This window comes from Gouania willdenowi, chromosome 19 (genome assembly GCF_900634775.1).
Source record: "Gouania willdenowi chromosome 19, fGouWil2.1, whole genome shotgun sequence".
Lineage (NCBI taxonomy): Eukaryota > Metazoa > Chordata > Actinopteri > Blenniiformes > Gobiesocidae > Gouania > Gouania willdenowi.
In genome coordinates this window covers 10717976-10775525 of record NC_041062.1, presented here as the reverse complement: position 1 = coordinate 10775525, position 57550 = coordinate 10717976, and the positions used below count along the sequence as shown (strand labels likewise).

The window sequence follows — 57550 nt, the reverse complement described above, 5'->3', positions numbered from 1 at the left end:
AGTACACATGGGTTTTAGGCGGAAAAGTAGTACGTGGAGTAAACCTACACATGAATGGAGAACATGCAATCTCCTAACATACAGACTGGGCCCAGCTCTGTGTTCTACGGCAGTCTCAAACGTGGAGCAATAATTCTATGATATAAAGTAGAACCTCTCCTTTTGGTTTCAACAAACCGTGTAAACATCTGAATGATAAACGTCATGTGTTACGCTCTTCATGTGTTGTTTGTCTTTGGAAAAAACCTCGTGGAGCTGCTCTTAAAATTGACAAGCTGGCATATCTGTCATTAGGTGTGGACATCACAGGCTGGAGACGTGACAGAAAGTGGGATTGTTGAGGCCTCGCAGAATCCAGAAGAACCGGAAGATCCGGCCCGGAGAGGGCGACTTACAACAAGCTGACATAGATATCTGACAAGACATGAAAGGCTTTCATTAAGGATGAGAATATAAAAGTTAATGCTGCTTTGAACTTTAGGATATCATGTATGCGATCATTTACACATACTTTAAATTGTGTTGTTCATAATCCCAGTAGATAGCCAAGAATTCAGAATGTCTCTCTCTGCCAATGAATGGAGAGAGTAGTTAAGGAGTCAGTTGTAACCAGAGGACTGGCATTCTGAAGTAGAACACAGCTCTAACGTTGTTATTATAAGGTTATTATGGAATAATTGTGGCTCTTTTATAATGGCAACTTGTAGACATCATGCAGGTCCCACCCTGCCACAAGTGAATTGTTTTGTAATTTGAACTGTACATTTAAAAAAGTGCACATTGAATAATAGCTATTACTACTAATATCAGGAGAGATAATTTAAAAAAAAAAAAGTAGGTCTTGAGGTACATTCACATTTTGTTTTGTTTTTTCTTCTAATTTTGTCTGTATTAAGGATGTTTCAAAATAAAACAAAAAAATCTCCCTGCGGCAATCAAATAAATTAAATAAAAATGAAGAAGGGGCTAGCATTGATTATAATGTGCAAAAAATGCATTAATAGGCATTCATAAATTACTCAAGTCAAACAATACTTTTCTTTCATATTGTGCCGAAAGATGCAACTCTTCAACCTGTGTCGTTTCATTTCAAATCAGATTTTGTCATCATGCTGATACAATACATATATTCACAGGATTGATACAATGCAATATTTTGCTAAGGAAAAAAAGGATTTATTAATTATCCTTATTAGATGTATTAAGTTAAAATATTTTGACTTTGAACACTGTTTGAGATCAAGTTTCAAACTGAAAATAAATAAAATAAATAAAAAAGTGCCACTGCCAGATTGATAACTTATGCCAGTCTGAAACCAAAACCACACATAACTACATCATTATCATGACATCCTTTTCAATAAATTCCACACAGTCTCAACACCAGCGATAGGCAACTTTTATCACAGTGGGGGCCACAAAAAGGTGATTGTATGATCTGGGTGCTGCAATATCAGAATATCATGTCTGAAGATTAATACAGGGAACAATAAAGGGTTTATTTTGTTTCTGTTGTGCTTTTTCTGTGTTTTTTTAGTCATTATGTGCAGTTTTTGGGTCATTTTGTATATTTTTGATTAATAGTGTGTATTATTGTTGTCATTTTGGGTATTTTCGTTGTCATTTTCTTTACTTTTCTGAGTAACTTTGTGATTTTTTTGTGGTCCTTTTGTGTTATTTTTGTAATTTTGTATGTTTCTTTTATTAATTCCGACTCTCGTGACCCCCTGTCCTTCCATGAGTCCGTAATGAGGTCAGTGGAGTGAAAGGAAGAAGATTAAGACCCTGTAATCGTTAATGACGCAGATGTGCCGAGTTAGCCTGGATAAAATGGTCAAAAAACAAAACAAAAAAAAAACAATAAAATAATTTATCTTTAATGATTAATGAATTGGTTATGTGTGTTAAGGGTTAGGCAAACTGTTGCTAGTTTGTTTAATAGTAAGTACAACTCATTGTCTGAACTAAATAAACTGAAACATCTTTATTGTGATTGTGGCTATATGTGTCATCAGAGGTATGATGTCACTTTCTCAGCAAAAAAAAACCAATGTGTTAAAACTGAATCAGATGAACATATCGCTCTACTGGCACATTGCTCTGTTGTTTTTGTGTGGAGCACTCAACCACAAAGAAGCAAACCTCTGAGTCACAACCACAAATACGGTGTCTTTTCATCAAAGCCTATTTTTGCCTTTGATCTTATAATCTTCAAATCCAATCATTTTTCTCTTATTTTGTGTGTTTTTGTTGTTATTTTTGTGTGTTGTTGGCATCATTTGAATCATTCCCTCTCAGTTTGTGTGTTTTTGGTTGTTTCTTGTGTTGTTTTGTATGTTTGCGTATTTTGCAGTGATTTTTCTCACATTTGATGTGTCTTTGTTGTCGGTTTGTGTGTTGCTGGTAATTAGTAAGTATATTTTTCTCTTTAGTGTGTGCAGTGTTTGTAGGCATCATTTGGTGCATTTTGTTGTTGTTTGTCTGTTCTTTTTATTATTCGGTATATTTTTGCTCTTATTTTCTGTGTTTTTGTTGCCGTGTTGTGAGTTGCCGATAATATTTAGTTTGATTTTCATTTTGAACGAAAAATAAACATATCAAACCCCATATTTTTAATGCTATCATTTCTTAATTTGCCACTTTTTCTTTCCCTCTCATGTACCCCCCTGTAGTGCCATCGCGTACCCCTAGATTTGAGTAACAATGGCGTAGATGATACAGATTTTTTGTTTTTGTGTGATTTTTTTTTTTGGTGCTACGGTTAACCATGAGGGGAATAATAGAATGGGTAACTTATTATTCGCCTCCTGGTGTAAAGACATTCCCACTGAACTCTTCTGACACACTTTACTGTTCCATAACTGTTCCCATAATGAAGTGTGTACTGTGCAACCTTTGCTGTTACAGAGAAACTCCCACCGTTGGCACGTCCTGTGACTCAGTAATGAATACCAACAACACACATTTACACTTTTTTGTCAGGAAGAAAAACATTTCATTATATCTATTGTTGCTACAGATTGTTTTCAGAAGCACCGAAACCTTTATAAGTACAAGCTTGTAAGTAATGCAATTGATAATTATTGGAGGGAGCTAGTGAAGCAAAAAGTAGTATACTTGAAGTTCATTTTGTTAAACATGTTTGAATATAAGTACACCAAGTATACTATGGACCATGTACTTGTAGCGTACTAGAAAGTATACTAATTAAATACTTCTTTGGACTACATTGGAACATTTTAAGTTTATAAAAAGTATACTTTAAGTATACTTTATAACAGGGATGGGCAACATAGACACAGCGGGGGCTGCAAAAATGTGATTGTATCTGTTCCAAGGGCCACATTATTAACATTAATGTCATTTGTCACTGTCATTTTGTGTGTTTTTGGAGTTATTATGTGTGTTTTTGTTGTAATTGTGTGTATTATTTTGTCATTTTCTGCATTTCTATTGTCGATATATGTGTTTTTGGGGTCACATTTTGTATTTTTGTTGTTTTCTGTATTTTGCTGTCATTTCATTGACAGATTGTGTCTTTGGAGCGATTCTGTAATGTGTTGTTTTTTTGTAGTCATTTTGTGTATTTTTGGAATTGTGTGTTTTGTGCATTTTGCTGTCGATTTGTGTGTTTTGGGAGTTATTTTGTGTATTATGTTGGGCTTTATATTCCTTCCAACTTCTTGAAATGCAATTTTTGGAGATTTGCTTTGTGGGCCGCACAAAATTAGACCGAGGGCCATATGTAGCCCCCGGGCCACCAGTTGCCCTGGTCTGCTTTATAAGGTCATTTCAAGTTTACAAAAGTACACTTTCAAGTATACAAGTATACTCATCTACTGTATACTTCTAGTCCACATTTTAGTTTATTAAAGTATACTTTTATGAACAAAGAATAAGAATAAGGTTCAGTATTAAAGTATTAGTGTAAGTCTAAGTATTACTGAAGACTATTCTTTATACTTTACTGTATAATCTAAGTATACTCATGTATATTGCCTCAGTTTTAGTATAAATTAAGTATACTTGTAGTACAAGTATGAGCTTTATTACTAAAGTACAAGTGTAAGTCTAAGTATTAATGTACTTTCTCTCAGACTATTCTTTATACTGTACTTTTCAGTATAAGCTAAGTTTATAAATAACATATAGAATATACAGTAAAAAGTACACTTCATGTATACTACCTCAGTTTTAGTACAACATAAGTATACTTGTAGTGCACTTGAATAAACTACTTTTTGCTAATGGGTGTTATATTCTCTCTTTAGTGACCTCATAAGGAAATAGGTAACTTAAAATAAAACATGCTTCCTTTATGGGTTAGTGTTCATTGAAAATTAATCCTCTGATTTGGAATAATGCCAATAAAACAAAAAACAACCCGTTTGACATGTGCTAAAGTCACATACGCATGTCGGCAAAACAAGGAACTAAAAAGGAAAAGCTGATATTAAATATAATAATGCATTTACACAATACATTTGTAGTCTTACAAGCAGTTTTACAGTTTTCAAACTTAATTTTAACCAAAGGTGAAGGTAAGCTACATCTGTAACCTCAGCAGTTCTGTGGCAGCCAGGTGAAGAATGGTGGCCAGTTTGCCCTCATAGTACTGGAGGAGTTATATATATATATATATATATATATACAGTATATATATATATATATATATATATATTTAGCTGTCAGCAGGAAGAGAAAAGCCTCTGGTTTATGATGTTACGAGATCACACACTTAAAGTTTGATAAGTGACATTTGATTGACATTTTGGCATGAAGAGCTACAACATGATTTATCTAAAGAATGGATAAGAAAGAATATCAATCCTAAGAGATTTAGTCATTCATTGCGCAGATGTGTAATGAACCCCGACTGTGAAACATTTCATTAAACAACGCTGACGTGTTTAACAAAAGGAAATAAAGAGTACTTACAAGAATAAAGAGCTGAGCACACAATGAATCATTGTAATAATAATAATAATAACAATAATAATTATTATTATTATTACTATTATTATTATTTTACACTATTCATCATTCATTATGAATTTCACATCAGTTTTTTGTGATATTTTTTGTGATAAAATGAATGCAATTTGTGAAGTTTGATTAAGAGCAGGTTGGGGTCAATTACATTTTTCAGTGACAATCACATTTTCAATTATGATTACAGTGACAAACATTAGCATCTTTAATGATAACAGGTGCTAAATCAGCTGTAAAAAACAATAAAAACATATAATTTAATTTCATTCCTATCTATTGGTGACTTTGTTAGGCTTCCTAATCAATGAAAACATAAGTTTTAATATTTATGGTGTGGGCGTTTGAGCCTTATTTGTGCCACTATACCCCCTAGATTTATAATTTTTTTAAATGGTAAAATGTGGGAAAGCTTGATATGAAACATATTTTAATTGTGTGTAGAACTGTACATAGAACTGTAACATGGTTCCCCAGTTTTGCGTTAAATTACAATTGACAATTTTTATATAATGTTCATGGCAATTACAATTACAAAGTCAATTATCAAAACTCAATTACAATTTAATTATGATTACAAAAGCAACAAAATTTTAAAATGACAATCACAATTACACCATAATTGGAATTCATTCATTATCAATTACGCAATTACAATTATAATTGCCCCCAACCCTGATTAAGAGTGATTATGAGCTGAAGTTATTTGACATCATGGACACTAAATACGTCTGGAGGCTAAAATGATAAGCATTCTAGCTGAAGAACATTGTCTACTGTCAAGCATGGTGGTGGTAACATAATTTAATCGGGATGCTTCTGCGCCAGTGGAAAAGGGAATCTCGTCAAGGTTGGAAGAAGAAAATCCTCAATGAAAACTAATAAAACACAATGATGTCAATGTCCCAGACGACCTAAAGACAAACCTGATCTGGAACTAATTTTGGCAAGACTTGTATTTTTTAGATATGGTTGTGTTTTTTTTTTTTTTTTTTTAATTTTATTTTTACTTTTCAAATAAAATATACCTACCCTTGAACTGTGTAATGTTGCTATTCTACGTCAGTTGTGTAAAATCTAACTTAACAAAGAAAAATCACGAAAAACATTCAAAGGTGTGATCATCTACAGCTCTACAGGATAATGCTGTTTCCGTTTTACTTTTGTAATATTTCAGGCAAGTCACCTGCTTTTGTTTACATGAGCATGTGCTGCCCCCTGCTGGTGATTCCATGAAAATTACATTATCAACACCCACAGTGTCAGTGACCAACATAGATGCAGTGGCTCTAGGACCCAGCATATCACCCTGTATAATAAACTAACAGTGAAAAGAAAATCAACAATATTTGAAAATGTCCAAACTTAAGATAATGACAAGAAGGGTTCAGTGTATATTATCATTTCTTAGGCTTTTTTTTGTTTTTAACAAAAAGTACCTATAATAAATGTTTTTCTTTTTTTTTTTTTTAATTAATTTGTTTGTTTCGAGCAGGGACAAAAAAGAAAAACATGAAAATATGAAAAGTTAAGATTTAAAACAAGCTGAAATGTCTATGCGGCTGTGATGCTAGTGAAGGAAATATCTCACTATAAAACCACATAAATAAAGTAAAGAAAAGTCCAAACCAAGATGTTTCTTTAGTTTTGACCCTTACTATTTCAGCCTTTTCAAATGAATCTAACATAGCAGGGCTTAAAAAAAAAAAAAAAAAAAAACTTTAATCGTAATGTTCACACTAACTTTTTTGTGATTATTGCATTGGTTGGCTTATCTTGAACTAAAAAAAAGGCTACACTGTAAATCTGAATAAGTTACCAGAACTTAAAAAATTGACGCAATCGATTGCCTCAAAGTTGATTAACTTAAAAGTCACATTTTTCCAGAACTTAAAGGTTGAATCAATGACTAATGTACTTTTTACAGTTAACATGATTTAGTGATTTTTTTTTTTTTTTTAGTAATCCCCATTTGAACAACAGGACTCGATCATTCTTAGCATGTACTGTAATTATGTTATTTCATTAAGTTGTACTTAAGTTGTTTTTTTAATTTATGCTTCATTCTAAACAAATATAGTTCTATTTACTCAACATTTTTTAAAGTTACTCAAAAAAAAAAAAAAAAAAAGGAAGAACATATTACACCATAATTAAGTTAGTAGAAATTTTTCTATAACTTTGAGTATCAACCACTTAATCTGTTTAATTATTTTGAATGTCCAGGTTTACAGTGATTTTCGCTCACAACAGTGAAGCAGCAAATATTTTTAAATTGTGTAGTTTTTGTTCATGCCAGGTACAGAAGGTAAACACTAATGCATGAAAACAATAAGAGACCCAGCAAAAATAATATGCACATAAGCAGTTGTATTGAGATAACCAGGAAGCACCATGTCCCTTTACAGGTATAGAGTTCAGCAGACACGATCTGCAGATACACAGTATCATTCCGTCTTTATCATTATGTGTTAATTGTGTGGATCGGCTCAGTAAACAGTCCAAAACAGGCTCCACCTAAAAATAAAAGTTAATTATTGACATTGAATTGCATCATAGTTTCCACTTACCTAAGGTATACCTACAGTATGAAATCATTAAATACTTTTGATGTGAGCCGTTGAAATATAAGCGTTGCTTAAAGAAAAAAAATAAAACAAAAGGATTAACAGTGACCTCTCCTTATATTGTTTTAAAAAAAAACCTGTAGGATTGATTTGTTTTTTGTTTTTTATTTAAGAAATTGACTTAGCCAGTTTAACTTAAAATGAACAGAGATTTAAAGAAAATAATAATTATATACGAAAGATTTCCAAAATCAAAGTTTAAATTTAAACAAACAATTAAATCCAGTACGTTAATGAGATATGATGAATTACATCATAATGTGTCGACTGATATGTATTCAAATGTTTTTTTTTATTGTTTCTTATTTTATTGTTATTATTTTCTATGTTGTGTTCTTTGTTAATTGATTTCATGGTGTAAAGGTGAATACGATTATTGATTCTTCTGCTCCTTTCCTTTCAAGACTTGCTGGGAACATTTCTATATATCTATATATTTATTTATTCTTTTATTTTTTTTATTTTATTTTTTTTAATTTATTTATTTATTTTTTTTAATTATGAAAATCAAAGTTTTTTTTTCTTTTGCTTTACACCACTTTTTTCCTTTTTATTTTTGTGTCCAACGAATACAGCCACAGCTTTTTAGTTAAAGAGACCAACAAACATTTCATTTATGTTAAGAATGTGTCATTATTATTATTATTATTATTGATTAACGCTTATTATTGATGACACTGGTACAATAGTAACTGTAATCTGACTCTATGTGGATGTAGGCTGCTCAGTGGTACTCCATAGCACCTAAGTCATGGAAACTATACCATTACCAACACTATATATTATGTTTGCACTATTCCATAGGTTACAAGCTCTTCCTGAATAACATTATAGCAACCAAACATCATTAATCAATCTAAAACACTGAAAGACTATCAAATAATAATAATAAAAAAAGCAGGGTCAATTATTTCAGTGTTTAAGTTGGTAAAGGGGGTAAATTTGTGTGTGTCTGTGTTATTGCCGCTATTTTTTTTTTTTTTTTTTTACTTTTTAAGTCAATAAGTTTCACAGAAAAACAACAACGGAATGCTGATGGTAGTTATTAGCCTTTTTATGCTTCACAGTGTCATTTTAAACATTATTTATGTGCATCGCTTTTATTGTAAGTCAACGCGTTTCTCCAACGTCTCTGATAAGTATAGTATAGTATAGTATAGTAAGTAATAATAATATCTTGGACTGATATTCTGCTATGTGCTTTTTTTTCTTCTTTTTTTTTGTTTGCTTTTAAAACTGTCAAAAGAATGACATCATTTCTGACAGTAAAATAATAAAACATAAGAATGCCAAGGAAACACCTTAGTTCACTGTGCCACCTTAGAAGGAGGAGCTACTGATAAAAACTAAGCCCCTGAATTACCTCTCACAGGTTGCTCAATTTTTTCCCTCCTGATAGGAATTTCTTGTTTTTAAAACTAAACTAAAATGGCTTAGAAATGTACACTCCTGGTTGTTTGGATGGTTTTATCAGAGGTGGGAGTAAGTCACTAAATGCAAGTCTCAAGTCAAGTCCAAGTCTTAACGTTAGAAGTCAAGTCATTCCATTGTAAGGGTCAAGCCATGCCAAACTTGTTTTTACAAATTTTAACTGTGGGACTTTTATTACTTATTTAAATACAAAATTGTAGAGCACAAAACTTATGGGTTTCAAAAGTAAATAACTCAAGACTAAATGTAATGAAAATGAATTAAATGGACAAAACTTTGCATTAGCAATATACTGTACACTGTCCATATGGTGTTTAATTAATTAAAAATGAGGTCATTTAGAGGGTATGTTACAAAGCGAGATTACCTCTTATCGCGTTCATTTCCAAGATTTAATCAGTGTGTGCTGGACTACGAAGCTGGCTAACGTCTTACGGAGCTAAATCACCATGGAAACTTAGGCTGAACGGCTGGCCTGCTCGCGAGTAGGCTCGCTGTCATTTACATGCCAGGCTTCAAACTCACAACAATAAATACAGATGACGGATGTAGTCAGCGTCTTAATAGATTAAGTTTTATTTTAAGATTAACCATCATTAAATGTTTATTTTCACTTAAACATGTTAAAGACTGTGCAGATTTGGTGTTTAGATTTTGATGGTTTTAATTTATTTATTTATTTTTTTTAATGAAATGTTACATAACAGATTTAGAATAACTTTATTCATCCTAGGGGTAAATTACCTATGTCACAGAAGCTCAAGAAATATTACAAATGAAAAGAATAAACACTAAGCAAAGAAATACAAAATTAAACATAATTAAATAAAATACTGTTAATTAAATAAAGATTAAATACAAGTGCACACATTACAGTAGAAAAATAAGATAAACATAAAAATAATAATAATACAAATATAATACAGATACTGTATATACAAGTAGAAACATGTTTCCATTAGTTAAAAGTATAGTGGCTAGTAAAATAGGAACATGACAATTTATGATGAAATGTTTCAGAAGTGGTCATTTGAAAATTTAACAATTGCATAAATGAAGATGAATAAAGTGTTGCATGTTAAAACTTTGTATTTCCTACTTTTTTTTTAAGTTAAAGCTAGTCATGTTTCATTATCTTTCCCTCTGATTAAAGTAAAAACCATCAAATCTGAGTACACAGTGTATATCAAACTGGTAGCCCTTCAGATTAATCAGTAACTCTGAAGTAGTTCATGGTTTCAGAAAGGTTTGTGATCCCTGTTCTATACCATCATATACAAGTCAAGTGTCCAAGTTTCCTTCTCCTATTGATTGGCTTGCTTTAATGGATGTCCTTATATTTCCATAAGGCCTTCAAAGACTGGCTCAAAAAAGGCAAACCATTCAGGGACTGGGAACCATTCTCCTGCTAAGGGTCCATTGGTAAATGGAACCAATGGCCTGTTAAACAACAGTAATGTGCCAGATAAGGGCAAGGCACCTTTCAAAGACATTGGGGTAATCAGAATACCTCGTGCCACAACTGACAGCAGCTGGGACAACAGAACCAACCCGAGGATGACCCCAAGCAACAGTCGGCAAAACCTTGTCCCATTAGGGAAGAACTTAGATAATAGAACATTGATGAAAGCAGAAGGGCCTTGATCAGTCGAACGACCTTATTTCATGAATTCAGCTTAGGGCAAAGATACATGCCAGATATTGTGATGATAGCAGTCAAACATGAAAAAAGCTGTAATGTCACAATAGCTGTAAACAATCATCACTTATTGTTCCAGTTTAAAATTTGTGCTAGCATGGTGGTGCAAAGCAGGTACATGACATCTGGGATGGGTTTTAGGGCATTTTTTGTGGAGTTTGCGTTTTCTCTTTGCCTTTTCCAAATACGGTATGATAGTAAATGTAATCTATATGTGGATGTAGGCTACTCAGTGGTACTCAATGGCACCTGAGCCTAGGAAACTAGTACCTATCATTGCCAACATAGCATTCTGTCCAGGGTGTAGCTGTATTTTTATATTGTGTTTGCACTATTCCACAGGCTACAAGCACTTTCTGATCATTGCATAAAGAACCAGTCTAAGTCATTAAATGTAATTGTCTATTTTTGTCGTGATAGTGTTGCGTTATCTCACTTCTGATGACGTTCTTGAACTAAAGGTCACATTGAACTTGGCTCCACCCGTCCTAAGGATACAGATTAAAGTTACTTTCTGACGTTTTATCATAATTACAATAGACCTAATGGACTGGCTTCATTCTGTTCTTTGTGATTTCTGTCAGACATAAACATAAAGTGTGAAGAAATCGCTTTTCATGAGTTTGTTGAGTGCTGGATGGCGTCTTTGGGAACTGCCATAAATTCTTAAATGAATAACAGGGAATGTAATCTTTGTCCCTTCTGTTCATTCACCTACAATAAAGTAAGGTAAACACAGCCATCGGTATGAACTCAGAATGCTGTCAAAACAAGAAATCGAAATGTTCATGTACAATATTTTCTTTGATTTCTTTGCATACACTGCAGGTAAGTTTAGGCAGTAAACTTATTGTATGGCATTACCGGTCATCCTAAATACTGAATCTTACACACAGATCATAAGGTGTGCGATTAAAAATATCTAAAGTCTTTACTGCACAAACTTAAATGGCTCTTAAACTTCATTGTGGCACACAAAAGTTGACTTGATAAAAAAAAAAAAAAACAGTCATCAAACATCACAGGAAAAACAAAATATACATTTTAATGCTCATTATATGCTTCACCAAGCAGGGTCATTTCATTGGAAGGTTTAAGTTGGTAATGGGAGTTAATTTGTGTGTGTCTGTGTTATTGCTGCTATTTTTTAATTTTTCCAGCTATCATTTTCAAGGAAAAACAACAAAAAAATGCTGATGGTATTTATTAATGCCAGATGAAATATTTTTATTAAACGCATCACTTTCATTATATGTCATTGTGTTTCTCCAACATTGTTTTTAACAGTTTGGGAAATCGAAACATCACTGCAGAGAAAGTTCCCCATGCAGGACCACCCCAGGGATTTAAAATCCTGCACCCCTTTTGCTGTGTTAGCGCCTTCACTGAGAATGTTCATGGACATAATATTTTAATTTAAATGTTCACCTGCACTACTCATCAATGCACTACTGCACTATTATCTTATTATTATTATTGTATTTTATTTTATTTCATTATTATTATTATTATTATTATTATTATTATTATTATTATTATTATTATTATTATTATTATTATTATTATTATTTTTATTATTATTATTTTTATTATTATTATTATTATTATCTTATTTTATTTAGTTTGCGCATATTAGTCTAACTACTGTTTATATTTATGTTTATACTTCTTATTTTTTATTTATTTTTCTTTTTGATTGTTATTATTTAATGTTTACACTATCAGAGAGAGCACAGTTCACAAAGACAAATTCCTTGTGTGTATTCATACACTACTTGGTCAATAAAGTTGATTCTGATGCTGATTCTGATTCATGTTACCATGGCAATGCACTGCACTTGCAACACGACAATAAGCTCATAATGACGGAGTTTTCTGATTAGCCAACCATGGAAACTTTTCATCTTGCCATAAAGGCCATATTAGTTGAAAGTCCAACTTGGTCTAACTTGAACAGATTGGTCTCTTCTATACTTCTGTACCAGTCTGTCTTTCTTTTTTTGTTAATGTATTACAGTTTGAATTAACACAGAACTAATTACTTATGTTACGTCGATAAAATGATATCTTGGACCGATACTTTGCGTTTATTGTGCAACTCTTAGTCTTTGGAATTGGCTTTTAAAACTCTTATAAAACCATGACATACTTTCAGACAATAAAATAATATAAATCTTCAGATAAAACATCTCCTGGGACTTTGGAATCTGCTGTGAACAAGAGTGCGAAGGAAACACCTTAGGTCACTGTACCACCTTAGAAGGAGGAGCTATTGATAAAAACTAAGCACCTGAACTGTCATCAGCAAACATTTCTGGGCACTAAACCCACGTCCTCGCTCAGGTTGCCCAATTTCTTTCCTCTTGTTAGAATTTTTTTGTTTTCGAAACTTTGATATTAACACAAAAATGACTTGGAAATTGACACTCCTGTTCGTTTGGATGGTTTTAACGTTCATTGGTGAGTATGATTTGGTGAAATTTTAAATTCCTGTTTTTGATACTCATTTTTAAAGCTTTCATTTCTACTATAGCAATGGAAACAAACAATTCTATCAAACTGTAGGGTCAGTGTAGTCACAAATGTCTATATAGTATCTTAATTATTTTATATTATCTCCTCACTCTATTTAAATGATAACATATTGTCACCCACAGTTTTTAAGTTCCTGTATTTAAATACTTTATCTTTCAAAAAAAAAAAGCTATAGCTATTTGCTGTTTCAAGTCAAAATCTGAACCGATAGATTGTAAAAGGAAAATGAAAAGTCCATTAAAAGTTGACAATATGTGTTTGTTTTGTGATTGCTTCAAGTTTTCCTCCAGATATTGATGTTACATTTAGCTCAATAAGATGCAGCCCATGTAAGTATTTTTTTCAGACAGTTAATAAGTAAGATCATGACAGTCTTCTCATACAATCCCGTCTCAGTTCCCTCGTGTCATTGGTTTGGTTAATGATTTATATGAGTGAACCTGGAAGAACAGGAACAAGTATGGGTTTTATGAAGAAGAACAGTTGATGGTTCCTTAAGTGGAGACGTGTTTTGTTTATGCGGGGAAAGTGGTTTAACTATAAAAAGTAAAACAAAAGTAAATAAGAGTACTGTGTTCCTTTGTTGTCTTACATTTTTCCGTCATGTGGCACTGGTGTCTGTAATAACCGTTGTATGATGTAATCGAAATATGTCTTAAATGAACAAGATAAAAAAGTTTTGTTTTGTTTTTTTTGCTGATGAAACATCCTTCTAAAAACAACTGCAGGGCCTCCCTGGGTAACAGCATCACTGTCTAGAACTGCAACAGAACCACCGCGGCCTGCCGCTGCAACAGAACCACTGCCGCCTACCACTACAACAGAACCACTGCCGCCTACCACTACAACAGAACCACTGCCGCCTACCACTACAACAGAACCACTGCCGCCTACTACTACAACAGAACCACTGCCGCCTACTACTACAACAGAACCACTGCCGCCTACTACTACAACAGAACCACTGCCGCCTACTACTACAACAGAACCACTGCCGCCTACTACTACAACAGAACCACTGCCGCCTACTACTACAACAGAACCACTGCCGCCTACTACTACAACAGAACCACTGCCGCCTACCACTACAACAGAACCACTGCCGCCTACTACTACAACAGAACCACTGCCGCCTACTACTACAACAGAACCACTGCCGCCTACTACTACAACAGAACCACTGCCGCCTACTACTACAACAGAACCACTGCCGCCTACTACTACAACAGAACCACTGCCGCCTACTACTACAACAGAACCACTGCCGCCTACTACTACAACAGAACCACTGCCGCCTACTACTACAACAGAACCACCGCCGCCTACTACAACAGAAAAACCAGGTAAGTTGACTAATGCCTCAAAAAATGCAATAGATAAAATAAAATCATAGATCCAACTCCATATCCTAACCTTTCGCTGTGAGGAAGGTAAGGTCAAGGTAGGATGCACCCCACACAGGCCAATACGACCATCTCATTTTTCATGCTGGTGGAAACGTGTGTCCTGGTTTGTTATTTTGTGTTTGTCTTTCATAAAAGGTCCCTGTCAATCCAACCCATGTGGAGATGGAAGCACATGTGAACCTCGAGAGAATGGTTTTGTGTGTTTGTGTCAGCCTGGTGACAGATATGATGAAGCAAACCAAGTGTGTACCACAGGTAAATATTAATTTATTCATTTATAGGATATAGGATAAGTACTTATAACATCACCAGCAGTCAGATAACAGTACAGTGAAGCACGTAATAAATTAACTCATTGAACAAAAGCATCACAGTCACAGCCCTGATTAGACTGTTAACAAAATTCCAGAATTGTTAATTTAATTAGAGGTGATTTAATGTATAATTACTTAAAAGTTAAAGCATCCTACAAATAAATTAAATACAAAATATCAAGCTGTAAGTGAGAAATTACTTATAAATGTATGCACGTACATTTCTATTAAACACCTGCAGCTCGACCAACAAAAATAATTGAGATGGTAGAAGATGATGGAAAAAAGTTATTTGCTCTTAACATGAAAAACGAATTCAAGTGAATTCAAGTGAAACTTCTTGTATTTCTAAAAATCTGTTTGTTGGGTTTTTTTCCTGTTAGCAAAAGTTTTTCCTGGAGAAGTGAATTTACAAAGAGATTATAAAGATACATTGGCAGACAAGACATCGCAAGATTTTAAGGACCTGGAAGTGGAACTACGTGAACAGGTGAGAATCGACCTTTTCCCCTTTTTCTGAAAGACTCTTTGAAAACCTCTGTTAATGAATCACATCATTCTATACAGAAGACAACTGAAAACCACCAAATCTATTGCACGTTGAAAAGAAGAACTAATTTGTAATTCCCTTTTGAAAACACAGATTTTTGGACTCTTCGAGACAGATGATAAGCCTGAGGATTGTGTTGTGGAGGAATTCCAGTAAGTAAGCAAAAGTGTTTTTTTATTCCTCTGTTTATTTTCCTTTTTCTTTTTTACAGTTTCAGAATTTAAAACAAGCATTATGTCTTCTTTTTTTTTTATTATACAGACGTTTTACACCTACATCAAGAGCCGGTGCAAAAGTTAAAGCAATTTATCAGCTGTTCTATAAGCAAGAATCATCAATAACATCAGCACAAGTAGAAGCTGAACTGAAAAATAAGACCGGTTGTGTGAATTGTGATTTGATAAAAGACTCAGAATTTACTAGTAAGTGCCATGAAATTTAATTGTGTTTAATTTTTTGTTCAATAATGAAACATCGCTTTGTAAAACCAGCTCAACAAAATTCCTTTTTCATTGTTCGTATCAATATGCATCATCTGACTTTCAGTTCACTATATGTATTTAAACATTTAAATCACATTTGACCACCTAATGTCATTTCTTTCCCTCCCTTCTGTTAAGCACAAACTGTCTGTGACAGAGGTGCTTGTGATGAAATAAGCACAAATTGTGTCTCAGAAGATGGAAGTCGTACATGTAGCTGCAAGGACGGCTACGTGATCACAGTCCTTACTGACAGAGCGTGTTTTGGTAAGACACTGCCATTAAATTGAGTGGAGTGAGATAAACTACAATGTTCATCTGCTTTCTGACCAGTCTTCTTTTTGTTTTTATTGTTTTTTTACAGTGGCATGTCCTGATGGGGAATACATGGCAGATGATGGCTGTAAAACGTAAGGACTCCTGCCTGAATGTTAAGCCGCCTGCATGTTTAGGAAAAACAAAACTAAACCCTCTCATCCTTCAGGTGTTCCTTTGGTTGGACTGGCTTCAACTGTCGAGAGTGTGAGTACTAACTATCAGATTTTATTTGAGACTCATTCATTTCAAACATTTACTCTTGTTGACTTTGTTGCACAGTGATATGTTGATGAAGAAAGATATTTTTGCAAAAATGATTGTGATACATACATTTGTGAACTGACAGTCTCTCCATTATGTTTTGATAGCATGGAAACTTGTGTTGGTAATTGTTGGGTCTGTGTTTGGAGGATTACTTCTTGCAACCTCCATCGGTCTAATAATAATGGCTGTCAAGTAAGTAATGTTGCTTTTTAATCAAAAACCAACTACATTCCGTACCAGGGGTCACCAACGCAGTGCCCGCGTGGACAAAAGGCCTTGTTTTAACAGCACTAGTCACCAATGAGCTCAGTCTAAAATGTCATTTACATTTACTCACAACGATAAATACAGATGACGGATGTAGTCAGCGTCTTAACAGATTAAGTTTTATTTTAAGATGAACCATAATTAAATGTGTATTTTCACTTAACCACTTTTGACAAATGTGTTCAAGTATCACAGATTGTTTTTTTTTTTTGCTAAAGACTGTGTTTAGATTTTGACGGTTTTAATTATTTTTTTCCCTATAAAATCTTACATAATTGTTGAATTGTATCAGATTTAGAATAACTTTATTCATCCCAGGGGGAAATTACCTATGTCACAGAAGCTCGAGAAATATAAAAAATGAAAAGAATTAACACTTAAACAAAGAAAGAAAAAAAAAAAGCAATTAAGTAAAACACTGTTAATTAAATAATGATTAAATACAAGTGCACACGTTACAGTAGAAAAATAAGATAAACACAAAAAAAAAACCCCAATACAAATAGAAAAAATAATACAAATATAATACAGATACTGTATATACAAGTAAGAAAAATGATTCTATTAGTTAAAAGTATAGTGGCTAGTAAAATAGGAACATGACGATTTCTGATGAAATGTTTCAGAAGTGGCCATTTGAAAATTTAACAATTGCATAAATTAAGATGAATAAAGTATTGCTTGTTGAAACTTAGTATTTCCTACCTTTTTAAGTTAAAGCTAGTCATACTTCATTATCTTTCCTTCTGATTGAAGCAAAATCATCAAATCTGAGTATTTCGGTGTATATTGGTCAATCTGGTGGTGTGAATGGTGAGGACAAAAAAAAGGTGGTGTAGAAGAAATCTTCGGTACAACTGAATTGCAAATATTATGACATGTATTGTACAATCAGAGTCCAACAACCTGCTGAGAGCTGCTGGCCAGATCATTGCAAACACGGCAATCTCTGCAAAACTCTAAAGCATTTCCCAACAAGCTAGTGCCTATATAGACAAGAGAAAGGTCATCCTACAAGGTCATGTCTCTAACCTCGTATATGGAATTACCTTGCTCTAGAAATAGTTGGAGAAAAAGACAACCTATCAATCAGTGAGCAGCAGGGAGCTTGTTGTTTGACCCCCCAAGTTTAAATATATCTGAATGGTACACTGACTCAAAAATTAAGTGAAAACAGTTAACCTTTGTTCAAAAGTATAAACCTTCTAATGTGTTAAATTATTTGATACACTTCATTATCAAACTGGTAGCCCTTCAGATTAATCAGTAACTCTGAAGTAGTTCATGGTTTCAGAAACGTTGGTGACCCCTGTTTTATACCATCATAAAACAAGTCGTGTCCAAGTTTCCTTCTCCTATTTATTGGCTTGCTTTAATGGATGTCCTTATATTTCCATAAGGCCTTCAAAGAATGGCTCCAAAAAGGCAAAACATTCAGGGACTGGGAACCCTTCTCTTGCTAAGGGTCCATTGATAAACGGAACCAATGGCCTGTTAAACAAAGGTTATGTGCCAGATAAGGGAAAGGCACCTTTCCCAGACTTTGGGGTGCCCAGAATACCTCGTGCCACAACTGACAGCAGCTGGGACAACAGGACCAACCTGGAGATGACACCAAGCAACAGTCGGCAAAACCTTGTCCCTTCAGGGAAGAACTCGGTGGGTGCTGTCTGTACAGTCATATCAAATCAATTGGAAAAACAGGCACTCGTCTAATTCACAGCTGTGGTCTGAAAACAGGCCCCCGCTCTGAATGCGTACAGACATTGTCGGAACCAACAGGGCCCAGTAGTCATCTGACTTCAGCCTGGATTGTAGTTTTTACATCATTTTCTCCAGTAGTTGGTATCTGGTCCCACCTCCCTTTGGCCTGACACATGGCTGGCCATGTGTCATCATTTTTTTTTATGATATGTAAGACGTTCGTGATTGTCGCAGTCAAACACATGATCTCATCAAGAGATAAAGACATGTAAAGTTTACATCTAACACTAGTCTTTTAATTAGAAGATGTTTTATAGTTTGTTAAAGATGACATTTACTGCTGATTTAAAACAATACAAATTGTGTACAAGATTATTGACTGATTTATTACTACTGTTTATCATTTAGGGGTCTAAGGTTTATGCTTATTTGATGTATTTGGTATATGTATATGAGTTGTTTAATGTGTAATACGATTAGTAAAAAAGATAGTTATTTTTATTTGTTAATTATTTAGATTTTGTGCATTTCGCTCTCAAACTCTTGTCCTTTTGTGATAATCTGACTCTCCCTGAGGTTGTTTTTATCTGATTAGTCTCATCGCTTACGTACAGTTTGTGTTATGGTTAAGTTCAAATTAGATGTTATGAACCTCTTGGTCCTTTTCCCTGAAAATAGGCTTTGAAAAAAGTTGGTCTGACTGACGTTATATTTTATTAACAGGATTATTGAATATAGGGACATTTAGTGAAAGGATATATAGAAATTATAGTCAAAAAAGAAATCGTGAATAATATTTCAAATTAACAGTGTGCTTTATGATTTAAATATATCTTTCCTTCACTTGTTCTTTTTACTCATCAAGTGATCTTTTCTCCTTCTCGTAGCGACTGTATGAAGAGCACAATGAGATAAATCCATACTCTCGACCCCAAAACGTCTACGCTCAAGCTCGACCACAGAACCCTTATGATCAAAACCGAGCCAACGTCAACCCATATGCTCAAAACCAAGGTCGGACCAACCCGTACAACATGGATAACGACAGACGGCGATACTAATAATCCAAGTTCACACAAGCTGTGACGTTAACTCAGATCAAATGTGATTAATTGTTAAATGTGTGTTTGAAATAATGTGTGTTTTTTTCTTGCTATGTACCACAAACCTTTGGTATTCCTGTACGAGGAAATATAAATCAGAGCATAGATGATGAATAAAAGAATTATTAACTTTTTCTTTGGACCAGTGTACAGTGAACTTTAATCTGTTATTGATCACATTTGTTTGCTCTGATTTACCATTAGCTCTGTCTTTACTTTTTTAAATCAATTTTTAAACATTTTTTAATCTATAACTTGACTTAAACACACATTCTCAATGAAATGAACATAGAACAACATGAAAAGGGGCTTAGAGTGATGTCTTGCCCAAATTTTTGGCCATTTCGTGTGTAGATTTTTAATTTTAATACAAAAAACATTAGGTTCTTGATTAGTAGATGGGCCTTATTTTAAAATCCAGCCTGGGCCAAAACATGCCAGACATTTTAACGCTAAAATGACATTAAAATCACTGGTGCCTTTGATCTGCCAAGATGTTTGTTTAGAATTGGATCAAAGTGGCCCACGTTGTTAATAAAATACACATTTTAGCAGTCAAACACCTCTATTTTATGTTGTCTCATTGAGTACACTGACACGTCACATTTGGCCTAATACTCCGGATCAAATACATTTGAAAAGATCAATGTAGATTCTTGCTGTTGGATCAAAAACAAAACAATACAATAAAAAAAATATTGCACAAAACAAAAAAAAATGCAATGTTTTGATTTTGTTATGTTTATTCAGGGTTTTTAAATTGATTTAAGAAATATTTGTGGTTTTATTTTTTTTTTAATCACTTTTCAGATTAAATTTAACCAAACTAAACTGAATAAGCATAGGCCAGGCTCAGTGGACTGACTCTATGGCAAAGTAACACATAAAACCAACTAAGTTGCCCACCTATTACTTTAACCAGCCCACCCTTATAACATGCTAGATCCGGCCCTGATCTGTCATTAATGCTAGAAGTCAATGTGCCTGCAAACCAAAGCAAATTCTCAAAATTACTTTATGGCAGAGATTTCTGGGTTTTTAGTTTTCTTTATTGAATATTATTGAAATTATTGAAATTCCTCCCTGTCAAAATAGATAAAGCAATTCAAGTTTTACATGTTAAACCTATGTTTCCAAGTCAATAACTTAATTCTCAACATATATTATAGTCTATATATAATTTGTTTAAAATGTTTACAATTAAATATTGAAAATAGATTTCTATGATACAGACTTTATTTTGTATATTTGAACCACCTAATATACAAAATAAAGTCTATCATAGAAATCTATTTTCAATATTTAATTTAAATATTTAATATAAAAGTTAGATTTCTAAATGAGTATTTGCTTTTTTGAACTTACCTAAGTGTGAAATATTTCTACATACACTCAATCTTCTTCAGTTTCTGAATGAGACAAAAAAAAAACACAAATTTTTGTCAAATCGGGCTCAGGCCACTCTCTTATGTGGTCCTAAATTTAAATCAGTGCGTATGATTTATTCAGTTTATACCCAAACCAGGGGTGTCAAACTCATTTTAGTTCAGGGGCCAAATACAGTAGGGTCCAGTTTGAGCTTACTGTAAATGGGGCACAGATTTTAGGTGGGAAAACGTGCAAATTCATTATTAATGTGCCCTCGTTTGAACTTCCGCATATAAACGATAAAGTATGTGAGTATATCAATCCCTACAGGATCTTCACTTAAATATAACAAATTTTGTGAATTTTCGTGGAATAATTTGGAAAACAAAATTGCCATAATCTTTTTTGTTTTTCAACAATTTTAGATCAAACCGAACGCGACTGAAGTGACTGAAGCAACTCGATTACATTCAAATCAATGTGAATGAAGCGACCTCAAGTTAACTCCCCTAAAGCGACGTGACGTGTAATTTTGAGCGATCAAAGTTGAAAAATCTGAACTTTTTAAGCGATTTCAAGCGACAAATCCCTCGTCCTTCAGTGGTTGTAGAGCAGAGGCTGCAGCCCCTCCTGCTCCCTCCCACCACAGTGCAGACGGCTGCAGCAGAGAGCTGTACGCATGCCTTTAAAAATGACTGGAACTGAAAAGCTGAGCTCTACAAATATTTTGGATTTTAATTTCTTTTTGTGTGTTTTGAGGTGCTGAGATATCTACAAATGAATTAGATGGTCATTTACATCATTTTTCATGTTTTTTCTATCATTTTTAGTTTCGTGGGCGGGCCGAATTTGAGGAATGCTTTCCAACCTTTTTTGTCCAATGTGCCCCTTATCTTTTCTGTCTTAATTTGTGTCAGAAGGCTCATCTGAAAGCTTCACTCATATTTTTCTGATTTGACCATTTTAGGTGTTGGTCTTCACCTTTTTTAAAAAATGTATTTTAAAGAGTTGTGCCACAATGTATCATCGATAGATAAGGAAAATGTCTGTGAGCAAGCGTAAATTTGTCTCATCATTTTAGAAAAATAAATTGACAAATGTTTCTGTGTACCCCCTGAGGTGTGTTGAAGTACCCCTAGGGGTACACATACCCCTGGTTGGGAACCACTGATCTAAAGGGTCTGATTTGGCCCCCGGGCCTTGAATTTGACACGTGTGCTTTGAACTGATTGAAATTTCATTTTTAATGTGTAGGAAAAAAAAGAAGAAAAAAGAAATCTGAATTGTGTATTAAGACCTGCTGTGTGATTTGTAAGTTTGAATAAATGCGAAGAATAAATGGATAAATATTTATGAATGAGTAGAAACCTCTGAACTTTTATCCTGCTGCTGACCCATTCAAATCATTTTTCATGAAATCAGCCAAAACTTTAAACTGAAACAACACAAGAACAAAAACCATACAAATGAATTAACCAAATACTAAACAATTGTATATCATAACACTTGCAATAGACTGGCAGAGAGTAAGCTTCAAGTGTGTATAGTAGAATATTTTTATTATTAATTATTTATTATTGTCAAATGAATAACATCATAACATAAAAGCTGTTTTAACTGGAAACTGAGGGTAGGATTACTGCAATAGTGCAATATGTTGCATAAGGCTGGTCATGCGCTTGTTTCGGACAAAAGCACTTTTTATTTGGGCAGTAAAAAAAATCAAAAAAAAAAATCAAAGCGCTTCCAGAAAAAAGGACTTTAGCACTACAGGAATTAAAACACATGTACATGTATATCTAAGCAATGTGGTTATTGTTTAACTTTAATAAATACCGCTGCATACCTGAAAAGAAACATATCTGTTTTCTAAAGCTTAATCTCCAATTTTAAAACAACGAGTGGAATTTAAAGTGGAATTTATTTACAAAACTAAAAAATAACGATGCAACTTTTATGCGATTACATCTTAATTAATTAATTACATCTTAATTACATCTTAATTATTGTGTCGTATAATCAGAAGTGTGGTAAAATGGCCTCTACAGCATAAAATAATCCTGTTTCAATATATTATGAGAAAATATAGTATTTTACTGAGCAATAGGTTCTGTTATTTTGTGGTGAATTTGTCAAAAATAAAAATAAAAATAGCCAAAAACAGAATGAGGCACATTTCCTGATTATTTTTTAATTAATTGTTAAATCTTTCTAATTACCCCCTGTAATGTGCTGCTGTACCACTGTTTGGGAACCACTGTTCCATTTAAAAGCCCAACTAGGGACAAGAAATGGAAATTAGAAAAAACTATATCGTTTTGTTACTGTATAACAAAGTAGTGAAGTATAATAAAAAAATTATTATAAAATTATTAAAATAATAAGATATTTAGAATTATGATTAAAACAAATATAAAAATATTGCAATTATAATTACATAAAATGTAATAATACATCTAATCTAATTTAATAATCTATATATATAATTCTAATGCTTCTAGTGACATTGTTACTTTGACACACTCTATCTATTATATTCACTTTAAAACCAGAACCAGCAGAAAAACAACAAGCAAATGAGACTGGACCCAAATGTGCTGAGACTTGAACCCAGGACCTTCTTGCTTTGAGGCAGAAATGCTAACCAATATATGGGACGGTGATTGTAAAGTAACACATGCTAAAATAAATGGCAACTTTTTTTACTGCAATATTTAGCAACAAACAGCGTTTAAAAAACGTATGTGAATTTCTTAATGTTACATTTGACGAGATTTTCAGCAATATTTGTGATTTTATTTCTCGTAAAAATGTAATGTCAATGATAAATCTAAATGTCACATTTAAATATAATTTTTTCAATCTAAATCTAAATGCTAAATGTTAAATCTAAATCTAAATGTTAAATGCTAAATCAAAATGGTGAATTTGCATATTAGCTAAATATTTAGTTTCACCTGTGACATTTAAGAATTAGATTTAAAATTTAACATTTAGATTTAGCATTTAGCATTTAAATTTAACATTTAGCATTTAGATTTAACATTTAAAACTGGCTAAAAGTAACATTTGAAAAAAAAAATATTACATTTTGTAAATGTGGCTTGTTGCTAAATGTTGTTTGTTTATATTAGTATGCACAACTTTACAATCGGTGCCCCGTACCAATACCTCACTGTGGGTCACTATTCTGGCTTTGTAAAATATAATAAATATAGTAAAAAGGAAGAAGAAAAGAACAAAAATTGCTAAATTATTAGATTCAGTTTAAAAAGTGTCAATGTGTAGAATTAGTTGTTTCAGTATTAGTCTAAAAACCATTAATTGAAATGGACTAATATTATATGTCAGTCAATAAATCTAAAAAGAATGCAGTTGTACATTTTGTGTTAACTTCCTGATCTAAAATAATGTCAAAACGCTGATGCAGACACCAAACCCAAAGGTAGAAGTTAATCAATCTTAGATTAAGTTTATGTAAAGCAGAGAGCCATAAAGAGCTTTTTTTTTTTTTTTTTAACTCCATGTCACGTTACTAGTCTGCTGCTTGCTCTTGCTCCCCATCCCAAAGCCATTATCTACCTGAGGCTCGTTCAGGTAAAGAGAGTCACGCTGCACACTGAGCATGAGTGAACAGTGAAGCACAAAATCAGTGCAGATCTGAGCCAAGGACTGAATTATGAGCCTGAGAGGTCTTCGACTCCTGCCTCTGCTTCTGCTTTGCCAAGGAATTCAACTTGTCAGAGGTACAGTAGGACTTTAACGTAAATTTACATTAATTATCAGATCAAATTTACATTTCAAGTATTTAAAATAGCAACCAAAACCATGAGACTAAATACATGTTTTTCATTTTTGTTTCATTTCAAACTGTGATTATGTATATAATTTACTTTGTAGATTGAATTTTCTGTATTATTCAAATCTATATGCATATTAGACGTTATGTGGTTTTCCATTTCTTTACATCAAAGCTAAGGTTTAAAGTACCTATATGCAAGGGTGAAATTACATTAAAAAAAAAATAAAATTTGTTTAGATGGAAGGATAAGTCCCCATCCTAAAGTGGTTGGAATACACATCATGTCCTATTTAATAAATGGAAGAAATGAAGTTTGTCATTAGTGGTAACTTTGGTACACATCACTTCTCTTAGTTGCATCTGAAATTAGAAAAAATGTGATTTTTTTATGGTTTAGTATTGTATTTTGATTTGTTTTGTTTCTTTTTATTTTATCTAGTAGAGAGAAATATATATGTTTTGGTTCTTGTTTAGGGTTAACTTTTCAAATACAGTATGTGGACAGTGACTTTCCAGGAAAAAAACGGAAGTTGTTATGGTAGCTGGAGAGGTGCCCTTGAGCAAGGCACCAAACCCCAACACTGCTACATTCATTGTAAAGCGACTTTGAGTACCCAGAAAAGTGCTATACAACATTGATGTATAATAATAATAATAACAAAAATAAAAACAATAATAATAATAATCTGTTTGTAATCTTACTTAAATGATACCATAGTGTTCACTGGGTTCTGTAAATGGAAAATATAGAATAGAGAATACATCTAAAAGAATAAATTGTGCATATATTTTCAATTATTTCTATTCTGTATTCTACTTTTTGTAAAGTACACCGAAAGTGCGTCAGAGTGTCATTAGTGACAACTGTAATTGAATTTAAATGACTGCTTTACACGCTCCAAGGTCAAATGAGGGGATTGGTTTTTCACTGGGACCAGTTAACCATCCTTTAAAGAGCGAGTCACATGCCTTTAGGTTCAAATTGTCTTTTAAGAGGAAATGAGAGTCACGATTACTGCAATAAACACGGTCACTTATTAGTCAAGGGAGCTATAAACTACACTTGTCTTTTTTTGAGCCACTTCTTTCAGGAAAAACTAGTTAAAACAAAACTGAATCGTTGGGTAAATAATCTTATTTTGAAGGGAGAGTTGTTGAACACAATGTAAACCAATGTTTTATGAATGTTGGCTTTGCAGGAAGATGCAGCAGCAACGAGTTTCAGTGCAACAGTGGTCAATGTATCAATGAAGCCTGGCGTTGTGATGGCACCAAAGACTGCACAGATGATTCAGACGAGCTCAACTGTCGTAAGTGTTACTACTGTAATATTATAATAATCAGTTAATTCAGGAAACACCTGGGGGGGGGGGGGGATGAATAAATAAATAAGTACAGTAATTTAGGAAAAGAAGAGAACTGCAATCAACCCAAAGAGTTGATTCTTAATAATTTGAGCTATTTTTTTTTTTTATCCTTTCTGTATGGCAGCACATATATGCACCTCACAGGAGTTCAAATGTGTGACAAGTGGTGAATGTATTTCTTCTGGATTTGTGTGCGATGGAGAGGAAGACTGTGTCGATGGGTCGGATGAGCAAAGAACCTGCGGTACGTATAATACAATGTCTCTGTGACTTCAGATCAGTGGTCACCAACCTGTCTGAAACTGAGATACAGCAGGTGCTGATTAGTCCAAATGGCTCCCATTAATACAAAATGATCACAGTTTCACTTTAGTTAGAGGGTAAGATAATAAGGAAGGCTAGCAATAACTCAAAAAAGTAGGAAATGTTTGAGTTTCAACATGCAACACTTTACTTTCGCCTAATTTATTTGTCTCATTTTCATTACATTTCATTGAAATTGATCGTCTTCCTATTTTACGAGCTACTAACAAACAACTTTTAACTAATCCTATAACGTAACATTTGTAAAAGGTAACAATTATGCCATATTTTAAGAAAATCCCCCTTGCGTTTTTTAAAAACATAGTATCTCATCATATTATAAATCTGCAACACTTAAAAACATTTCTCATAATGTTCTCGTGAAAATAAACATTTAAAGATGGTAATTTAATACTAAAACTTTATAAAGTGCAGCAATACTGAACTCTATTAAATACTAACTACATCTGTCACATGTATTTATCTTTGCGAGATTGAATCCTGGAAAGTAAATCAGATATTAGATGGAGTTTATTGGTGACATGACTAGAGCATGTAGGCTACCTGGGGCCTGTGGGTACCGTGTTGGTGACCCCTGTTTTAGATGAACCAAAGTGCAGCAGCAGGGAAAAAAATCTGGCTTTTGTTTTGTTACATAGAGTCTGAACTTTGTTCATTGATGTCCAGGTGGACAAACTTGTAGTTCGGACCAATTCACCTGTCAGGAAGGTCAGTGTATCCCTGGCAAATACAGATGTGATCATGTGAAGGACTGCGTGGACGACTCTGATGAGAACAGCTGCAGTAAGTCTTTAAAAGCAGTCGTTTTTAGTCACTGTCAGATATTGCGTGGTATATAACTTTTTATGAGGAATCTTTGTGTTTTGTTTGATTTTGTTTTTAACCACAGACTATCCTCGCTGCACTGAGAAGACTTGTGCTAACGGGGCCTGTTACAACAACTCCCAGCACTGCAACGGGCTGCTGGACTGCAGAGATGGTTCTGATGAGTTCAACTGCAGTGAGTAAAGTACAACAACACAGATCTAAAGCACACCTATTTAGGTCTTGTGTTTTGTTGTTGTTGTTTAAACACAAACCGAAATGATATGGTAGTTCATGAAACGCATACAGTGTTAAACAGTTATACTACAGTGCTATAAAGTTTAAACATCTAAGATTGTGCATCAGTGTTTTCTTATTTGCAATCACAATGATGAAAATTATGTTTGAGATTTTTCATTACTTAAAGCTAGAGTAGGCGATTTTCTCCAAATACACTTTTTAAGTTAAGATCTTATGTGCTCTCAAAAAGGAACGAAGAAAATCCGTCAACTGTAGCAGGTGTAAACCTGTAATAACTTCAACCAATGGAAATAAACGAACCGTTTTTTTTTTTTTTTTAACCAATTACGTCTCCCTGCTCGTTCTTGAGTTTTTGGTCACGTTTTTAAACATATATAATGATAAAGTTTATTGTTTACTTACTGCTGAATGAGACGTGAGACAACAAAGTTTCTACATTATACAAGCGATGAGCTGAGCTCCTCTTTTGCAGCAGCTGTGCACATGCATGTGAGTGAGACGGAGCACAAAGGGGAGGGGGGAGGGGGTAAAGGCGGAGCCATCAGGGAGGCTACATTCAAAATCATGCTAGCTTTTGAAAATCGCCGACCCTACCTTTAAGTAATTTTATATGCAAATACTTCAGTACTTTCAATAAAGCAATGTATTGACTGAGCTACTTTTACTTGAATTGGAGTATTTTTTGTAGTATCAGCACTTTGTCCACCTCTGCTAACTATAATCTTACATTGACAGTTACATTGTTTCAGTTCTTCTAAGGTTCCTCCTTAACTATCTTGTTTAATATCAACAGATGAGTAACACATTTTGGTATTTGGTCATAGTTAAAGAAAAAAAAAAATAAGAAGGAAAAAGCCTCTAGACATCTATGAAAAATATTTAGTTCCTTCTGTTTGACGTTTATGGAAATATTACAGGATTTTTCCACTTTAAAAAGGTTTTGTTAAATTCTGTTTTTTTTTTCTTTTTTAATCACAGGACAATTTTTTACAGAAAGGGAAAGATAGAAAAGAGTTGGCATAATCGAAAATTTGTATTTCTAAGTTGTTTTTGAGGTTGTTAAACTGAAATCCAAATGTGCCTTTTGCGGTTTTCCTTAAAGTTTAAGTTTTAATGTAATTAGCTCAAGTAAAATCGTTTTGCAAATACCTGAAATATATGAATTTCTTTCATCAACATTTCTCTACAGCAACTCAGAGCTGTCCACTTCACCAGTTTGAGTGTGCAAATGGTTACTGTATCCCACGGTCCTTTGTGTGCGACCACTGGGATGACTGTGGGGATAATAGTGATGAACAAGGCTGTGGTAATTATCAGTTAGAGAGTCAGTCTTATGGTTTATTAATATTGATACAATCACTTTAGCTGCTCTCTCTCCTTTGTGCAACCCATGACTGTTTTCAGTGTACCAGAGCTGCAGTGGCAGTGAGTTTACGTGTACAAGTGGCCGGTGCATTTCTCAAATGTGGGTGTGTGACAACTTCAATGACTGTGGCGACTACAGCGATGAAAGAGGATGTGGTAAGAAAAGGACTTTTAAAATGAAACAATTCCAGATTTTCTGTCAAAATGTGTTTCTTACAAGGTTTTCAGAGACACACCAGTGCAAATTGAAATAGAGCTTCAGATGCAGCTTACCACATTCTAAACCAAGGTTTGAAATATTGTTATAGTGTCTGGTTTTATTGTATTTAGATAGCAACTCTAGGAACTGCTACCCTGGTGAGTGGGGCTGCCCAGGCTCATCGGCATGCATACCAGTCGGCAAGGTGTGTGATGAAAAACCAGACTGCCCTGGAGCTACAGATGAGACCAACTCAACAGCTCAGCAAACATGCAGTATGTCATTTAATTCAATCATTTAAACATTATAACTTTGAATTGAGTTGAGTTTTTCGTTAGTTTGCCAACTTTGCCGATTTCCGTTGAAGAGGTGTTGAATATATTCTAGTTTGTCATGAGTGACCTGGTCAGCTGTGAAATCTGTGTGACGGTGCAGATTTCATGAGACTGTAAATCAAGGTGCAAAGGTGGTAAACATGGGGTCCTCATAAAAGGTCAGATGCTGGGACTGTCATATGATCAGAACTTCTGTCTTCCTTATCACTTTCTTAACACATACACAGTTTGAAATTAACTTTTAAAAGGTAATTTTCAGGTTATAATGATCAATTTTTGGCATACAAACATTTATGAAGTTAACAAGAGCTTTCAGGAAACGCAAACCTATTACTGTAGCAACAACACATCATCAGTAGGGTGAAACTAACCTGTCTCACGATGCTTTTTGCCAGATATTTATAGTCATCGGGATCAGTGAGTAAGAAAATTAAATGTATTTCAGTATGACTATGATGTGAATTTGCTGTTCTGACACATAGGCTTGGATCGATGCTCTGCCTTGAGCTGTGAGTACCTCTGCCACCCATCTCCTCAGGGGGGTGCGTGCTACTGTCCTGATGGCTTTATTGTTGCCAATGACAGCCGCTCCTGTGTAGGTGAGTCGGGATAAACTTGTGAGTCCGCTGGATCTTTGTTTAGCTTCAAACACAAGTAATAGTTTAAAGTTCATGGTTGTATGGACACTTTCACTCTGGCTATTTGCTGAAGCTTGTTTTTTCTGATGCTCAGACTACAATGACTGTCAGATCTGGGGAATCTGTGACCAACTGTGTGAAGACCGTACAGGAACACATCACTGTAGCTGTGCTGATGGATATTTTATGGAGCAAGGTCATGTCTGCAGAGCTAACGTTTCAGGTACAGAAATGACACAGTCAAATACCAAGGAACAATATTTATGAGAATATCCGTAGATGAGACAAAGTTTCAAAGTTCCTCAGAACAACTAAAGACTTTAGAACTTTGATGGTAATAACTTTTAATCGGTGTTGTATTTTTACAGCTGGTGTGCCTCAGCTCATATTCACCAATGGGGGTGATGTGATGATGGCTGATATTCACGGGCGCTTCGTCAGAACTTTGGTGCCCTCTCAGGGTAGAGGTTTCGCTGTAGGAGTGGCGTACCACCACCTCAGCGACATCATCTTCTGGAGTGATACTTACACAAAAAAGGTCTGTGAATTATATCATCACAGGGGAATGGGTGGGGGTAGACCTTGGGGAACTTGCTCAAGCAGTTTGAAACTGAACAAATCACACCTGCTTGTCATTTACCGACAGTGGTGGCATAAATTTAAAGATGTTTGGTTGCTGGTTAGAATCCCAGGACTAGGAGATAAGCCAGGTTGGAGTAGGTCAAGAGTAGGTCGTTGAGTATGCTCAAAAGCTACACCCTAAATGTAGAGTGAAGTTAAAATGCAGAGAATGACTTGGATGCATGTTCTCAAATGATAAAACGAATGTGTTTTTTCTACTAGGTTTACTCTGCCAACTATAATGGGGATGAGATAAAGGAAGTGTTGACCACTGCAGTCCAGAATGTCCAAAACCTAGCTGTGGACTGGATCAACTTCAAGCTATATGTTTTAGAGGCGATGGTGGAGCGTATTGATATGTGCAACTTTAACGGAGGAGATCGAATCACGCTGATCGCTGAAAACCTGCAGACCCCACATGGTCTGGCCTTGGACCCAACTGTGGGGTGAGCTTTATTCACTTCATATCATGTTTTAAATATTTAGCCGCATGGATTTTTTTTTTTTACTTGAATTGAATGAATGACATATGTTTTGCATCATTTCCCTCCTTTCTTTCTTTTTTATGCAGTTACATGTTTTTCACTGATATGGGCATTGCTAACGACCAGACAAAGCTTGAACGGGCCTTCATGGATGGCAGTAATCGTGTACCACTGGTTAAAATTAGGCTTGGATCACCAACAGGAATCACCCTTGACATTGTTACCAAAAGGGTGTATTGGTCTGACAGCCACTTTGACACAGTTGAGACTGTGACCTACAATGGTCTGGACAGGTAATGCTCGCATGAACGGTGTTATGTGTTTATTCTAGCTCTTTTAGAAGTTTAATATATATATTATATAATTTTCCTCAGAAAAATAGTCCTGAATGGTGCATTGCAATCCCCACATCCCTTTGGGATTGCTGTGTTTGAAAACCATGTATTCTTCACTGATTGGACCAAAATGGGTGTCATCCAGACAAATAGATTCAACGGAAGCAATCCAAAGCTCCTTTATCGAACAGCAAAGCGGCCAGGCCATGTTGTGGTATCGCACCCTGTCGCGCAACCCTTTGGTAAGGATGCACCACTGTCTGCCTGTCAGATCCGACTTTTTCTTCTTAAAATCTACACCAAACAGGACTTTCTTTTTTCCTTAAAAGTCACCATTTCTGTTTGCAGTCATGAACCCTTGTGGCAGACATAATGGTGGCTGTCATCAGATTTGTGTATTAAGTCATCGTTCCGATAACGACGGTCTGGGCTTCCGCTGCAAGTGTCGCCATGGTTACGACCTGAATGCAGACCGTCGGAGTTGCTTCAGTGAGTTCACAATGACAAACAAAATGATAGAAACAGAGATTGTCTTATAAATTGCTTCTCTATTTTCTTTAACCAAAGTTGTGTTTTTCAATCATTGTATAACTCTATAAACAGAGGTGAAGGACTACTTGCTGTTGGCAACGTCTCTAGCTGTGCGAGGAATCCCTCTGAACTTTTCCCTCCAGGAGGACATCACCCTGCCCCTCACAGGACTTGGAACATCTTTTGCTGGCTCTGCAGTAGAGTTTGACGGCAAAGAAGAAGCTATTTTTTACAATGATAGAGGTAGAGGTCTTGTATATAGGTCAAACCTCAACGGCACAGGTGAATAGATTAATTACACATTATATATGATTCCACTATGAAGAGTTTTGCTCTTTGCCTCAACTTGTGTTTTTTTCTGACTTTAATGATTTTAGTTCAGCAAATCTTGACCGGATACAGAGTGGGAACTGTTGATGCCATGGCCTACGACTGGACCTCCAAGGTTTTATTTTGGACCACAACAAGTTACAAGTCAGTGGTGGCATTTAAAGTCACAGATAAGTCCAGGCGGGATATTGTCACTGGATTGAGGAGCCCAAAGGGAATTGCAGTCCATCCAGGTGCAGGGTAAGTGTTCAATTGCAATTATTGTTTGTTTTTAGCGGCTTTCTGCACCGGAAAATGAATTGTTTAGCATTAGTTTGATATTATATTGGTGGTTCACAGCTACTTGTTCTGGTCTGACTGGTACCGCCCAGCAGTTATAATGAGGAGCTACACAGATGGCAGTAATGTGGTTCCTCTTGTCAACACAACACTGGGTTATCCATATGGACTAGCTCTTGATTTTATGTAAGTCAATTGAATAACGTCTGAACATTTTGAACATCATTTTTTGTATTTCTGAGTCGGTTACCTCGGGCATTTCTTTGTACAGGACGGACAAACTCTATTGGGTCGATTATCTTCTGGATCAAATTGGCGTCATTTACATTGGAGGAAATGACAGACAGACATTTACTAACATTGGACAAATTACTCAACCTTACGCTTTGGCAGTTTATTCAGGTGAGAATGCAGTGGTCTTATTTTGATTAGCGCATTGAGATGACTTTGTTGTAATTTGCGCTATACAAATAAAGTTGAATTGAACTGAATTAAATTATTTATTTTTCTTCAGTTAGAAGAAATCATGTGTTATTTGTGCCGACCTAGAGTGATAAAACCCACAATTTCTGAAGTACAAATGTTGTTTAAACATCTTTAAAAGTAAAAATGACTCTATTCACCTATATAACAGTCTAAGTTGTGTCGTAAATCAAGCACTTTTGCCATATGTATGTTGACAGACTACATCAATATTCTATCTATTGCTTTGAATTACATTCAATATGGTAATAGTCAGAGCAGGTTTGTCTTTTCTGATATCCAAACATGATTTGTCTGTTTTTTAGATTTCCTGTATGTGGCTGATACAAGAACTAGAGCTGTATTTGAGATGCGAAAAAGGGATGGAGGTGGAAACATAATGATCAGACAAGGAATCAACTCCATGATGAACATTAAGGCTTATACACCTGATCTCCACAGCAGTAAGTTTTTTACGCAACGGAACTTTGACGAATCGGGACAGAAGTAGTCCATATTTCCCTGAATAAAGCTACCAGTCAGTCGTCACTGATTCTTCATCCTCCTTCTTGCAGCCATCAATAGCCGCTGTAACGCAGTGGCCAATGGACGCTGCAGCCACTTCTGTTTCCCCACTCCCAACCACAACCGAGTGTGTGGCTGCCCTTATGGAATGAAACTCGGGACTAATCAGAGGGACTGCATCAAGGATGATTCTGTTGATCCACCTGTCAACATCTGTGGTGACTTTTCCTTTGAGTGTGATGAAGGCCGCTGTAGGCCCAACTCATATCGCTGTGATGGTGTTGAAGATTGCATAGATAAGACAGATGAGGCCAACTGCACTGATACAGGTAAGTAAAGGTAGAAATGCAGAATGTATAGACACATCTAATGTTCATTGTTCGTCCATCAGGAGCCACTTGCTCTCCAAGAGCTTTCACCTGCAATAACAAGCACTGCATTTATTCAAGTTGGCGCTGCGATGGCATTGACGACTGTGGAGATGGCTCTGATGAAATCAACTGCCCCACTCGTGTGCCCACCACTTGTGCAGCTAGCCTCTTTACCTGCGACAACAATAGGTGCATCTCTAAAATGTGGCTGTGTGATGGTGACAATGATTGTGGTGATGGCTCTGATGAACACAACTGCAGTAAGTACAACTGTTTCACTATTTTCTCACATTTCTAACCGGGTTTTCAGGAATAACAGTTTAGCTTTTGTTAATCTTTAGATTCTACCATCACTACATGTACTCCTGGCTACTTCCTGTGTCCTGATCACCGATGTATCTACAACTCCTATGTGTGTGATGGAGACCAGGACTGCTTGGATGGCTCAGATGAAAGCAATTGCGGTAGGAATCTAAACTTTTTTCTTTTCTTCATCAAGTGCCATAATAGAATCCATTTAAGATAAAAAGTGTATTGAACAGAATTTATATGCAAACTAATTTTGTGTTAATGTAGCAGTTTTGTTAACTTTATTTTGTTAACCTTAATTTGCCTTTTTTGAAGACTATTCCTGTGCATCCTATGAGTTTGCCTGTGCCAGTGGGGACCAGTGTGTCAGCAACAGCTATCGCTGTGATAAAGTGTTTGATTGCAGGGACCATTCTGACGAATACAACTGTCGTAAGTTAACCACGCAGATCAAAAAAGAAACATTGGTTATTCTATTTAGTTGTATCCATATGAACCAAATCCTAACACTTTTTGATGATTTTACTTATTCTCTCTAGCCACTCCAGGGCCCGGCCTTTGCCATGATGATGAGTTTCAATGCCAGGCTGATGGTTTCTGCGTACCCGGCAACTGGGAGTGTGATGGCCATTCAGACTGTGAGGATGGATCTGATGAACACAACTCCTGCCCCACTGTTACCTGCAGACCCAATTACTTCCAATGTGTCAACAAGATATGCATCCCAAATAGCTGGACATGTGATGGTGACAATGACTGCAGGGACATGAGTGATGAAATCAACTGCCCCACACCTCCATTTAGATGTCCTTCTGGACAATGGCAGTGCCCCACTGACCAGCTGTGCATTGACCTAAACAAGGTGTGCAACGGTCAAAGGGATTGTCCAAATGGAGCAGACGAGTCACCAATCTGCAGTGAGTGCAAATAGTAGGCTATAGTTGGCATGTCTACCACATTTATTAAATATAATGAAATGCTCTATTTTGTCTCAAAGACCAGAATGACTGTGCGCTCGACAATGGAGGCTGTAGTTTTGGTTGTGTCCAAGGACCATTTGGAGCCCAATGCTTCTGTCAACCAGGATTTCAACTTCTCAATGACTCCAAGACCTGTGAAGACATCAATGAGTGTTTGATCCCAGGTTTCTGTAGCCAGCAGTGCTACAATGAGAGAGGAACCTTCAGGTGCCACTGCTCGTGGGGTTACCTCCTGGAGCCAGATGGACGCACCTGCAAAGCTACAGGTACGCAGTGTATGTTTGTAAATCAAAGTGAAGGCTTTGAACTCTGAACACACTTTAGTTGAATCATTGGTATTTATCTGTCATCAGATCCTCAAGCTGCAGTACTTTTGGTTACTAAGCGAAGCCAAGTCATCGCTAATCATATCAACAAGAAACCACCTCAGATAAGGCCAGTAGCAAGTGGTTCCTCTATTGTAAGTGTTGACTTTGACAGTGTGACTTCCAAAATCTACTGGGCTGATGCCTCGCAGAAGAGGATATGGAGTTCCTACCTGAATGGCACTGAAAAGCGAGAGGTAGAACAAAACACAATTGTACAAAAGTTTAAGATGTCCGCCCTGAAACCACTGCACTGTAGTTTTTGTGTGCTCTTTGTTTTTCAAGGTGTTCTCCACAGGTCTGATGGTACCTGAGAGTATTGCAGTAGACTGGGTGGGTCGCAACCTATACTGGACCGACTCCGTCATGGAGAACATTGAAGTGTCTACTTTGGATGGTCGGTTTAGGAAGGTCCTCCTAAACAAAAATATTACCAGCCCACGTGGACTAGCTCTGGACCCTCGAAACTAGTAGGAATTTTGTATGGGTTTTACTTATTAGTAGACCATTGTCACAATATTTGCAAAATTGTTTTTTGGGTACCGTTTGCAAATTATTAACCACACTCAATTGCCAAAACATTTTCATTTACATTTTTAAATTAAGTTTTTTTGTTTTGTTTTTTGAATCAGCACCAACTTAATGTTCTGGTCCGACTGGGGTCAGAATCCAAGGATCGAGCGAGCCGACATGGACGGTGTTTCGAGACGAGTTATTGTCAGCACAAAACTGTACTGGCCCAATGGCCTGGCCCTGGATTACACAACACGCAGAGTCTACTTTGCTGATGCCTATCTTAAATATATAGATTACTGCGACTATGATGGCAACAACCGCCATCAGGTCATGGCAAGTGACATGGTAAGATGAACTTCATTATCAACATAAAATTAATTTGACTAATTCATTAATTTCTCAAACCAGGTTCTCCAACACCCACACGGCATGACCATCTTCGAGGACAGCATTTATTGGTCAGAGCGTTACACCAGTAAGGTGATGAGGACCAACAAGTTCCACGGTGGGAACATCACCACTCTCATGAATAATGTCTACCAGCCAATGGGAATAGCAATGGACCATCCTATCAAACAACCAACAGGTTGATACCCTAATGGTGTTATATACAATCATCTGGAATTTTAAAAGTTCTTTCAAACACAAATGTTATTTGGTTGTAATTTGTTCTCTGTGTACTCAGCCATCAACCCATGCAGAGAACATCTATGCACTCAGCTCTGCCTGCTGGCAGCCTTGAGACCCAGATACTACACTTGCCACTGCCAATCTGGCTGGAAGTTGGATGCCGACCAGCGTACCTGTATCCAGGGTATTTTTTATTTTTTATTTTTTGCAATTCTAGCCCATTTCAGGACACCATAAATATATGGTCATATATAGCCTGCAAGTAAAAGTTTCAAGTGTGCATGCTTCTGTTCTGCTTCAGACACAACGCCTTTCTTAATGGTGGTCAGGGATTCGGTAATCTTTGGCATTCCTTTGGACCTCGATAACCCTTCCAACAATGCAATGGCCCCTGTGTCAGGAATCACTCAAGGAAAAGATATTGACTTTGATGACAAGGAACAGTTTGTCTATTGGGTGCAAAGCACTGTGAGTACTATTCTATGCCATTGAAACCATTAATTGAGATAACTACCATTGCCATTTTAGTCACTTAGTTTCAATTATAGGAAACTTGCTTTGTTACAGTATGACTCATTTTATTTTCATATCAGGGTTCTATCTGGAGGATTAGAACCAATGGCACCAACAGATCCGAGTTTGCACCAGCTGCTTACTTGGGTTTACCCTCTGGCCTGGCTTTTGATTGGATAAGCAGAATGATGTACTACACAAATCCCACTGCTAAAGCCATCGAGGTAATAGGCCAAACTAATGCAGGCAGAAAAATTACAAAAAAATAAGAGGACATGGTTACACAGAAAAAAAGTTTGAGGCTTTTAAATTTTTTAAGTTTTGATGACATAGACAAAGGTTGTTTTGGGAACTGTAGGCTTTAGAAGTCCACATCTAATACACCATAGTTATCTAATGAATGTTCAGTTTTTCCCTTCGACAGTTACTGTAGGGTAGGGTTTGCTGCTTCTTTAACTCAAGCAGTGAAGGAAATTGTTCATTGTTAAGGTAGTAGCATAGTGAACTCTGATGTCCACAGTTGGCGCAGGTTCCTTAAATATTAGGTTTTATTGCCCAATGACCGTCACTCTTGAAAAATATAAATCAGCTGTGATGTTTTTGAATGACTTTAGCTAACCGCTATTCTATCTCAATCATTATAGGACCTTTTTTTGTACCGTTTTTAAAGTTCAATTTTCCTACATTTCCTTTTTTCATGAAGGTTATCCGTGTTGATGGCCGCCAGAAATACAGGCGGACCATTATCACCTCAAGTGGAAAACCAGAAGGAGCAGGAAAGCCCTTTGCAATTGCTTTGGATCCAGCTCGAGGGTAACGCTTCTGTTTAATAAGAAAATCAAATTCTGTTCTTATCATGTAACATGGACACTTACTTATTTGCGAGTAAAATATGTGTTCTTGGGAAAGGGGTGAAATACACATTTCAGCATTTCCATTTTTTTCTTTGAGTGAGAGAGTCGACATTGGCTACAGCAATCAATTGAGCAATGATTCTGGCAGGAATAAAGCGAAATAGATCAAGGAAAATAATCTCACCAACCAAATGTCCATCAATTCATCCATCCATTTTATGACCCGTTTCCTCCTATTTTCAGGATCACAGGGACCGACCAAAAATGTCAAATATAAAAAGAACTAGTAAAGACCTATGTGTATTATCTTTTTATACCTTTGTAGCCAAAGTATATCTTAAATAGAATTATTAAAGGGAGACCCAACCCCAAAGTACAAACGCTGCTCAACAGAAAGACTATTAAGGAACCTTTACTAGTAGGAATTACTAAGCTAATGCTAGATAATGCTTATGCCAATGATAAGCTAATGCATTGCAACGCAGGCCAGCATGTATCCTCACTTACATTTTCTTCAGGAAATGCAAATATTATTATTATTATTATTATTATTATTATTATTAGAGTAGGTAATATTCATTGTAGGGCTGTATATGATATTACATGATTATGTTTTTTAAGTGTGCAGAAGTAGGGGGTTCATGGTTTCAGGTTAAATGTCTGAAGGGGTACATGACTGTGAAAAGTTTGGGAGTTTCAGTTTAACTTTGGCCTAAATTAGAATTTCTTTCTTTCCTTAAGGCTTGTTTTATATGTCTCTATTCACATTTACACTAACCCTTCACAGGAAGTTATTTTGGACAGATAGAGGATCAGGCAATGTTCCTTCAAAGGTTGCCAGCGCTGACATGGATGGCGCAAACATCAAGAATCTTTACGGAGGAAACCTAGCGAAAATTGGTTTTATTGCTGCTGACATATCTGCCAGTAAACTGTACTGGGGTGTCTCCGACTCAGGATTGGTATGTGCACAATTTCTGAACTGTTTGTTTAACATTTACTTTATACAAAACCGAAGTATTATACTTTGAAATAATTCTTTAGGTTTGTAAAACAGTAGTCATCCCTCTCTCTTTGCTTTCTTCCTTTTTCTGCCCAGATTGAGTGCGGCACCATGGATGGAGTGTCCCGCGTGACAATAGTCAGTGGCCTTTCCCGTCCATGGGGGCTGACAGTCTACCAGAACTACCTTTACTACACTGACTCTGACTTTGAAGTCATTGAACGGGTGGACAAGAACACTGGTGCCAATATGGTGGTGATGAGGAGCAGCATGTCAGGCTTGCAAGCTCTCAAAATACATGCCAGAGACAGTACGTAGATCGACCATGTCTCATCTCAAACAACTTTTCCCGTACACAGTTAGTAGGGAACGCTGGAGCCCATCCCAGAGGACACAGGACATAAGGAAGTGTAAATTATTAATCACAGGGCGTAGATTGAGTTTGAGCTCCAAAGATGTTTGATCTTCATCTTGATTGTGTTATTAATTTAAATTAGATTGTAGATTACATTATATAAAAGTTGAAGATCATTTCAAGGGCAATTCACAACAGGATCTTGTTTTAGGCTACATGTATTTCATCTTCTCGAAATAAATCCCCTGTATAAAAAAAATAAAATCTACATAAAACTATTATATATAAAAAGTCATTACTATCCTTCAGTAAAATATTCTTCTTTATCTAAATCATGCATCTAAATCATGCATACATGCATACATGCATACATGCATACATGCATACATGCATACATACATTGTGCAATATATATATATATGTAAACTTACTCAACTGAAACTGTATGAATGTCATAATAACATGGAGTGATGTTTGTCTTTCCCACATCAGACTCAGCTGGAACCACCAATGCATGCAGCTCCAACAATGGGGGCTGTCTTCACCTGTGTTTGCCTAAACCAAACAATCAGAAGACCTGTGCCTGCACCACAGGATTCCTCCTCTCACAAGATGGCTCCAGCTGTGATCAGTATGAATCTTTTGCCATCATCTCCACTCTCGAATACATCCGTGGCTTCCACATTAACAGTTCAGACCACTCTGAGGCCATGGTGCCTGTTGGTGGATGTACGTAACCCTAACTCTCACTAATAAACCGGATCAAGTTACTTTTTCAGTCATAAAAAACAGATTTGCCCTAACTGGTACCCAAATACTGTTCTTTCTAGCATCTTCTTATTACAGTAAGGACAGGTTGGACCTTCATATCGCATCTGGATTTTTATATTGGACTGATAACAGCACCTCATCTTCCTACAAGGGGATATTCCGGGCTAAAACGGATGGCGGGTATTTCAGCCGTGTTGTTTCTACAGGAGTTGGAAGAAGAGGCATTCAAGGCTTGGCTGTAGACTGGATTGCTGGTATAACATTAAATTATTCTACCTATATTGATGAAGCTGCCGCTGTAAGATAATAAAGAACATTTGGCATAGTTATGTTTTGTTCCTCAAGCTCATTTGTCTTGTTCTGTTCCAAGGTAATCTCTACTTTACCAATGCTTTTGAAGCTGAGACCTTCCTGGAGGTGTTGGTCATTAACACCACCTACAGAAAGATTCTCCTAAAGTCCTCTCAGGATCAGCCTAGGGATTTGGCCATCAGCCCAAAGCTCCGCTACCTCTTTTGGACCGACGCTGGACAAACACCAAAGATTGAGAGGGCCCTGCTGGATGGCACGAATCGCACAGTGTTGGCATCGGAGAGCCTGGCTTCACCACGAGGCCTTACAGTTGATTATACTGCCAACTTCCTCTACTGGACAGATGATGTTCTTGACATGATCTCTCGCATGGCAGTGGATGGCACACAGAGGCAGATAATCCGCTATGGAAGCAGATATCCAGCTCCAACCGGGATGGCTGTATTTGGAGACTACATGCTGTGGGTGGATAGAAAGCTTGGGAAGCTTTTCCAGGCTCCTAAGGACCCAGCAAACACTGACCAGCCAGAGGTGACTGTCATAGTTGTATTTTGCTAAAACATATTTGGCTTGTGATCCTTGTGTGGCGTTTGAATCTTTTAATTGATGGCCTTCAGCCTAATCTTAAATCATACATACATTTTCTAACACAAACTACAAATTCCCATTTGTTTGTTGGCACTAGGTGATCCGGGACGGTCTCGCTGACCTGAAGGACGTCACCATCTTTGACCCTCATGTTCAGCCTACAGCTGCCAATCAGATTGACTTCAACCCTTGCCAGGAGGATAACGGTCGCTGCCAGCAATTCTGCTTTGCCATTCCAGACCAGGAGCATCCTAAATGTGGTTGTGCACATGGCTCGCTCCTAAGTAATGGGGTAACATGTGGGTATGGACAAGATGAATTCCTGGTTTTTACCACTGACTACACACTGAACAGCCTGAGGTTGGACCCAACGGATCACAGCACACCCTATCCAACAGTGAACTTGGGCTACAACCTAGTGGCGCTGGATTATGACTTCAGGGAGAAGAAAATATTTTTCACACAGTATATGGGAATCGGTCGTAGCAGGATTGGCTATATCACCACCACATCCATCACCAGCCCTCCAACAATCATTGCTGCTAGTGAGTTTCATATGAAATTGACTGGGTGCAATCATAGTTATATTTCAATTTGTTGTGTCACGATCAACCTTTTCATTTATGTCTTAATTTTTAGATTTGGATGATCCAGAAGGACTGGCGTACGATTGGGTGCACAAGCGTCTGTTTTTCACAGACTACTATAGGCGTAACGTTCAGTCAATGGGGGTCAATGGCCAGAACCGCTCAGTCCTAATCAATGCAAACCGTCCCAGAGGCATCATCGTTGATCCGTGCTATGGGTAAAAGAAGAAAAAGACTAACAAATGTTTTTGAAGGTATATTAGAAAAATGTGTAGCCACAGTTCTTGTTGTTTTGTCTTTTCAGGTATCTATACTGGACCGACTGGGGTAGTCCAGCCAAGATAGAGAGGGCAACTCTTGGAGGAAACTTCCGGACTGCTATTATCAAGACTGGCCTGACAACACCCAATGGCCTTTCTTTGGACTATGAGGAGAGGATGCTCTACTGGGCTGACGCTTCACAGTATGTCTCGTCTATGAACTGCAGTTGAGCTTTGTAAAGACTAAAATCCAGATATTTTCTCCCTTTTTTCACACAGAGACAAAATTGAACGATCCACTTTGACCGGAGAGAACCGTCAAGTGATCGTTCAAGGAGTCCAGTATCCATTTGCCATGACTGTGTTCCAGCAGGACATTTTCTGGACTGACTGGACTGAAAGGGGAGTGTTCAGAGCAGGAAAGGACGATGGCTCAGGCTTTGTGGCGCTTGCTCAGGACCTACAATACAGACCAAATGACATCCATGTTTATTCTGCATCAAAGCAGGAGGTTTGCTCAAGTTCCTGTCAGCAGTTCAATGGAGGTTGCAGTCACATTTGTGTTTCTGGTAAGATAACATGAGTTGGAAGTAATTTAATAGTTTGTTTCTGGAGTTATGTTTGCTTGATACAAAATTATGTTTCCAATATTGGGCATTATAAGCCTTTTCAAAAAAGAAAATCTCAATAAGCCTGTTGAGTTTTATTGAGAAGTTTACTTTTTAGTTCAAAGTTTGCTTGAACACTACAGTGAAATCAAAAGAATGAATGAGCTTACTGTCTTTTCTGTTACCATAATTATTTCTGCAGGTCCAGTGGGCCCAGAATGTCAGTGTCCCCAAGGAAGTTGGTACTTAGCTAACAATGGCAAAGACTGCATCAAAGACACAGGCAAGCGCTGTCAGCCGGAGCAGTTCACCTGTTTAAATGGTAACTGCATCTCACCACGCTGGAAGTGCGACGGCTACAACGATTGTGGGGATAACACAGATGAGCTTGAGAGAGTGTGTGGTAAGTCTTCAGATTTGTGCAAAATGCGATTTTCTCATTGTAGTGCTGACGTTGCTTCCGATCGTTTGATTCCCAGCCTTCCATACTTGCTCATCCTTTGACTTCACCTGCGACAATGGACGCTGCGTGCCACTTAGCTACACGTGTGACTACACGGACGACTGTGGTGACAACAGTGACGAACAGGGTTGCCCCTTCCCCACATGTAACCCAACCGCTGAGTTTACATGCAGTAACGGACGCTGCATCAGTGCGGCCTTTGTCTGTGACGGACACAACGACTGCAGGGACAACTCCACGTCAGATGAAATTAACTGCCGTGAGTGTCGTTGAAATGTCCCATTGCTGACTGATGGGACTGACTTAACTGAACCAATTCGAGGGGGCAGATCTTCAAAACATGAGATATGGAAATATTAGATTTGATTCTATATTTAATGTTGGTCTACAAAACATTTAGACCTTGTGTGTATTTTTGTTCCTTCTTTTGTAGCTGATCGAAACTGTCCCAATGGTCAGATTAAGTGTGACAACACTAACATCTGCATTTACCCTGAAAGCCTTTGTGATGGCTACAACAATTGTGGGGACAACAGCGATGAGAATCCTCTCTTCTGTGGTAACGTTGCTTTTTAAACAGACCCAAAAAAATATCTAATCTATTGAAAATGTCATGTTGTGATGGACCAACTAATGTCAAATTACAATATTGACAGTGTGTATTTGTGTGCTGCAGCGGGACGTACCTGCTCTCCGGATCAGTTCCGATGTGATGAAGGAAAGTGTATCCCTCAGGTGTGGGTTTGTGACTTCGTCAGAGACTGCAGTGATGGGACTGATGAACCCCCCACCTGTGGTGAGTTGTCAGTAGAGCTGTTGCCCATTGGCGATGACCCTCCATTTGAAGACAGAACTGTTACAAAAAAAACAAACAAAAAAAAAAAAACAGTTTTAGAGCCTCTAGAGCCTAAAGACCATTAAGTATTGCTGCTTTGTTCTTGTTCTTTTTTTTCCTTACAGAGGATCAAATCACAACATGCAGCTCAACCCAGTTCACATGTACAAATGGAAACTGCATACCACAGTCACTAGTCTGCGATGGCAACAATGACTGCTGGGACAACAGTGATGAGGTTCCAGAACTTCAGTGCGGTGAGTATATGATTAGACATTTTAGGACATTGAGTACATGGCTAATTATTTTAAATAATTATCAGGAACCTGCTAGATTTTGTTCATATAATGCAGTTCAAAAATTTAAAAGAAACCATGTGGTCCTCATTCTGTATGGAGTTTGGGTCCTCTGGGTCCAAATAACCCACCTTCACTAATCTCTTGAAACAAAGTATCTTACAACATTTGAATCACCAAATATAATCGTCACCTCTCAAGCATCTGACTTGCACCATGGGAACATGTCGGGGTGGCACCACATTGATACTCTCTGTCCTCTGTAGGTGAACGTACCTGCAGTTCCAATCAGTTCACCTGTCCAACGTGGCACCCCGGCCACCCTCGTTGTGTGCCCTTAAGCTTTGTGTGTGACGGTGATAAAGACTGTGCCAATGCTGCAGATGAGCTCCAGAATTGTCCCAACCGTACCTGCCATTTGAATGAGTTCACGTGTTCCAATGGGCTTTGCATCCTAATCCCCTACCAGTATGTATGAAACATGGGTGAACAAACCTTGTAAAGCTGTTCATGCAGTCCTCACGTCAGTGAATGATGAAACCTTTTTCTTCTTCAGTTGTGACCGTGTCAACGACTGTGGAGATGGCAGCGATGAGCTGGGTTGCACTTACGACACATGCAGCAGCTCTCAGTTCACCTGCGGTAATGGAGCGTGTGTCCCCAACTCCTTCATTTGCGATGGAGAGAGTGACTGCATGGATGGTTCAGATGAGGCGACAAGCCTTTGCACAACACCTCAGCCCACATGTGCTCCGGGCCACTACTTGTGCACATCGGGTCAGTGTATAGAGAACAGTAAGGTGTGCAATGGACAAAGAGACTGCTCAGACAACAGCGATGAGAAAGGCTGCGGTGAGAGAACCAGAACTGTCTGAATGTCTTCCTGTTTTTTGAGGATGTAACTGCTAAACATGCTAAACATTCAATGTTTAGCATGCATTAAGTAAACCTCTGCAAAAAAATGTCTTACAGAGTTCATCAAACTGTCACGAAAATAACTTTATGTACTTTTTTATGGGTGGCCACACAATTTCCCCATATTTGTCGCGATACAGGAAATTACTTTTCTTCACAGAAAAAACATGTACTGCGCAGCACAATGTAATTGATTGAAATAATGTCCAGTCAAAACACGAGTTAAAAAGTTGTGTCCCGCAGCATAAAAAGAATGTGGAAATTGTGTTGGCTTGCACGAAAATAGAAATATTCCTTTTGTGATAGTGTCTTGTTTCCCTATGAGATCAATGAGATACAAACAATATACTGATGAATATACAAGTTTAGAAAAGCTAAATTCAACTTTTCTGGACCTGAAGTGGAACAAAATCCAATTACTTTTATTGCAACGACACAACCTTGTGCCAAAGCCTGTCTTTTCTGCTTATTTTCATTAGGTGTCAATGAGTGTCGCAGCCCGTCCGTCCACAAATGTGCCCAAATCTGCACAGACACCCTAACTGGCTATTACTGCTCCTGCAACCCAGGCTACAGTCTCATGCCCGATGGCAAAGCTTGTGAAGACCTTAACGAGTGCCTCAGCACCCCAGCCGTCTGCAGCCAGATCTGTGAGAACACATTTGGCTCGTACCACTGCAAATGTGCCCCCGGGTACCTTCGTGAACCAGACGGACGCACCTGTCGCCAAAACAGTGGCATCGCCCCACTCCTCCTGTACAGCAATCGCTACTACATACGCAGCATGACCACTGATGGCTCGCAGCTGAGTATAGTTTTGCAGGGACTGTCCAATGTGGTAGCGTTGGATTTTGATCACAATGAGAAGCGACTGTATTGGTTAGACGCAGGGTCCAGAAAAATCGAGAGGATGCTATTTGAGGGAAACGAAAGGGAGACGCTGATGGAGGAAAATCTTGGAGCTGAAGGACTTGCACTGGACTGGGTGGGCAGGTGTGTACATTTGGAAAATCCCCGAAGCTTGTTTAGAAAATAAACATTCATACATTTATTGTCATTTATTTACATTCAAGATACAGCAAATTACAGTGAAAATTGAATGTGTAAGCTGTAATTTTCTTATGTCTACTACAGGAAATTATACTGGACAGATGGATATTATGCCTCAGTTCATGTGATGGAACTGGATGGGCGCTACCCAAAAAAGCTGCTGTCTGGAGAGTTCACAGACAAAAACAAAACATATATGATTAGCCGACCTCGAGCAGTGGCTGTCAACCCTAAATACGGGTATTCACGAAAGCACCAACACCCACACATATAAAAAAAAAGATACTGGAAGCTGTTTTTTCTTTTCACTAATGCAAAGAGCGCAGAGTGCAAGAAAAATGGTTTGCACTTTTATTGTCTTGTGCTCTAGAAGTCAATGGTAAATTGCCCATTACATTTCTTTAGCAGTTCATCAAACCAGTATCCTTATCCTGTTGGTCTTATTCACATAGACAATGACCCATTTGTTCCTGATCCTTTGTTTACTGATTTCATGTGTCCTCTGTTCTTTTTCCCAGATGGTTGTACTGGACTGACTGGAGCGATGATGCATATATTGGCAGAAGTGGAATGGATGGACAAAACATCAGTGCCATTATCACAACAAAGTTAGAGTGGCCCAATTCTCTGACTATCGACTACACTACCAATAAAATCTTCTTTGCAGATGCCCATCTGAACTTCCTTGAGTAAGTAAAAGAAAATCCCAAATGTATTCACTTTCATATGTCAATGTAGTCGCGTTGCAGCTTGTATTAACTCTTCTGAATAGCTTTGCTGACATGGATGGCCAGAACCGGCACCGGGCCATTGCTGGATCACTTCCACACGTATTTGCAGTTTCTTTATTTGAGGACTGGATCTACTGGACAGATTGGAACACACATACTGTGGAGAAAGCCCATAAATACACTGGCGAGCAGCGCACAGTCATGGGTAACAACACGCATCGACCCTATGACATCCGCGTTCACCACCCCTACAGGCAGCCTCGAAGTATGTAAAAGACAAATATCTGCGTTTGTGTTTTCTTTCTTTTCTATTTAACAGCAGTGTTTGTGTTCTTTCCAATCACCATTACTTCCAGGTGAAAACCCATGCTTGTCCCATCACCTGACCTGCAGTCACTTGTGTCTAATTGGACCCGGGGGCCAGCAAGCTTCCTGCCAGTGTCCAGATAACTTCATTGGATTAATGGTGGGCTTCAAGATCCAGTGTGTCGCTGACTGCTCTAGCACACAATTCCGTTGTGGAGACAATGAAAAGTAGGTTCAACAGAACATTGCATAACCATCCATCCATGAATATACTGTTTTATTTGCAATGACAGAAAACAAAGGAACATTCACTTCTGCTGAACCACAAACTCCTTATGAACGTCCTTATAACTGATGATAATATCAAAGCAAGTTTAGAAGATAATTAAAAACTAGCATTTACTGTATATTCTATGTCCTGCTGATCCATAGATGTGTTCCTATATGGTGGAAGTGTGATGGTCAGTCGGACTGTGGCGATGGCTCAGATGAACCTCAGACTTGTCCAGCCCGCCTCTGTCCTGTCGGCCAGTTCCAGTGTCAGGATGGCAACTGTACTTACCCTGGTTTCATCTGTGATGGTCACCCAGACTGCCCTGATCGCTCTGACGAAGATGCCGCTCTATGTAGTAAGAACAAATCCTTCAGCAAGTTTTCTTTTCTTAAACCAACTGCATAACTCAAGGTCTTTCTGTTGCTGTTTTCTTGCCAAATTTACCAAGCAGCCTGTTTATTGTCACTGTAGGTAATCACCGATGTCAGGAAAACCAGTTCCAGTGCAAGAACAAGAAGTGCATCCCAGTGTCCTGGCACTGTGACGGAGTGGATGACTGTTCAGACGGCAGTGACGAGGACGCAGAAACTTGTTCCCAAAAGACCTGCAAGCCTGGGCAGTTCCAATGTGCCAATGGCCGCTGTGTGCCATCAAGCTATGTCTGCGACGTCCAGGACGACTGTGGGGATGGTTCTGATGAGCCATATGAAACTTGTAGTAAGTGTGGCATCTTCCATTGTGATCTGCTAAGAACTTCTTTTAAAAACAGGGTGTAAAACACTGTCTCTGTGTCTCCTACAGTGGGTCCAGATTACAAATGTGATGAAGAGACAGAGTTTTCTTGCAAGACAAATTACCGCTGTGTTCCTCAGTGGGCCCGCTGTGATGGCACCAACGATTGTATCGACAACAGTGATGAGCAAGGCTGCGGTTAGTGTGGTTTGAGTCAGCAGAAGTAACCAATGGCGGCGTAACATTTAAAGAGTAACTAAACCCCTGTTTTCTGCTGACTACTTCATACCCATTTGGGGGTGTAGTTACTTAAGGAAGCGGGCTTGTAATTGGAGGGACACCGGTTGGAATCTTGCTTTGTATAAAAGTGTTTCCTGAATGAAACTAGAATATAATAAACTTTGTACGTCTTTAAACAGAGGAGGTGACATGTGATCCTTTGGGAGATTTCCGCTGTGACAACCACCGCTGCGTTCCTATCCGCTGGCAGTGTGACGGCAGCAATGACTGTGGAGACGGCTCTGATGAGAGGAACTGCCGTAGGTTTAACAATCACAGTCTGTTTGCCATTCTGTTCAATTTGCAGTGAATGTGCTTGAAATGTTCTTTAACATGCAGCCCATGATAACTAAAGTAAAATTAGCTGAAGTTTCTGTTTGAATTGTTAGTTGAGGATGTTTTTAATCTTTTCAGTTGCCTTTACCGACTAATCAAACATTATGTGCTTGAAGGTTCTGAAGGTACTATTAAAATTGTGTTGATCAAATGTCTGTGATTGTGGCCTTTAGAGCCAAGGCCATGCTCTGAAAGTGAGTTTCGATGCGATGACGCTCAGTGCATCCCTGGAAACTGGGTGTGTGACCATGACAACGACTGTGGAGATAACTCAGACGAGCGAGACTGTGGTGAGCGAGACTCGATACAACTTACATTCTAAACAGTAATGATATCACACACACACTCACACTTTGGATCTCCTGCAGAGTTGTACACGTGTCGACCTGGTTTGTTCCAGTGTGACTCGGGTCACTGTATCCCTGCTGCTCTGCAGTGTGACGGCCGAGGCGACTGCCAGGACCTGTCAGATGAGACCAGATGTCGTGAGTAAACAAAAGTGAAAAAAATATTAAACTGTAGCTTTCAACTCTACTCTGTGTGTGTGCGTGTGTGTGTGTGATACCTAAGGTCACTGGTAAATTATTAAGACATCAAAAAATGCAAACGTAGTTCAACAACCAAGTTTACAAAGAAATGCCTAAATTACAGTAGCCACTTGAAATATGGTTTTATGACGCAGACCATTAAAGGCTGAGTTCATGATAATGTTTCTTGTTAGTCTTTTGCTTTTTTTCTACAAAAATGATTAGCATTTGTCCCTGTAATCCATAATGGTAAAGAAACAGTGAAGTGATTGCTGTCAAATAATTTTTTTTTTTTTATTTATTTACAATCTCTTATTCTTCCCAGCCACTCGTTTCCCAGGAGGCCGCTGGTGTCCTCCGAGCCAATTCCAGTGCGCGAACCGACTTTGTGTGAGCCAGGGTTGGGTGTGTGATGGAGTCGACGACTGTGGAGATCGCTCTGACGAACAGCTGAGTTTATGCTGTACGGAACATGTTAATTGACATTGTATGGGATTATTTTGCATCCTTTAATAGCTACGTTGATTGGAAGACATTTGCCCGCTGCAAAAAATACAAAAAAATGTATTTTATTAGCCCTGAGCTGGTAAATTTTACACTATGTTGGTTTTACTTTGTACAATATATAGGTGGTGGGCCAAAAACATGTTTATTTCAGGTGGTGAAATGTGAACTATGTGAACTTTGTGTAGCTACAGTACGTTTATTATTGAATGTTAATAGATTTTTCCAGGATTGTTTTTTGAAACCAACCCAATTCATTAATTGATAAAAAATATATATATATATATATATTTGGTAGTGCGCTTGTTTGAGACAGATTATGTGTGTTATAACCAGTGAACATCACGTGTGAGATGCCGTCCAAGTTCCGCTGTGCCAACAATTACTGCATCTACTCTGGCCTGCTGTGCAATAAGAAGGATGACTGTGGGGACGGCAGCGATGAGAAGGAGGACATCTGTAAGCATTCTACACTTCAATTATATTCAACAACAAAGTTCTTTAGATCACATTATTAGTCAGGCATAAACGTATTGAACAGCAGGACCAAAGCCTAATGTACAGGACAAACATTCAAGCCTCAACCTGCATCTTCACATTACTGCAGAAACCTCAAGATCAAGAAACTTCTAAACTTTATTCTGATAACATACAAATAAATGTCAGAAAACTCAAAAAGATTGTTTTCGTTTTGATAAAATCGGAAAAGTTAAAATTTTCAATTTAATATTTGGCCTTTACATGAAAATCCAAAGAAGTTCAAAATCTGTACATTCATTTTGAACTGCATGGCTTTATTAAATGCTTAGTTCTGGTGACACAATGCCTTCTCATCGGCCAAATTATTATTATCGCTTATTACTCAGACTGCTGAGCATAAGTCCAAACATCTCTAATACTCCTAAAGCTTCTCTGTCAGGACAGTGAAATGCGAAATCCCAAAATGACATCAGTGTCTGTTCAGGATACAAAGCCTGAAGCTTAAATGGGGTAAGAAAATGGTCTGTTTTGTGGAAATGTTACACAATCAGCTTAAACCTCAATCAAAGCAAATTATTCTAAGAGGAGATTATTGAGGTAGGTTTAGAGCATTGGCCAGTTCATCTAAAGCTCTTTTGAGTTTTGGGCAGAGAACTGTAAAGACGGTGTTTGTGCTGGATGTGCAAGAACACCAGTCTGAGTCAGTTTTTGTGTTTCAATTTCAATCCAAGTTTATTAAAACAGCATCTATGATAACATTAGTCGGACTTTAATGTTCCTTATTGGCATATGAGGAGTGAATCAGCAGAAAAAGCTTTGGATTGTATCTGAACATGCTCTTGTTTCAGACTTGGGTTGCATAAAAACTTAACCTTTCTCTGCACACTCTCATTGATGATTCATTCCCGTTGTGTCCTTGACAGGCCGCGAGCCCACGCTGCCGCCCTGCACTCTGCAAGAGTTCAAATGCACCAACGGGCACTGCGTGGCTCTGCCGTACGTCTGCGACCACAACGACAACTGTGGAGACCGCACTGATGAAATGGGCTGCAGTGAGTATCACAACAAAACACTGATTAAATAAATACCCTGCAATCGCTGTAATTCTGTCTTCCAAAACTACAAATGGCAAAACAAATTAAACAAATAAACTCAATGTTTTTTTAAATCAGAGTTGTATCTCTGATTTTACTTTACACAGAAAAGAAAAACTCTACTGAGAATAATTATACATATTTCCATCTGTATCCAAAACTTACAGCTTACACCCTTAACAACAGTTTAAGGGGGACTAAAGGTGTGACTATTTGTTTTCCTAAAGGGATCCTTCTTAATCTACTTTAAATGTACTCAAACTTTTAGATTTTGGCCTGGATCGCAACTGTGAGGAGAAACTGTGCCAGCACGAGTGCATCAACCTCAACGGCACAGGCTTCATCTGTTCCTGCAGGCCTGGATACACAGTAGATCCTGACAGCACCTACACATGCCTGGGTATACATACAGACTCACAGCATGGACAGGGGTGAACTGGCCATCTAGTCCACCGGGCATCATCCCTATGGGCCATCAACCCAAAGTGGGCCGGTCCGGTCTACTATGTGGTTTTTTTTTTGACGAGCGAGTGGAGGCAGACATGGTAACAGGTCGCCAAAAATGGTCCAAAGTTGACAAAAACATGGCAAGAAAAAAGTGTAAAGTGACTAAAATGGGCCAAAAGTAGTCAAGAGTGGGCAAAAAATGGGCAAATAAAGAGCAAAGAGTAGCTTTAATTGACAAACTGTGGTAAACAATAGTGAAAAAGGGCAAAAATATGGAAGAAAAAGAGGCAAGTATTAAAAAGTTCCCCATTTTAAAATATTCTGGGGGAATAATAATTAAGTATAAGACACAAAGAGCCACATGTTGAGAATCACAGACTTAATAACTTCTACATGGTGTCCACTGATAATGTAGTGCGCTGGTCTGGATAGAAAATGCAAGGGCTGAATTTTTGTCCCAGTCCACCCCTGAGCATGTCTGTAAAACACGTTAAATCTTTTATAGATACACAGAAGAGCAAACTGTCTGGTCCCTCTTTCTCCAACCTATTCCATTTTCTACTCTTCACTCCTGCAGACATCGATGAGTGTGAGGTGTACGGTACCTGTCCTCAGGGCTGCAAGAACACCAAAGGCGGCTACGACTGTGAGTGCGCCCCCGGGTACAGGAAGGTGGGCAACGGCAACATGTGCGAGGCTGAAGGTTAGAACTAGAAGCACCAAAACAACCATTGAGCTTTGTAAAGAACATTGATAATAAAGTGCTGACGACTTTGATCGTTTCTGTTCCACAGGAGCGGCTCCTATGCTGCTTCTTCCAGAGAACATTCGTATTCGCAGGTTCAACCTGCAGACCGAGGTCTACCACGACTTCCTCCAAGAAGAGGAACGCATCATGGCGCTGGATTATGACTTTGACCACAACAACACAAAATACAGTAAGACACAAATATTATAAGCACAAAACACCCCCAAAAAATATCACTGCACTGCTAAATAATGAAATTATCCTGATTATAGGCATGGTGTATTTCACTGTGGCTGGAAAAGACTCATCCTTTGGTGCTATCAAGAGAGCATACTTACCTTCAGAGGATGATGGAAGCAACAACATCGGTGCTGCCGTCGACCTTGGGATCAAATACATCACGACACCTGATGGTATTGCTGTGGACTGGGTGGGCAGGTGAGTGAGGATGTATCTGAACCTACTGCATTGTTATATTACATTTTATTATACCCTGAAAATACTTGCTTTAATAATAGTAGCAGGGAATACAACGCAGAAACAACATTTTGGGTTTTTGATATATGTAAATAAATGTTCTTCTCATTGTAGAAACCTGTACTGGGCAGACTCCAGGGTCAAGAGGTTAGAGGTTGCCATGTTGGATGGACGCTACAGGAAGCATCTAGTCAATACTGAGCTCGGTCATCCAACTGCAGTGGCCGTCAATCCACGGCTGGGGTAAAAAATAAATTAAAAAAAGAAAGAAAGGAAAAAAACCAAGACTACCACTGTCTGGTTTTTGGTAGTTTTCCAACTTTGAATTAATGAGTTTGTTTTCCATGTTGTCTATAAATATGTGCTTTCTTTCTCATTTTGCCATCTGATCATACACAATGCACCAAAATACAGCTGAGGCTCTTCACACAAACTTCTCAGAGTGCAGCGCTCTAACACCTGCTGCTTTCCTGCAGGATGCTGTATTGGGCGGACCGAGGCAGCACAGCAAAGATTGAGTGTTCTTGGCTGGATGGGCAGAAAAGGAAAGTCCTCGTAGCCGACGGTCTGGGTTGGCCTACAGGTCTGTCCATTGACTTCACCAACAATGACAGGATCTACTGGTCTGACTCCAAGGAAAGCCGTATAGAGTCTGTTCTTCCATCAGGAGAGCAACGCAGAACGGCTGTCTACATTGGTGAGGATGATAAACCGTTGTAAATTATGTTTTCTAGTCTGGAAGTTTTACAACTGACCTCAATTAAGCTCATTTTTTGTCAAATGTGTGCCATTCCTCAGATGTGAGAAATCCGTTCAGTGTGAGTGTTTTTGAGGACCACGTTTACTGGAGCACGCAGGAGAAAGGCGAAGTGTTTCGGCAGGACAAGTTCGGTCGTGGAGACAAAGTCAAGCTGCTGACTGCTGGGCCATGGCTGACCCAGGTCTCTGTGTACCAGCAGCAAAGATACAACTCAGTAGCAAGTGAGTCAGACTCATAGGCATCAGATCTACAGATGGAAAATGGACTTGGAGGTTATTCACCTTTCATCCAAGAGGCTTCATTAGTTCTCTCTAGGGGTCTAGGGTTTATACTGTGGAGTTGATGAGCCGTAATTAGCCTATTGTGTTTCTCATTAGCATAATACATTTCCACTGGCATTAGTTCATTCAGGAAGATTGGTGCTACATTGTCCGGGGGCTCAGCAGATGATGTAATTATAGATGGTAAATAGGTTGTGCCTCCTTCAGTTCCAGTTTCAATGAAGCTGTTTTATTAACGAAACTGATGAGAAATAGTATGTCAAAAAACCCACTAACCCAGAAGTGTGTGTGTGTGTGTGTGTGTGTGTGTGTGTGTGTGTGTGTGTGTGTGTGTGTGTGTGTGTGTGTGTGTGTGTGTGTGTGTGTGTAGTGAAGAATCCCTGTAAGGGAACCTGCAGCCACCTGTGTTTGCTCCGACCAGGAGGTTACACCTGCGCCTGCCCCGAAGGCACCAGTTTCCTGAGTGGCAGTAACACTGAATGTGATGCAGGCAAGAGAAAATACTATCTGTTTATCAACTTTAATTTTCTTTCATTTATTAGCATAATATCGACACTGCAAATTAGTCTAATATTTCCATGAGGAAATGAGTAGCAATTCCAATAGAGTTGTTTAGACTTCAGAATGTTGATGCCCTATGAATGCACTGAAGTTCCTCAATGTTTAGGGTCTGATCCTCAACCCACCATGCCACCACCGTGCATGTGTCAAAATGGAGGAATCTGCTACTTTAATGACAACAAGGCTCTCTGCAAGTAAGCATTCACGCTCCGTCTTATTTCCCATCAGTCCATATCAGTCTGGGTGTGTAGATTAGTGAATAAAGTCATATCAGAGCTATGCTGCTCTCACGTGCAGAGAATAAAATATCCTTCCTTCCAATCTAACAGATGTCCTCCAGAATTTCAGGGCGATTACTGCGAGATCAACGTATACAACGTTGTCGCAACATCAAGTACAATTTCTTTTATTTCCAGAAGTTTAACAGAAAACAAAAAACAAACTTACAATCCACAACCCTCATTGTGCGTTCTTTCTTGTCTGTTCTTCCTGTTTCTCCAATATTTCAGTTGGAATAGCCATCGGAGTGACGATGCTGATCATGGTCCTGCTTGTGATCCTGGTCTACTTTGCCAGGAAGAAGTCTAGCGTGCTGGAGAGGTTAAGAAACAGTTTGCCCAGTATGCCTTCAATCCCCAGTATGCCATCAATGCCGTCTATGCCTAATTTGCCAAGCTTCAGGTGAGTTACAGCTAGAGATGGAAACACTGATTGAACTCGACCCTCCCTCCAAAAACCATGCATTCATTTATCATTTTTTCATATATATTCCAGAAATAGTCCAAACCAAAATGGAGATCAAACAGGCAGTAAACCAGATGTGGTCAGTCGAAATACAAAAAAACAGCTACAGAAACAGCCATTTACACAAAACTGGTGTCTCAGACATTCTAATTTTTCTTAAATATCATGTTCTACTGTCTAATGTTTACTGTGTGATTTCAGTTTCCCTGCATGTCTGTATCCATGGTGGACGCAGAGGGAAAGTGCTTTGAGAATCCAGCATATGAAGTTGGAGACAAGCTTGAATCCAAAAGTGTTCCGACAGCCCCCTTCGCAACTGACAAGGCAAACAAGGTCCATAAATCTATATTACCACAGAATTACAGATTGTGGATTATTGGTTTTTGTTGACGTCCTCTTCTTCTTCTTTAGATGAACATTGATAATCCGCTGTATTCTGAAGAGGGTACTCCCTCTCCAAGCAAGGTAGGTTATATATTTATTAGGAGATGTTTCCTAACAATAATAAATATCGTTGTATTTAAATCTTAATGTGTCTGCTTTTTAGGAGGCTTTTGAAATGCCCCAAACACACTCAAATACTGACGATATTCAGGTGACATCTACTCATCCTGCCTCCTCCAGCACACAGGTAGCAAACACGGAGTGATTCTTTCTACTATTATAGATTATATGACAGTGTGTGTGCATGTGATACTATCTGTTTTTTATTTTTATTTTATCAGTTCGAACCAATTGGAGATTACAGTCTTGGTGCATTCCAAAATCCCACATACACGGTAAGTAAGACAGGAGCGACCAATTAGTACGTTGATGAGAATCAAAACAGGACAAACGGGAACCCAGGAAAGTCTTTCCTGTGGTGCTCAAACATACTACTTCAGACAGGATCACTGTAGTCAAATAATTTTTTTTAGCATGCATTTTAGATTTGGCGGTAAGGATCTGCTCTGGGACCTCTCTGCCCTTTCCAGCAGCGGAGTGGGAAACCCAAAGCGAAGGGAGTTCCCATTCGCTTTTCCTTGAGCTACATGGAGAGGCATAAGCAGAGAGAGCGGTCAGCAGGACCCCCTTGAACGGAAGCGCAGAAGTTTAGATGGCAACAAAAGACAGTGTTTAATTAGACAGAAGAGGAGGAGCTGGGGTGGACGAAGAGTGCGGAAGTTGGCGTGTTGCCGTGGTTTAAATGCAGCGCTGAGACCAACTCTAACCAATGGGAAGCATAGAACATGATCAGCTGTACGATTAACTGATAAGGGGATGGATGCTGTCAGTTATTAACAGCTACTGACAGATGAAGGGGCTGAACTAGCTTGACTTCCGTGCCTGGTTGAACTAACGCGATGGTCAATTTCTGCTTCTGTTTGGTATGATTGATTGTTTATAATTAATTGTTGTTTTTGGTGATTCTTCCATATTCCAGGACGAAGCTCCTCCCTATTCCAGCGTTTGACGGGACTGCTGATTGACCCAAACCAAAAAACTTGACTTCCATTTTTTCAAGATGTCTGGAGTAAAATCACAGCAACAACAGACTTGCAGCAAATCATCAACAACAGCGTGTACATGTTTAGTAATTACAGAATTTGTGTAAAAAAAAAAAGATCTTTTTGATGTGAAAAAACCTAGATGATGCTTAATGACTTTTGAAACATGTTCACATTATTTTGCATCTTTTAAAATTTTTGATTATAAAAAGTAAACTTGCTGTTATCATGATCGTGTTTTTCATTACATCACCTCTCATCCACAAACACATACCCTTGTCTTTTTGGTGGGTCACATGAGTCTGGGAACATTAAAATCACTCCGACATCAGCAGAGGAAGATCATAAAAGTTGGAACTAAGCAGATTGTGGGAATGAGAAGTCGATAAGTAGACAAAGGAAAAATGATGAACTATGTGTAACCAGTGTTTGGTGCTTTAGGATGATTCACAGCATGTTTCCTCATTAGGGATCTGTGAGT

General features: G+C 37.6%; 2 protein-coding genes across 2 annotated transcripts; both read left to right on the top strand.

The window, feature by feature from the left end:
• Nucleotides 1–13038: 13038 nt before the first annotated feature.
• On the top strand, nt 13039–19831 carry LOC114481624 (mucin-13-like). The gene is made up of 12 exons (XM_028476588.1): nt 13039–13206; nt 14010–14624; nt 14823–14942; nt 15385–15491; nt 15645–15703; nt 15813–15973; nt 16172–16300; nt 16398–16443; nt 16518–16555; nt 16720–16807; nt 18283–18541; nt 19474–19831. The coding sequence occupies exons 1-12, from the start codon at nt 13155–13157 to the stop codon at nt 19645–19647; spliced, it is 1848 nt and encodes a 615-aa protein (XP_028332389.1). The 5' UTR covers nt 13039–13154; the 3' UTR covers nt 19648–19831.
• A 4905-nt stretch (nt 19832–24736) lies between these two features.
• lrp2b (low density lipoprotein receptor-related protein 2b) lies at nt 24737–57299 on the top strand. Its single transcript, XM_028476024.1, has 81 exons — nt 24737–24803; nt 26059–26169; nt 26351–26470; nt 27217–27333; nt 27440–27550; nt 28805–28921; nt 29020–29136; nt 29311–29454; nt 29997–30113; nt 30247–30375; nt 30521–30690; nt 30996–31219; nt 31345–31551; nt 31633–31835; nt 31942–32082; nt 32197–32406; nt 32502–32694; nt 32794–32919; nt 33005–33135; nt 33522–33659; nt 33771–34049; nt 34112–34351; nt 34433–34555; nt 34716–34832; nt 34940–35317; nt 35398–35646; nt 35734–35942; nt 36031–36215; nt 36378–36606; nt 36670–36847; nt 36947–37075; nt 37193–37359; nt 37485–37628; nt 38108–38217; nt 39046–39220; nt 39358–39571; nt 40109–40345; nt 40447–40641; nt 40758–41230; nt 41385–41832; nt 41927–42092; nt 42179–42337; nt 42414–42703; nt 42945–43145; nt 43222–43464; nt 43639–43764; nt 43882–44001; nt 44166–44297; nt 44603–44804; nt 44893–45188; nt 45731–46244; nt 46386–46541; nt 46820–46990; nt 47074–47297; nt 47389–47566; nt 47771–47967; nt 48084–48329; nt 48414–48542; nt 48764–48883; nt 49133–49249; nt 49328–49444; nt 49812–49949; nt 50327–50449; nt 51394–51522; nt 51833–51964; nt 52589–52714; nt 52806–52949; nt 53032–53197; nt 53351–53479; nt 53713–53933; nt 54035–54217; nt 54648–54767; nt 54945–55032; nt 55168–55232; nt 55348–55519; nt 55613–55661; nt 55784–55915; nt 55994–56047; nt 56130–56213; nt 56308–56361; nt 57006–57299. Exons 1-81 carry the CDS (start codon nt 24737–24739, stop codon nt 57033–57035), a joined length of 13815 nt encoding a protein of 4604 aa, XP_028331825.1. The 3' UTR covers nt 57036–57299.
• Nucleotides 57300–57550: the final 251 nt, after the last annotated feature.

Excerpts from the sequence above, each read along its gene's own strand:
- LOC114481624 (XM_028476588.1), top strand. The coding sequence starts at position 13,155 with ATGACTTGGAAATTGACACTCCTGTTCGTTTGGATGGTTTTAACGTTC. Across the intron at positions 13,207-14,009 it reads GATGGTTTTAACGTTCATTG|GGCCTCCCTGGGTAACAGCA; the intron begins GTGAGTATGATT and ends AAACAACTGCAG. Across the intron at positions 14,943-15,384 it reads AAACCAAGTGTGTACCACAG|CAAAAGTTTTTCCTGGAGAA; the intron begins GTAAATATTAAT and ends TTTTCCTGTTAG.
- lrp2b (XM_028476024.1), top strand. The coding sequence starts at position 24,737 with ATGAGCCTGAGAGGTCTTCGACTCCTGCCTCTGCTTCTGCTTTGCCAA. Across the intron at positions 31,552-31,632 it reads ACCTACAATGGTCTGGACAG|AAAAATAGTCCTGAATGGTG; the intron begins GTAATGCTCGCA and ends AATTTTCCTCAG. Across the intron at positions 43,765-43,881 it reads TGAGAATCCTCTCTTCTGTG|CGGGACGTACCTGCTCTCCG; the intron begins GTAACGTTGCTT and ends TGTGTGCTGCAG.